The sequence below is a fragment of the Scyliorhinus torazame genome, chromosome 4 (assembly GCF_047496885.1).
Source record: "Scyliorhinus torazame isolate Kashiwa2021f chromosome 4, sScyTor2.1, whole genome shotgun sequence".
Lineage (NCBI taxonomy): Eukaryota > Metazoa > Chordata > Chondrichthyes > Carcharhiniformes > Scyliorhinidae > Scyliorhinus > Scyliorhinus torazame.
Genome location: NC_092710.1, coordinates 290353260 through 290425348, shown reverse-complemented (window position 1 = coordinate 290425348; position 72089 = coordinate 290353260). Strand labels below are relative to the sequence as shown.

The following is a 72089-nucleotide window of genomic DNA, read 5'->3' as shown; positions in this document are numbered from 1 at the left end:
TGCATGTTCTCCCTGTGTCTGCGTGGGTTTCCTCCGGGTACTCCGGTTTCCTCCCACAGTCCAAAGATGTGCAGGTTAGGTGGATTGGCCAAGCTAAATTGCCCTGACTGTCCAAAAGGTGGGTGGGGTTACTGGGTTACGGAAATTGGGAGGCGGTGTCGGCTTGGGTAGGGTGCTCTTTCCAAGGGATGGTGCAGACTCGATGGGCCAAATGGCCTCCTTCTGCCTGTAAATTCTATGATAATCTATGATTAATCTCGGACAAAGGTTCGGCACAACATCGTGGGCCAAAGGGCCTGTTCTGTGCTGCATTTTTCTATGTTCTATGTAGAAGTATTATAGTTGGCTTTCACAAAATGAAAGTAATATTTATTAAGACATGGCTAACTTTTCACAGTGCTTATCCTAAAGCACAAAGAACAGGAGTTTATGAAGAAGTGGATAAAAAGACATGCCTTACAAACATCTCGCACACGTCTTGGCCAAACATCAGAAAAGTGTGTGTGTGGGTGGGTGGAGGGGGTGAGGGGGGTGGAGAAAATATTCATGAAACAAAGAAACATTTCTTCACTGTCTTGTGTTGTGAACTCGGCAAATTTCACATGTGCTACCATGCCGGCCGTAATAAAGACCCTTTTATCCAGCACGGTAGCGCAGTGGTTAGCACTGGTGCTTCACAGCGCCAGGGTCCCAGGTTCGATTCCCGCTTGGGTCACTGTCTGTGCGGAGTCTGCAGGTTCTCCCTGCATCTGCGTGGGTTTCCTCCGGGTGCTCCGGTTTCCTCCCACAAGTCCCAAAAGACGTGCTGTTAGGTAATTTGGACATTCTGAATTCTCCCTCAGTGTACCCGAACAGGCGCCGGAATGTGGCTACTAGGGGATTTTCACAGTAACTTCATTGCAGTGTTAATGTAAGCGTACTTGTGACAATAAAGATTATTTAAAAATCTCCAAATTTGCAGATGACACAACGTTGGGTGGGAGGGTGAGCTGTGAGGAGGATGCAGAGATCCTTCAGTGTGAATTGGACAAGTTGAGTGAGTGGGCAAATGAATGGCAGATGCAGTATAATTTGGATAAATGCGAGATTATCCACTTGGGTAGGAAAAACGGGAAGATAGACTATTATCTGAATGTCCATAAATTAGGAGAGGGGAATGTGCAACTACACCTGGGAGTCCTCGTACATCAGTCGCTGAGAGTAAGCATGCAGCTACAGCAGGCAGTAAAGAAGGCAAATGGAATGCTGGCTTTCACAGCGAGAGGAATTGAATACAGGAGCAGCGATGTCTTGCTGCAATTATACAGGGCAATGGTGAGGCCACACCTGGAATATTGTGTGAAGTTTTGGTCTCCTTATCTGAGGGAGAATATTCTTGCTCTAGAGGGTGTGCGGCAAAGGTTTACCAGACTGATTCCTGGAATGGCAGGACGGACGTCTGAGGAGAGAGTGAGTCGGTTACGATTGTATTCACTGGAGTTCAGAAGAATGAGGGGGAATCTCATAGAAACCTATAAAATTGCAACAGGACTGGACAGGGTAGATGCAAGAACAATGTTCCTGATGGTGGAGGTGTCCAAAACCAGAGGTCACAGTCTGAGGAAGCAGGGTAGACCATTAAAGACAGAGATGAGGAGAAATTTCTTCACCCAGAGAGTGGTGAGTCGGTGGAGTTCGTTTTCAAGAATCAGTTCAATATAATACATTGGGCGAAGGGGATCAAAGGATATGGGGGGAAGGCGGGATTAGATTATTGAGTTGGATGAACAGTTTAACATAGAATTTACAGTGCAGAAGGAGGCCATTCGGCCCATCGAGACTGCACCGGCTCTTGGAAAGAGCACCCTACCCAAGGTCAACACCTCCACCCTATCCCCATAACCCAGTAACCCCAACCAACACTAAGGGCAATTTTGGACACTAAGGGCAATTTATCATGGCCAATCCACCTAACCTGCACATCTTTGGACTGTGGGAGGAAACCGGAGCACCCGGAGGAAACCCACGCACACACGGGGAGGATGTGCAGACTCCGTACAGACAGTGACCCAAGCCGGAATCGAACTTGGGACCCTGGAGCTGTGAAGCAATTGTGCTATCCACAATGCTACCGTGCTGCCATTATGATCATAATGAATGGCAGAGCAGGCTCGAAGTGCCGAATGGCCTCCTCCTGCTCCTATTTTCTATGTTTCTATGACTCTGCCATGGATCAGTTGTATCCAACCGCTAACAGGTCAATAAAAAGGAATGAATCATAGGAAACAGGAGAAGGCTTTTGGCCCTTCAAGTCTGGTCCACCATTTAATACGATTATGACTGATCCTCTAGTCAGCGCCATACTCCCACACTCTCCCCATAGCTCTTGGTGCCTTTTAGAGACGAGAAAACTATTTCCTTCTTAAATATATTCAGTGACTTGGCCTCCACAGCCTTCTGTGGTAGACAATTCCACAGGTTCACCACCCACTGAGTGAAGAAGTTTCTGTGTATCTCGGTCCTAAATGCCCGCCCCACATTCTGGGTCTGTGACCCCTTGTTCTAGACCTCCAGCCTGAGGAAAGAATATTATTTGTTTCAATTAGATCATCTCATTCTTCTAAATTCCATTGAATGCAGCCCTAGTCGACCCTGTTTGGTTGATGACTACACAACGTTCAGCACTGTTCGTGACTCCTCGATTGCGGAGTCCATGTTCAAATGTAGCAAGACCAGGACAATATCCATGCTTGGGCTGGCAAGTGGCAATACCACTTGTGCCGCACAAGTGCCAGGCAATGACCATCTCCAACAAGGAGAATTTAACCATCGCCCCTTGATATTCAAAGATATTATCATTGCTGAATCTCCCAATATTAACGTCCTAGGGGTTAGCATTGCCCAGAATCTGAACTGGGCCTGCCATAACACCATAAGGTTTAGAGTCAGAAGTAGGCGATTTGGCCCATTGAGCCATGACTGATCTATTGTGGAATTGTCACTGGCTGAATCACTGGGTAGGAAATTCCAGTCCTGCCCACGCTGAGACCTTAATTCCCGTCTGAGGTCAACAGACCTTTTAATTGTCTGTCAAATTGTCCATCCTGCCCACAACGATTCCTACAGCGGGCGTGACCGGAAAATCTACCCGACTGTGTGTGGGGTGACAAAGAGGAGTGGGAGGTTGGCGCGAATTAACAAACACATGGTACAATATCAATTTGATTGATACCAAAGCCATGAGGAAGGGTTGGTTTATTGCTGTCACCGGCAGGATTACATTTTAGACATTGCAGGTGCTCAGTGCCTTCTCATGAAGGACAGCTGGATTGTGATTCGATGATCCTAATCCAATACGTGCACAATCCATCACTTCCAGAAACCACAGATGGGGCACGATTCTCCGCCCCCCCGCCCCGCCGTGTCCCAAATTCTTTGCCACCAGAGAATCGGCGGGGGTGGGGGGGGAATCGCCCCACGCCGGTCGGCGGGCTCCTCCCGGCGATTCTCCGGCCCGCGATGGGCCGAAGTGCCGCCGCTGTCAACCCTCGCCAGCCGGCGTGGATTGAACCACCTACCATACTGGCGGGAGCAGACGGCGCGGGCAGGTTCCGGGGTCCTGGGGGGGGTGGCGGGGCGATCTGGCCCCGGGGGGTGCCCCCACGGTGGCCTGGCCCGCGATCGGGGCCCACCGATCGGCGGGCGGGCCTCTGCCGTGGGGGCACTCTTTTTCTTCCGCCTTCGCCATGGTCTCCACTATGGCGGAGGCGGAAGAGACCCCCTCCACTGCACATGCGCAGGGATGCCGTGAGCGGCCGCTGACGCTCCCGCGCATGCGTCGCCCGGCAAAGTCCTTTCGCCGCCGGCTGGAGTGGCGCCAAAGGCCTTTCCTGCCAGCTGGCGGGGCGGAAATCACTCCGGCGCGGGCCTAGCCCCTCAAGGTGAGCCCCGACGCCGGAGTGGTTCCCGCCACTCCATTACGCCGGATTCCCCTGCCCCGCCGGGTAGGGGAGAATCCCGGCCTTGGTTAGCCATTGTCCAAAACAGTGATGGAGGGCCCTTGGGAAATAATGGGCTGGATTGTCTGATTTTGAGGCTATATCCAGAGGAAGTGTCTAGTTTTATGTTTAAAAAGTCGTCGGCGCTCCCCCCACCGATGCTCCGCCCGGTGGGGGGCTTGCAGCCGCGCCACGTACAACTCCCGGCGTTCCCACCATAAATGACCGGAGAAGTGCCGGGTCTGTTTCTGTACAACATGGCCACCTTGCCACACAGGGACCACCCCCCACCAGTCCCTCCAGCCCCCGCCAAAGCCCCACCGGCCAGTGGACCAGCCCCCCCCCCCCCCACCTCCCTTCGACTGTGGCAGCACTGGACACAATCCACGGTTACCTCACGAGGTTGACAAAACCTCAGAGCACATGTGACACTTGGGGACGGAGCATCAGGGAAGGACCTTCAGGTGACGTCCTGAGGTCGTCTCTACGGCGTGCGTCATTCTCCCCGATGACGTCATTTTGGAGGGGACAGGGCTTCCGAAAGTAGGAGGGGACAGGGCTTCCGAAAATAGGAGGGGACAGGGCTTCCGAAAATAGGCGCCGCCCCTGATGGTGGAGGAAATAAAGCAAAAATGGGAAGAGTAGCTGGAGGAGCATTAGAAGTTGGACTATGGAGTGAGGCCTTACAAAGAGTAAACTCGTCCTCCTCATGTACAAAACTAAGATCCATTCAGTTTAAGGTAGCACATAGAACACATATGGCGGCATCAAGAATGAGTCGGTTCTTCTCAGGGCTGGACGGTAGGTGCAGGGGGTGCACAGTTGGTTCAGCAAATCATGTCCACATGTTCTGGCATGCCCGAAGCTGGGGGGAGTTCTGAGAGGCCTTTTGCTGGGACCATGTCGAAGATTCTAGGGGTGAAGGTGGCTCCAAGCGCATGGGTAGCAATATTCGGGGTGTCGGGTGATCCTGGAGTGCAGGTGGGGCGAGAGGCTGACCTGTTAGCCTTTGCCTTCCTGATAACCCGGAGAGACATTGTTACGGTGGTGAGACCCGGCGACGCCTAGAGGGGCGGAGTGGGTGAGTGATCGGGCACAATTTCTGCACCTGGAGAAGATAAAGTTTGCTATCAGGGGTTCAGAGGAGGGGTTCTTCAGAGGAGGCGCACTAATTCATCAGCTGATGGTGGCCGGTATTTGATAATCAGCAGGAGGTTTCCTTGCCCACATATAACCTGAAGCCATGAGACTTCATGGAGTTCAGAGTTGATGTTGAGGCCTCCCAGAGCAACTCCCTCCCGACTGTATATCAATGCGCGGCCACCTCCGCTTGGTCTGTCTTGCCGGTGAGACAGGACATCCCCAGGAATGGTGATAATGGTGTCTGGGACATTGTATGGTATGATTGTGATTATGACTGTGTCAGGCTGTTGCTTGACTAGTCTGTGAGACGGCTCTCCCAACTTTGGCACAAGTCCCCCAGATTTAGTAAGGAGGACTTTGCAGGGTTGACAGGGCCGGGTTTGCCATTGTCATTTCCGGTGACTGGGTCGACCGTTCGATTTATTCCTTTTTCATGTTTGTGTAGGGGTTGCATAAAACTGAGTGGCTTGCTAGGCCTATTTCAGAGGGCATTTAAGAGTCAACCACATTGCTGTGGGTCTGGAGTCACATGAAGGCCAGACCAGGTAAGGACGGCAGATTTCGTTCCCTGAAGGACATTAGTGAACCAGATGGGTTTTTACAACAATCGACAATTGTTTCATGGTCATCATAAGACTTTTAGTTCCAGATATTTTATTGAGTTTAAGTTTAAGGGCGGCACGGTAGCACAGTGATTAGCACTGCTGCCTCACGGCACCGAGGACCCGGGTTCGATCCCGGCCCTGGGTCACTGTCCGTGTGGAGTTTGCACATTCTCCCCGTGTCTGTGTGGGTCTCACCCATCCCCCCCCCCCACCCCCCCACCCCCCCACCCCCCCCTCACCCCCCCCACCCCCCCACACCCCCCCCCCTACCCCCCCCACCCCACCAACAACTTCTGTCTGTTGAATGGCAGGGGTTAAGATTTCAGCCATCCCCACCCCAATACTTCCCCTGCAACCACTCCCCCAGCCCAAGTCGAATCACTTAGTTGCTCTCGGACTTTATTTCTTCCGCCAATTAGGTTACCTTTTGCTTGGACTTTCTTCGCCTTCAGCCTTGCCAAAGACTGTTGATGGATTGAAACGTCTTCTCCAAAGAATCTTTTATAAAGATGACAAAAGGTTTTGTACTTCCCTTTACTTGGCCACATCCTTTGGCTTTCATCTGCACACAAAGTCAAAGCTGTGAATAATTTTAGAAATCAGCTGACCGATGAAGATCGTGTTGAAATCACCTCTGGCGAGATTCACAGTAACGCTGAATCATTCTGGATCAAACTTCAGCATTACCAGAAAATCTCCCCAAGACAGCAATACTTAGGCTATGCGGTATGCTTTGACCGTGTAAATGTCGGTTGCTCAAGTATGGTGTCTCTCTACCATGATCAGAACTAAACAAACACCAATTTAGCTGAATTGGTAAAATTGATGGTAAAATGGTAAATCGATGGTACAATAGATAAGGTACCACACCAAAGGTTACTACAGAAGATAAGGTAACATATTAGCATGGATAAAACACACGGCGCCAAGGACCCGGGTTCGATCCCGGCCCTGGGTCATTGTCTGTGTGGAGTTTACACATTATCCCGTTTCCACATGTGCCTCATCCCCACAACCCAAAAAGATGTGCAGGGTAGGTGGATTGGCCATGCTAAATTGCCCTTTACTTGGAAAAAAAGAATTGGATACTCTAAATTTATTTTAACATTTCTTTTTTAAAAAGCATGGATAAAGGGTCGGTTAGCTAACAGGAAGCAAAGAGTGGGGTTAAGCAGATCTTTTTCAGATTGGCAAACTGTAACTAGTGGAGTGCCACAGGATCAGTGCTGGGTCCTCAACTATTTACAATCCACAATAATGATTTGAATGGAGGGACCGAATGTACGATAGCTCAATTTACCGATGACACCAAGATAGGTAGGAAAGTGAGTTGTCAAGAGGGGAGTCTGCAAAGAGATATGGAATGGGGGGGGGGGGGGGGGGGGGGGGGCAGAAATTTGGTAGGTGGAGCACAATGTGGGTAAATGTGAACTTTTTTACTTTGACAGGAGGAACAGAAAAGCCAGTGTACTATTTCAATGAAGAAAACGTGTAAAACTTGGTACAGAAGGATCCAGGTGTCCTGTTGCATGAATCACAAGTGATTAGGAAGGCAAATGAAATGTTGGTGCTTATTGCAAGAGGATTGGAATATAGAAGTAGAAACGCTTTACTGCATCTGTACAGGGCCTTGGTTGAGACCACTTTTGGAGTACTGTGTGCAGTTTACTGGTCTACCTACTTAAAACAAAGATGTAATCGCCTTAGAAGCAAAGATTCACTGGACTCATTCCAGGGATGAAGGCATTGACCTGTGAAGTCAGGTTAAAGAAGTTAGATCAGGGCAGCACGGTGGCGCAGTGGGTTAGCCCTGCTGCCTCAAGGCGCCGAGGTCCCAGGTTCAATCCCGGCTCTGGGTCACTGTCCGTGTGGAGTTTGCACATTCTCCGCGTGTTTGCATGGGTTTCACCCCCACAACCAAACGATGTGCAGGTAGGTTCATTGGCCACATTAAATTGCCCCTTAATTGGAAAAAAAGAATTGGGTAGGTACTGTAATTTCATTTTTTTAAAAAAGAAGAGGTTAGATCTCAACCCATTGGAGTTTAGAACAGGTTTTTTCAAACGCAGGATTGCAACCAAAGGGTGGTTCGCGGGCAGGTTTTGGGAGGGTCGCAGAGCGATCGGTTGAGTTATTCCTGATCGCAGGAGAAGTGGCCAACGGTCGTGGATGGCTTTTTAAAGGCTTTTAGGATGAGATTGCCTGCCGCGACTGACAACAGCCACAGCATTTTGCCTTGCTCCATCGAATTGGCATCCAGATTATTCAATGGGTGATTAGCTTTCCTAAAGTCACACCCGGCACCCCATTGTTCCCCTGACCAATAGGAGAAGGTAGGGGCGGTACTTCCGGCAGTGGGACTGGGATTGTGATACACCATCAATAATAGACGGCGAGTGATAAACGTAACTGAGGCTTTAATACACTAAACAGCAAGCCTCCTGCCTCTGGATCCGAACTGGGTCAGAGGCGGAGACTTGCCCCTTTTATACAGAAGCCCTGAGGGGAGGAGCCACAGGCGGAGCCAGCCTGGACAAGCCCAGGCATGTACAACAAGCATGTACAGTGAATATAATACAATTAACACAATAACGTGGTTTACCATAGATTGTTGGAGCTCGGGGCCTGTGAAGGACACGAAGAGCGGCCGAGTGAAGTTTGTGTGAGGGGGGTGAGAATGGCGGGTCATGATTTTTGTTTTTAAATTTAGAGTACCCAATTCATTTTTTCAATTAGGGGCAATTTAGCATGGCTGCTCTCCGAGCCTGCACAACTTTGGGTTGTGGGGGCGAAACCCACGCAAACACGGGGAGAATGTGCAAACTCCACACGGGCAGTGACCCAGAATCGAACCTGGGATCACGACGCCGTGAGGCAGCAGGGTGAACCACTACACCACCGTGCTGCCCTAGAATGGCGGGTCATGAGGCTGGCAGTCAGCACCAGTTCACTGGCTTCCACAAGCACTTCAATGTCCCCACCATCGCAGGCAGGAGGAAGTATGCGATAGTTACATATACAGAGATTGCAGCAATTTGTTTGTTCCAAACTGAGATCCAAGAAAAAGGCACCCGCAGTAATCACAGAAAATAAATTATGTGTTTCTCCTCTGGGACAGGGCAAGTGAAATTTAAGGACCAGCATGTGAAATCTGTGTGAATGTTTGAAACCTCTGCAATCGTGTCACTATAATGGCGTATTATAAGGTATCAGTCTTCACAAATAAAATGAATGGGACTCCATGTGCTGCTTCAAAAAGAAAGAGAATGCCATCCGCATGTATGGTCCCTCAGGCGGATCTGGCAGTACGCAGGCCTGGTGCCCAGCAGGACAGACTGCCACCACCTGACATTAACGTGCTGTCCCTCCTGCTTTCGGCGCACTGCCCCAGGACCGTCTCCTCCTGCTGTCAGCGCGATGCTCCGGTACTGTCTCCTCCTGCTGTCAGCGCACTGCCCCAGTACTGTCTCCTCCTGCTGTCAGCGCGATGCCCCAGTACTGTCTCCTCCTGCTGTCAGCGCACTGCCCCAGTACTGACTTCTCCTGCTGTCAGCGCACTGCCCCAGTACCGTCTCCTCCTGCTGTCAGCGCACTGCCCCAGTACTGTCTCCTCCTGCTGTCAGCGCGATGCCCCAGTACTGTCTCCTCCTGCTGTCAGCGCGATGCCCCAGTACTGTCTCCTCCTGCTGTCAGCGCACTACCCCAGTACTGTCTCCTCCTGCTGTCAGCGCGATGCCCCAGTACTGTCTCCTCCTGCTGTCAGCGCGATGCCCCAGTACTGTCTCCTCCTGCTGTCAGCGCACTGCCCCAGTACTGTCTCCTCCTGCTGTCAGCACGATGCCCCAGTACTGTCTCCTGCTGTCAGCGCGATGCCCCAGTACCGTCTCCTCCTGCTGTCAGCACGATGCTCCAGTACTGTCTCCTCCTGCTGTCAGCGCACTGCCCCAGTACTGACTTCTCCTGCTGTCAGCGCGATGCCCCAGTACTGTCTCCTCCTGCTGTCAGCGCGATGCCCCAGTACTGTCTCCTGCTGTCAGCGCGATGCCCCAGTACTGTCTCCTCCTGCTGTCAGCGCACTGCCCCAGTACTGTCTCCTCCTGCTGTCAGCGCACTGCCCCAGTACTGACTTCTCCTGCTGTCAGCGCACTGCCCCAGTACCGTCTCCTCCTGCTGTCAGCGCACTGCCCCAGTACTGTCTCCTCCTGCTGTCAGCGCGATGCCCCAGTACTGTCTCCTCCTGCTGTCAGCGCGATGCCACAGTACTGTCTCCTCCTGCTGTCAGCGCACTGCCCCAGTACTGTCTCCTCCTGCTGTCAGCGCGATGCCCCAGTACTGTCTCCTCCTGCTGTCAGCGCGATGCCCCAGTACTGTCTCCTCCTGCTGTCAGCACGATGCCCCAGTACTGACTCCTGCTGTCAGCGCACTGCCCCAGTACCGTCTCCTCCTGCTGTCAGCACGATGCTCCAGTACTGTCTCCTCCTGCTGTCAGCGCACTGCCCCAGTACTGTCTCCTCCTGCTGTCAGCGCGATGCCCCAGTACTGTCTCCTCCTGCTGTCAGCGCACTGCCCCAGTACTGACTTCTCCTGCTGTCAGCGCACTGAACATAGAACATAGAACATAGAAAATACAGCACAGAACAGGCCCTTCGGCCCACGATGTTGTGCCGAACCTTTGTCCTAGATTAATCATAGATTATCATTGAATTTACAGTGCAGAAGAAGGCCATTCGGCCCCCCGAGTCTGCACCAGCTCTTGGAAAGAGCACCCTACCCAAACTCAACACCTCCACCCAACACCAAGGGCAATTTGGACATTAAGGGCAATTTATCATTGGCCAATTCACCTAACCCGCACATCTTTGGACTGTGGGAGGAAACCGGAGCACCCGGAGGAAACCCACGCCGACACGGGGAGGACGTGCAGACTCCGCACAGACAATGACCCAAGCCGGAATCGAACCTGGGACCATGGATCTGTGAAGCAATTGTGCTATCCACAATGCTACCGTGCTGCCCTTAAGAACAAATAAATCTACACTATATCATTTTCCCGTAATCCATGTACCTATCCAACAGCTGCTTGAAGGTCCCTAATGTTTCCGACTCAACTACTTCCACAGGCAGTGCATTCCATGCCCCCACTACTCTCTGGGTAAAGAACCTACCTCTGATATCCCTCCTATATCTTCCACCTTTCACCTTAAATTTATGTCCCCTTGTAATGGTGTGTTCCACCTGGGGAAAAAGTCTCTGACTGTCTACTCTATCTATTCCCCTGATCATCTTATAAACCTCTATCAAGTCGCCCCTCATCCTTCTCCGCTCTAATGAGAAAAGGCCTAGCACCCTCAACCTTTCCTCGTAAGACCTACTCTCCATTCCAGGCAACATCCTGGTAAATCTTCTTTGCACCTTTTCCAGAGCTTCCACATCCTTCCTAAAATGAGGCGACCAGAACTGTACACAGTACTCCAAATGTGGCCTTACCAAAGTTTTGTACAGCTGCATCATCACCTCACGGCTCTTAAATTCAATCCCTCTGTTAATGAACGCGAGCACACCATAGGCCTTCTTCACAGCTCTATCCACTTGAGTGGCAACTTTCAAAGATGTATGAACATAGACCCCAAGGTCTCTCTGCTCCTCCACAATGCCAAGAACTCTACCGTTAACCCTGTATTCCGCATTCATATTTGTCCTTCCAAAATGGACAACCTCACACTTTTCAGGGTTAAACTCCATCTGCCACTTCTCAGCCCAGCTCTGCATCCTATCTATGTCTCTTTGCAGCCGACAACAGCCCTCCTTACTATCCACAACTCCACCAATCTTCGTATCGTCTGCAAATTTACTGACCCACCCTTCAACTCCCTCATCCAAGTCATTAATGAAAATCACAAACAGCAGAGGACCCAGAACTGATCCCTGCGGTACACCACTGGTAACTGGGATCCAGGCTGAATATTTGCCATCCACCACCACTCTCTGACTTCTATCGGTTAGCCAGTTCGTTATCCAACTGGCCAAATTTCCCACTATCCCATGCCTCCTTACTTTGTGCAGAAGCCTACCATGGGGAACTTTATCAAATGCCTTACTAAAATCCATGTACACTACATCCACTGCTTTACCTTCATCCACATGCTTGGTCACCTCCTCAAAGAATTCAATAAGATTTGTAAGGCAAGACCTACCCCTCACAAATCCGTGCTGACTATCCCTAATCAAGCAGTGTCTTTCCAGATGCTCAGAAATCCTATCCTTCAGTACCCTTTCCATTACTTTGCCTACCACCGAAGTAAGACTAACTGGCCTGTAATTCCCAGGGTTATCCCTAGTTCCTTTTTTGAACAGGGGCACGACATTCGCCACTCTCCAATCCCCTGGTACCACCCCTGTTGACAGTGAGGACGAAAAGATAATTGCCAACGGCTCTGCAATTTCATCTCTTGCTTCCCATAGAATCCTTGGATATATCCCGTCAGGCCCGGGGGACTTGTCTATCCTCAAGTTTTTCAAAATGCCCAACACATCTTCCTTCCTAACAAGTATTTCCTCGAGCTTACCAATCTGTTTCACACTGTCCTCTCCAACAATATCGCCCCTCTCATTTGTAAATACAGAAGAAAAGTACTCATTCAAGACTTCACCTATCTCTTCAGACTCAATACACAATCTCCCGCTACTGTCCTTGATCGGACCTACCCTCGCTCTAGTCATTCTCATATTTCTCACATATGTGTAAAAGGCCTTGGGGTTTTCCTTGATCCTACCCGCCAAAGATTGTTCATGCCCTCTCTTAGCTCTCCTAATCCCTTTCTTCAGTTCCCTCCTGGCTATCTTGTATCCCTCCAATGCCCTGTCTGAACCTTGTTTCCTCAGCCTTACATAAGTCACCTTTTTCCTCTTAACAAGACATTCAACCTCTCTTGTCAACCATGGTTCCCTCACTCGACCATCTCTTCCCTGCCTGACAGGGACATACATATCAAGGACACGTAGCACCTGTTCCTTGAACAAGTTCCACATTTCACTTGTGTCCTTCCCTGCCAGCCTATGTTCCCAACTTATGCACTTCAATTCTTGTCTGACAACATCGTATTTACCCTTCCCCCAATTGTAAACCTTGCCCTGTTGCACGCACCTATCCCTCTCCATTACTAAAGTGAAAGTCACAGAATTGTGGTCACTATCTCCAAAATGCTCCCCCACTAACAAATCTATCACTTGCCCTGGTTCATTACCCAGTACTAAATCTAATATTGCCCCTCCTCTGGTTGGACAATCTACATACTGTGTTAGAAAAGCTTCCTGGACACACTGCACAAACACCACCCCATCCAAACTATTTGATCTAAAGAGTTTCCATTCAATATTTGGGAAGTTAAAGTTGCCCATGACTACTACCCGATGACTTCTGCACCTTTCCAAAATCTGTTTCCCAATCTGTTCCTCCACATCTCTGCTACTATTGGGGGGCCCATAGAAAACTCCTAACAAGGTGACTGCTCCTTACCTATTTCTGACTTCAACCCATACTACCTCAATAGGGTGATACTCCTCGAACTGCCTTTCTGCAGCTGTTATACTATCTCTAATTAATAATGCCACCCCCCCACCTCTTTTACTGGGACACCACTGTCCCAGTACTGACTTCTCCTGCTGTCAGCGCGATGCCCCAGTACCGTCACCTCCTGCTGTCAGCACGATGCTCCAGTACTGTCTCCTCCTGCTGTCAGCGCGATGCCCCAGTACTGTCTCCTCCTGCTGTCAGCGCACTGCCCCAGTACTGACTTCTCCTGCTGTCAGCGCACTGCCCCAGTACCGTCTCCTCCTGCTGTCAGCGCACTGCCCCAGTACTGTCTCCTCCTGCTGTCAACGCACTGCCCCAGTACCGTCTCCTCCTGCTGTCAGCGCACTGCCCCAGTACTGTCTCCTCCTGCTGTCAACGCACTGCCCCAGTACTGTCTCCTCCTGCTGTCAACGCGATGCCCCAGTCCTGTCTCCTCCTGCTGTCAGCGCACTGCCCCAGTACTGTCTCCTCCTGCTGTCAGCGCCCTGCCCCAGTACCGTCTCCTCCTGCTGTCAGCGCACTGCCCCAGTACTGTCTCCTCCTGCTGTCAGCGCACTGCCCCAGTACTGTCTCCTCCTGCTGTCAGCGCACTGCCCCAGTACTGTCTCCTCCTTCTGTCAGCGCACTGCCCCAGTACTGTCTCCTCCTGCTGTCAACGCGATGCCCCAGTACTGTCTCCTCCTGCTGTCAGCACGATGCCCCAGTACTGTCTCCTGCTGCTGTCAACGCGATGCCCCAGTACTGTCTCCTCCTGCTATCAGCGCACTGCCCCAGAACCGTCTCCTCCTGCTGTCAGCGTGATGCCCCAGTACTGTCTCCTCCTGCTGTCAGCGCACTGCCCCAGTACCGTCTCCTCCTGCTGTCAGCGCACTGCCCCAGTACTGTCTCCTCCTGCTGTCAACGCACTGCCCCAGTACCGTCTCCTCCTGCTGTCAGCGCACTGCCCCAGTACTGTCTCCTCCTGCTGTCAACGCACTGCCCCAGTACTGTCTCCTCCTGCTGTCAACGCGATGCCCCAGTACTGTCTCCTCCTGCTGTCAGCGCACTGCCCCAGTACTGTCTCCTCCTGCTATCAGCGCACTGCCCCAGTACCGTCTGCTCCTGCTGTCAGCGCACTGCCCCAGTACTGTCTCCTCCTGCTGTCAACGCACTGCCCCAGTACCGTCTCCTCCTGCTGTCAGCGCACTGCCCCAGTACTGTCTCCTCCTGCTGTCAACGCACTGCCCCAGTACTGTCTCCTCCTGCTGTCAACGCGATGCCCCAGTACTGTCTCCTCCTGCTGTCAGCGCACTGCCCCAGTACTGTCTCCTCCTGCTGTCAGCGCCCTGCCCCAGTACCGTCTCCTCCTGCTGTCAGCGCACTGCCCCAGTACTGTCTCCTCCTGCTGTCAGTGCACTGCCCCAGTACTGTCTCCTCCTGCTGTCAGCGCACTGCCCCAGTACTGTCTCCTCCTGCTGTCAGCGCACTGCCCCAGTGCTGTCTCCTCCTGCTGTCAACGCGATGCCCCAGTACTGTCTCCTCCTGCTGTCAGCGCGATGCCCCAGTACTGTCTCCTCCTGCTGTCAGCGCGATGCCCCAGTACTGTCTCCTCCTGCTGTCAGCGCACTGCCCCAGTACAGTCTCCTGCTGTCAGCGCGATGCCCCAGTACTGTCTCCTGCTGTCAGCGCGATGCCCCAGTACTGTCTCCTCCTGCTGTCAGCGCACTGCCCCAGTACTGTCTCCTGCTGTCAGCGCGATGCCCCAGTACTGTCTCCTGCTGTCAGCGCGATGCCCCAGTACTGTCTCCTCCTGCTGTCAGCACGATGCCCCAGTACTGTCTCCTCCTGCTATCAGCGGGATGCCCCAGTACCGTCTCCTCCTGCTGTCAGCACGATGCCCCAGTACTGTCTCCTCCTGCTATCAGCGCACTGCCCAGTACCGTCTCCTCCTGCTGTCAGCGCGATGCCCCAGAACCGTCTCCTCCTGCTGTCAGCGTGATGCCCCAGTACTGTCTCCTCCTGCTGTCAGCGCACTGCCCCAGTACTGTCTCCTCCTGCTGTCAGCGCACTGCCCCAGTACTGTCTCCTCCTGCTGTCATCACGATGCCCCAGTACTGTCTCCTCCTGCTGTCAGCGCACTGCCCCAGTACTGTCTCCTGCTGTCAGCGCGATGCCCCAGTACTGTCTCCTCCTGCTGTCAGCGCGATGCCCCAGTACTGTCTCCTCCTGCTGTCATCACGATGCCCCAGTACTGTCTCCTCCTGCTGTCAGCGCGATGACCCAGAACCGTCTCCTCCTGCTGTCAGCGTGATGCCCCAGTACTGTCTCCTCCTGCTGTCAGCGCACTGCCCCAGTACTGTCTCCTCCTGCTGTCAGCGCACTGCCCCAGTACTGTCTCCTCCTGCTGTCAACGCACTGCCCCAGTACTGTCTCCTCCTGCTGTCAGCGCGATGCCCCAGTACTAACTCCTCCTGCTATCAGCGTGATGCCCCAGTACTGTCTCCTCCTGCTGTCAGCGCGATGCCCCAGTACTGTCTCCTCCTGCTGTCAGCGCGATGCCCCAGTACTAACTCCTCCTGCTATCAGCGTGATGCCCCAGTACTGACTCCTCCTGCTGTCAGCGCGATGCCCCAGTACTAACTCCTCCTGCTATCAGCGTGATGCCCCAGTACTGTCTCCTGCTGTCAGCGCGATGCCCCAGTACTGTCTCCTCCTGCTATCAGCGCACTGCCCCAGTACCGTCTCCTCCTGCTGTCAGTGCACTGCCCCAGTCTGTCTCCTCCTGCTATCAGCGCACTGCCCCAGTACTGTCTCCTCCTGCTGTCAGTGCACTGCCCCAGTCTGTCTCCTCCTGCTATCAGCGCACTGCCCCAGTACCGTCTCCGCCTGCTGTCAGCGCAATGCCCCAGTACTGACTCCTCCTGCTGTCAGCGCACTGCCCCAGTACTGTATCCCCCTGCTGTCAACGCACTGCCCCAGTACTGACTCCTCCTGCTGTCAGCGCACTGCCCCAGTACTGTATCCCCCTGCTATCAGCGCACTGCCCCAGTACCGTCTCCTCCTGCTGTCAGTGCACTGCCCCAGTCTGTCTCCTCCTGCTATCAGCGCACTGCCCCAGTACTGTCTCCTCCTGCTGTCAGTGCACTGCCCCAGTCTGTCTCCTCCTGCTATCAGCGCACTGCCCCAGTACCGTCTCCGCCTGCTGTCAGCGCAATGCCCCAGTACTGACTCCTCCTGCTGTCAGCGCACTGCCCCAGTACTGTATCCCCCTGCTGTCAACGCACTGCCCCAGTACTGACTCCTCCTGCTGTCAGCGCACTGCCCCAGTACTGTATCCCCCTGCTATCAGCGCGATGCCCCAGTACCGTCTCCTCCCATTGTCAGCGTGATGCCCCAGTACTGTCTCCTCCTGCTGTCAGCGCGATGCTCCAGTACTGTCTCCTGCTGTCAGCGCGATGCTCCAGTACTGTCTCCTCCTGCTGTCAGCGCAATGCCCCAATACTGTCTCCTGCTATCAGCGCACTGCCCCAGTACCGTCTCCTCCTGCTATCAGCGCGATGCCCCAGTACTGTCTCCTCCTGCTATCAGCGCACTGCCCCAGTACTGTCTCCTCCTGCTGTCAGCGCGATGCCCCAGTACCGTCTCCTCCTGCTGTCAGCGTGATGCTCCAGTACTGTCTCCTCCTGCTGTCAGCGCACTGCCCCAGTACCGTCTCCTCCTGATTTCAGCACGATGCCCCAGTACTGTCTCCTCCTGCTGTCAGCGCGATGCCCCAGTACTGTCTCCTCCTGCTGTCAGCGCACTGCCCCAGTACCGTCTCCTCCTGCTGTCAGCGCGATGACCCAGTACTGTCTCCTCCTGCTGTCAGCGCACTGCCCCAGTACTGTCTCCTCCTGCTGTCAGCGCGATGCCCCAGTACCGTCTCCGCCTGCTGTCAGCGTGATGCCCCAGTACTGTCTCCTCCTGCTGTCAGCGTGATGCTCCAGTACTGTCTCCTCCTGCTGTCAGCGCGATGCCCCAGTACTGTCTCCTCCTGCTGTCAGCGCGATGCCCCAGTACTGTCTCCTCCTGCTGTCAGCGTGATGCCCCAGTACCGTCTCCTCCCATTGTCAGCGCGATGCCCCAGTACTGTCTCCTCCTGCTGTCAGCGCGATGCCCCAGTACTGTCTCCTCCTGCTGTCAGCACGATGCTCCAGTACTGTCTCCTCCTGCTGTCAACGCGATGCCCCAGTACTGTCTCCTCCTGCTGTCAGCACGATGCTCCAGTACTGTCTCCTCCTGCTGTCAGCGCGATGCTCCAGTACCGTCTCCTCCTGCTGTCAGCACGATGCTCCAGTACTGTCTCCTCCTGCTGTCAACGCGATGCCCCAGTACTGTCTCCTCCTGCTGTCAGCGCGATGCCCCAGTACCGTCTCCTCCTGCTGTCAGCACGATGCCCCAGTACTGTCTCCTCCTGCTGTCAGCGCACTGCCCCAGTACTGTCTCCTCCTGCTGTCAGCGCACTGCCCCAGTACTGTCTCCTCCTGCTGTCAGCGCACTGCCCCAGTACTGTCTCCTCCTGCTGTCAGCGTGATGCCCCAGTCCTGTCTCCTCCTGCTGTCAGCGCACTGCCCCAGTACCGTCTCCTCCTGATTTCAGCACGATGCCCCAGTACTGTCTCCTCCTGCTGTCAGCGCGATGCCCCAGTACTGTCTCCTCCTGCTGTCAGCGCACTGCCCCAGTACCGTCTCCTCCTGCTGTCAGCGCGATGACCCAGTACTGTCTCCTCCTGCTGTCAGCGCGATGCCCCAGTACTGTCTCCTCCTGCTGTCAGCGCACTGCCCCAGTACTGTCTCCTCCTGCTGTCAGCGCACTGCCCCAGCACTGTCTCCTCCTGCTGTCAGCGTGATGCCCCAGTACTGTCTCCTCCTGCTGTCATCACGATGCCCCAGTACTGTCTCCTCCTGCTGTCAGCGCGATGCCCCAGTACCGTCTCCTCCCATTGTCAGCACGATGGCCCAGTACCGTCTCCTCCTGCTGTCAGCGCGATGCTCCAGTACCGTCTCCTCCTGCTGTCAGCACGATGCTCCAGTACTGTCTCCTCCTGCTGTCAACGCGATGCCCCAGTACTGTCTCCTCCTGCTGTCAGCGCGATGCCCCAGTACCGTCTCCTCCTGCTGTCAGCACGATGCCCCAGTACCGTCTCCTCCTGCTGTCAGCGCGATGCCCCAGTACCGTCTCCTGCTGTCAGCACGATGCCCCAGTACTGTCTCCTCCTGCTGTCAGCACGATGCCCCAGTACCGTCTCCTCCTGCTGTCAGCGCGATGCCCCAGTACCGTCTCCTGCTGTCAGCGCGATGCCCCAGTACCGTCTCCTCCTGCTGTCAGCACGATGGCCCAGTACCGTCTCCTCCTGCTGTCAGCGCACTGCCCCAGTACTGTCTCCTCCTGCTGTCAGCGCGATGCCCCAGTACCGTCTCCTGCTGTCAGCGCGATGCCCCAGTACCGTCTCCTCCTGCTGTCAGCACGATGGCCCAGTACCGTCTCCTCCTGCTGTCAGCGCGATGCCCCAGTACCGTCTCCTCCTGCTGTCAGCGCGATGCCCCAGTCCTGTCTCCTCCTGCTGTCAGCGCGATGCCCCAGTACTGTCTCCTCCTGCTGTCAGCACGATGCCCCAGTACCGTCTCCTCCTTCTGTCAGCACGATGCCCCAGTACCGTCTCCTCCTGCTGTCAGCACGATGCCCCAGTACCGTCTCCTGCTGTCAGCACGATGCCCCAGTACTGTCTCCTCCTGCTGTCAGCACGATGCCCCAGTACCGTCTCCTCCTGCTGTCAGCGCGATGCCCCAGTACCGTCTCCTGCTGTCAGCGCGATGCCCCAGTACCGTCTCCTCCTGCTGTCAGCACGATGGCCCAGTACCGTCTCCTCCTGCTGTCAGCGCACTGCCCCAGTACTGTCTCCTCCTGCTGTCAGCGCGATGCCCCAGTACCGTCTCCTGCTGTCAGCGCGATGCCCCAGTACCGTCTCCTCCTGCTGTCAGCACGATGGCCCAGTACCGTCTCCTCCTGCTGTCAGCGCGATGCCCCAGTACCGTCTCCTCCTGCTGTCAGCGCGATGCCCCAGTACTGTCTCCTCCTGCTGTCAGCGCGATGCCCCAGTACTGTCTCCTCCTGCTGTCAGCGCGATGCCCCAGTACTGTCTCCTCCTGCTGTCAGCGCGATGCCCCAGTACTGTCTCCTCCTGCTGTCAGCGCGATGACCCAGTACTGTCTTCTCCTGCTGTCAGCGCGATGCCCCAGTACTGTCTCCTCCTGCTGTCAGCGCGATGCCCCAGTACTGACTCCTCCTGCTGTCAGCGCAATGCCCCAGTACTGTCTCCTGCTGTCAGCGCGATGCCCCAGTACTGTCTCCTCCTGCTGTCAGCGCAATGCCCCAGTACTGTCTCCTGCTGTCAGCGCGATGCCCCAGTACCGTCTCCTCCCATTGTCAGCGCGATGCCCCAGTACTGTCTCCTCCTGCTGTCAGCGCACTGCCCCAGTACCGTCTCCTCCTGCTGTCAGCGCACTGCCCCAGCACTGTCTCCTCCTGCTGTCAGCGCGATGCCCCAGTACTGTCTCCTCCTGCTGTCAGCACGATGCCCCAGTACTGTCTCCTCCCATTGTCAGCGCGATGCCCCAGTACTGTCTCCTCCTGCTGTCAGCGCGATGCCCCAGTACTGTCTCCTGCTGTCAGCGCACTGCCCCAGTACCGTCTCCTCCCATTGTCAGCGCGATGCCCCAGTACTGTCTCCTCCTGCTGTCAGCGCACTGCCCCAGTACTGTCTCCTCCTGCTGTCAGCGCGATGCCCCAGTACTGTCTCCTCCTGCTGTCAGCGTGATGCCCCAGTACTGTCTCCTCCTGCTGTCAGCGCGATGCCACAGTACTGTCTCCTCCTGTCAGCGCGATGCCCCAGTACTGTCTCCTCCTGCTGTCAGCGCGATGCCCCAGTACTGTCTCCTCCTGCTGTCAGCGTGATGCCCCAGTACTGTCTCCTCCTGCTGTCAGCGCGATGCCCCAGTACTGTCTCCTCCTGCTGTCAGCGCGATGCCGCAGTACTGTCTCCTCCTGCTGTCAGCGCGATGACCCAGTACTGTCTTCTCCTGCTGTCAGCGCGATGCTCCAGTACTGTCTCCTGCTGTCAGCGCGATGCTCCAGTACTGTCTCCTCCTGCTGTCAGCGCGATGCTCCAGTACTGTCTCCTCCTGCTGTCAGCGCGATGCCCCAGTACTGTCTCCTGCTGTCAGCACGATGCCCCAGTACCGTCTCCTCCCATTGTCAGCGCGATGCCCCAGTACTGTCTCCTCCTGCTGTCAGCGCGATGCTCCAGTACTGTCTCCTCCTGCTGTCAGCGCTATGCTCCAGTACTGTCACCTCCTGCTGTCAGCGCGATGCCCCAGTACTGTCTCCTCCTGCTGTCAGCGCACTGCCCCAGTACTGACTTCTCCTGCTGTCAGCACGATGCTCCAGTACTGTCTCCTCCTGCTGTCAGCGCGATGCCCCAGTACCGTCTCCTCCTGCTGTCAGCGCGATGCCCCAGTACTGTCTCCTCCTGCTGTCAGCGCGATGCTCCAGTACTGTCTCCTCCTGCTGTCAGCGCGATGCCCCAGTACTGTCTCCTCCTGCTGTCAGCGCGATGCCCCAGTACTGTCTCCTGCTGTCAGCACGATGCTCCAGTACTGTCGCCTCCTGCTGTCAGCGCACTGCCCCAGTACTGTCTCCTCCTGCTGTCAGCGCGATGCTCCAATACTGTCTCCTCCCATTGTCAGCGCACTGCCCCAGTACTGTCTCCTCCTGCTGTCAGCGCGATGCTCCAGTACTGTCTCCTCCTGCTGTCAGCACGATGCCGCAGTACTTTCTCCTCCCATTGTCAGCGCGATGCTCCAGTACTGCCTCCTCCTGCTGTCAGCGCGATGCCCGAGAATCAAATTTCTTTTTTAAAACGGCACAGTCGTCCCACCAGAAGCGGCGGCAGTGAGCAGGCCACGTGCCAGCACGTACACTGATGTCACACGATCCATGCTTTGGCTGGATTCCTCCATTTTGTAGCTGCCAGCAAGCATACAACTGGAGTGTATGAAGGACTGCAGATGGATAAGTTTGTAATAAGGAAGAGAGGGTCAGAGACACAAAGAGGCCACGATCTCACAACTGAATCTGCTGGAGAGAGCTTCACAGGAGAGTCCATGGCTCCAAAGTAGTGCTGGTGTCAGCTCCAGGGCCTCTGATGAACAACCCATTAAGAAGAAGCTGAAATCGGGAACAAAGTAGTATAAAGATGATTTCTTGAGGTATGGCTTTATTGATTGTGCAAATGCAAATCAGGATGCAAAACCCAAGTGTGTGATATGCAGAGAAGTTACTGGCAAGTAAAAGATTAAAACCGTCAGAACTTCAAAGGCATTTGAAGATTGTTGAGTTTGAGGGCAAACCGCTTGATTTTTTTCAACGGATGCAGCGAGAACTTAAATCATCAGCTGAAGACTTTAGCAATAATGTATCATTGAATGACAAAGCAAGTGAGATCATGAGTACCAAGCAGGCTCACCTGTTACATCAAAGGTAAGCAAAAATGGTGCGTTGCGAAGTTTGGGCAGTGTGGGTCACGAGGTTCACGCAGCGTGGGTCACTAAGGTCGGCCGCCATTGGCCCTGAAGGGCAGCCGGCTGGCATGGGTCCTGAAGGGCAGCCGGCTGGCATGGGTCCTGAAGGATGGGCGGTTGGTTAAAAATGAGTCTCGACAAAAAAGTTTGATCTTATTGAAATGTACAAGATCCTAAGGGGACTGGATAGGGTGGATACCAGGAGCATGTGAAGGAGATTAAAATTAGAGGAAGTGGTTTAAAAATAAGAGATCTCCCATTTAAGACAGAATGAAGAGAAACTTTTTTCCCCAAAGGGTCATTAGCGTGTGGAACTCTCTTCTGCAGAAAGTAGTGGGCCCGGTCTCTGAATTCATTCAAGACAGAGTTCGATGGATTTTTATTAGGCAAGGGGCTCAAGTGTTATGAGAGCAGACAGGAAAGTGAAGCTGGGACCATAATAATATCAGCAATGATTTTATTGAATGGTGGAGCAGGCTTGAAGGGCCAAATTGTCTACTTTTCCTCCTATGTTCCTATGAATTGAATGGCCAAAGAGTTGGTAGGTTGTGAAACCAAACTACACTTTAAATATTGCATCCCGCTCCGGTCACCTAGACACAAGGAAAACTGGGAAAATGAGGAAGTGCTGCAGGCAGTTGAAAGATTCCATTTTTCAGCGATTAGAATGATGAAGAACGGCTCATGGCTCAAGAAACTTAGGTTTGTCATCCACAAGGGAAATCTTACAGAGATTTATGACTCAGTAAAAGTTCATATAAGTCTATGCCTCTTCATTTTTGAAAATACAGCGTTTCAACTTTCAACTAAATCTTTGCAATTTGAACCGAGTCAGAGCAAGCTGTTGTCAAATGCAAGTCCTCATTCCAAATGGAAGGTTGGAGGCCAACAAATCATCCTCAAGGGATTGTGAAGATAGAGACATTCTCTATAATCGAGACATCCATCAAACTCATAACTCCCTCAAGAGAAACATTAAGAATGAAAAGTACTGGATATTGAAAAAGTGGCTGCCATAGACAGGCACACCAAAGACCTCTTGAAAATACACAATGGGTGAAGTATTTCACGGCCAGGCTGCCCGCCATTAGAGAGAGATTGCAAGTAACAAAGATGGTGACAAGAAAGTCTTCAGCAGAGGAAACAAGCTGAGAGCTGTGCTCTGTCTCTCTCTCTCTCTCTTTCTCACTCTTTTCGAATAAGCCTGGTTCAAGAAGCCAACTCTACCAGAAACCTAACAGTGAACTGAGATTTTATAATAATTGTAACGTCTCCTGAATCTGATTGCACCCAAGAAACCAGCCACAACTAAATTAATCATAATATTTAAAATCTCAAGAACTATCAAAGGACACTTAACTGTATGTGTGTGCGCATGTATATATGTGTGTCTGTGTGTGCACGCATGTATGTGAGTGTGTGTAAGTGCACGTGTGGCTGTGTGTGCATGAGTGAGTGTGAGTGAGTGAGTGAGTAAGTGAGTAAGTGAGTGAGTGAGTGAGTGAGTAAGTGAGTGAGTGAGTGAGTAAGTGAGTGAGTGAGTGAGTGAGTGAGTAAGTGAGAGCCCAAGTGGCTGCATGAGAGTTGAATTCTTGATGTTGCGTTATTACCTTCCTCAGGTTTAATGGTAATAAATGTATTCTTTCTTTGACTCATGAATACCTGGTTTGATTGACTTCTTTTTGCTCACAGCTTAAATCGTCAAATACATTCTATTTAATAATAATTTTTATTGTCACAAGTAGGCTTACATTAACACTGGAATGAAGTTACCGTGAAAAGCCCCTAGTCGCCACATTCTGGCACCTGTTTGCGTACACGGGGGAGCATTCAGAATGTCCAAATTATTAGGGTGGCACAGTGGTTAGCATTGCTGCCTCACGGCGCCGAGGTCCCAGGTTTGATCCCAGCTCTGGGTCACTGTCCATATGGAGTTTGCACATTCTCCCTGTGTTTGCGTGGGTTTCGCCCCCACAACCCAAAGATGTATAGGGTAGGTGGATTGGCCACGCTAAATTGCCCCTTAATTGGAAAAAATGAATTGACTGCACTAAATTAAAAAAAACAAAAGAATGGCCAAATGACTAACAGCACGTCTTTGGACTGTGGGAGGAAACCCACGCAGACACGGGAAGAACGTGCAGACTCCGCACAGACTAACCTAAGCCGGGAATCAAACCTGGGACCCTGGAGCTGTGAAGCCATAGTGCTAACCACTGTGCTACCGTGCTGCCCCTGATTTGGAAAGGGTGTATCCTCTCGAAAGAGAAACTTAAACCTTTGTTGTGATCAACCAAGAAGGTTGAATAGAGGGGAGCCACTTCACGCCTTTCTCACCTGGTCGTAGCAAGATGTAGAAAAGTAAATTCGGGACACCACTTTAAATTAACTCGTGACAATAGGATAAAAGAACACAAAAGTGGAACAAGAAAAAGATGGATTTAGGTCTGAAGACGCAAAGTTCTTCAAAGAATGATAAGTAAGTCGAATGGACTTCTCGGCGCAATAACATGGATACAGTTCTCAGCAGATTCATCTTTGGTGCGAAGTTAATTGAGGGCAGTGGGGTTCTCAGTGGGAGGTAATAACGCTGGGATCATTTACATTGTTATATACTTGTGACGGGTGAGTTAACCATGGGGCTTTTGGAATGGATGAGCCCAAAAAAGTGTGAGTGCCCTATCTCCTCCTTATTTATCTTGCAGATTCAACAACTGTGGAAAAATACTTTGCTTGCTTATTATAGCCAAACATGCCCATTAATAATTGGCTAGGACGGAATGTGAATCAACATACATCTATTCCATTCCAGCTTAATTAAGTGCAAACGGTACACTCTGGAGCAGTGGCAATTGATATCTGTACGTGTCACCATGCCCCGCGGGTTTGAAACATTGCATAACACCGTCCAGGCAGTGGAGATTTTGCAACGCATCCTTCGTGGGATGACAGAAAACTGAAGGTAATCCCAACCCTCCAGCATTTTAAATGTTTGTGTGTGCATTTGTATTTAGAACAACAGGGGCGATGGGGTTTGTGTGAGGGGTGGGTGGAGATGGCAGTGATTAGTTGAAAGCGAATCCAATCCATTGTGAGAAAGTTTACCACAGGGTTTGGGGGATTTTGTCTACTTGACAAAAACAAAAGGAGCATGTTTTCATTCAGAAAAAAAAATCAATAAAGTCGAGTGTATGTTGAAAGAGAGGGAACCTGCAACGAAAATAAATAAGGTATTCAAGGCCTTCTATGAAGAGCTGTACAGATCCCAGCCCCCAGGGGGGGGAAGGGGGGATGAGGCGATTCCTGGACCAGCTGGGGTTCCCGAGGGTGGAGGAGCAGGAGGCGGTTGATTTGGGGGCACCAATTGGGTTGGAGGAGTTGAGTAAGGGTTTGGGGAGCATGCAGGCGGGGAAGGCCCCGGGGCCGGACGGGTTCCCGGTGGAGTTCTATAGAAAATATGTGGACCTGCTGGCCCCGCTACTAGTGAGGACGTTTAACGAGGCAAGAGAGGAGGGAACCCTGCCCCAGACAATGTCGGAGGCGACAATCTCCTTGATTCTAAAGCGAGACAAGGATCCACTGCAATGTGGATCGTACAGGCCGATTTCGCTCCCCAATGTGGATGCTAAGCTATTGGCGAAGGTACTGGCCACTAGGATTGAGGACTGTGTCCCGGGGGTGATTCACGAGGACCAAACGGGATTCGTAAAGGGCAGGCAGTTAAATACCAATGTGCGGCGGCTCTTAAACGTGATAATGATGACATCGGAGGAGGGAGAGGCGGAGATAGTGGCAGCTATGGACGCGGAAAAAGCCTTTGACCGAGTAGAGTGGGAGTACCTCTGGGAGGTATTGCGCAGGTTTGGGTTCGGGGGAGGGTTTATTAGATGGGTTAAGCTCCTTTACAGTGCCCCGGTGGCGAGTGTAGTGACGAACCGGCGGAGGTCGGAGTACTTTCGGCTGTACCGAGGGACGAGACAGGGGTGCCCCCTGTTGTTTCTATTGGCGATCGAACCCTTGGCCATATCACTTGGGAGTCTCAGAAATGGAGGGGGATAGTCCGCGGGGGAGAGGAGCATTGGGTATCGCTATATGCGGATGACCTGCTGTTGTACGTGGCTGACCCAATGGAGGGGATGGTGGAGGTCATGCAGACTCTGAAGGAGTTCGGAGAGTTCTCGGGCTACAAGCTTAATGTAGAGAAGAGTGAGCTTTTTGTATTACAGGCAGGGGACCAAGAAAGAGGGATAGAGGGCCTACCGCTGTGGAGGGCGGAGAGGAGCTTTCGGTATCTGGGGATCCAGATAGCCAGAAGTAGGGGGGCCCTACATAAACTGAATTTGACGAGGGTGGTGGAGCAAATGGAGAAGGATTTTAAAAGATGGGACATGCTCCCGCTCTCGTTGGCGGGTAGGGTGCAGTCGGTCAAAATGGTGGTCCTTCTGAGGTTTTTCTTTGTGTTTCAGTGCCTCCCCATCGTGATCACCAAGGGCTTTTTCAAGAGAGTAGGTAGGAGTATTATGGGGTGTGTGTGGGCAAATAAGACCCCGAGGGTTAGGAGAGGGTTCTTGGAACGCAACAGGGACCGAGGAGGGTTGGCTTTGCCAAACCTAGGGAGTTACTACTGGGCAGCAAACGTGCCGATGGTCCGCAAGTGGGTCATGGAGGGAGAGGGGGCGGCATGGAAGAGGATGGAGATGGCGTCCTGTAACCGCTGCCACTCTCGCCGACAAAATACACCACAAGCCCGGTGGTGGCGGCAACACTAAGGATCTGGGGCCAGTGGAGAAGGCACAGGGGTGCAATGGGAGCATCGGTGTGGTCCCCGATCAGGGGTAACCACCGGTTTGTCCCGGGGAAGATGGTCGGGGGTTCCAAGGCTGGCATCGGGCGGGGATAAGAAGAATGGGGGACCTGTTCATTGACGGGACATTTGCGAGCCTAGGGGCACTGGAGGAGAAATTTGAGTTACCCCCCGGAAATGCATTTAGATATATGCAGGTGAGGGCTTTTGTGAGGCGACAGGTGAGGGAATTTCCGTTGCTCCCGGCACAAGAAGTTCAAGATAGGGTGATCTTGGGGGTATGGGTCGGGGAGGGCAAGGTGTCGAAATATACCAAGAGATGAAAGAAGAGGGGGAAGCGCTAGTAGAAGAATTGAAAGGTAAATGGGAGGAGGAGCTGGGGGAGGAGATTGAGGAAGGGCTATGGGCTGATGCCCTGGGTAGGGTTAATACCTCCTCCTCATGTGATACAATTTAAGGTGGTTCACAGAGCGCATTTGATGAGGACGAGGCTGAGTCGGTTCTTTGGGGTAGAGGATAGATGTGAAAGATGTTCAGGGAGCCCGGCGAACCATGTCCATATGTTTTGGTCATGCCCGGCATTGGAGGGGTTCTGGAGAGGTGTGGCGGGAGTAATATCCCAGGTGGTGAAAGTCCGGGTCAAGCCAAGCTGGGGACTAGCAATATTTGGAGTAGTGGATGAGCCGGGAGTGCAGGAGGCGAAAGAGGCCGGAATTCTGGCCTTTGCGTCCCTAGTAGCCCGGCGAAGGGTCTTGCTATTGTGGAAGGAGGCAAAGCCCCCTAGCCTGGAGGCCTGGATTAACGACATGGCGGGGTTCATAAAATTGGAGAGAATTAAGTTTGCTTTGAGAGGGTCTGCACAGGGGTTTTACAGGCGGTGGCAACCTTTCCTAGAATATCTCGCGGAGCGTTAGAAGAAGGTCAGTCAGCAGCAGCAGCAACCCTGAGGGGGGGGGGAAACAAGAGATTGTTTGAGAGGATGGACGAGCGGGAGATGGCGTGGAGGGTGGGGGAAACGGTATGTGCGGCCAAGAGCCAGTGTATAAAGCTATGTAAATATACCATCTTGCCATGTATATATCTTGCTCAGGGAGATTTTGCGTTATTTTGTTACGGGGGGGGGGGGGGGGTTACTGTTTGTAAGGGGAAAATTGTGTTGTTAAAAAACCTTAATAAAAAATATTTTTTTTAAAAAAGAAAGAGAGGGAACCCTGGTCTGCCATCATATTTTGTTTTGCATAACATCACACTATTTTCTCCCCTTGGGGATTAGTGTGAAGTGTCGGAAGGATTTTGATTAACTGTCAAAATGAGTCCTGTGAATGCTCCTTCACCAGCTGATGTCCTGGAATGGGACTTAAACTCAGGGCCTTCAGGTTCAGAGGCAGGAGTGTCACCAACTGACCCAGTCAGGCTCCCACAGGCTGTCAAGTATCAGAAGTGTAGGTGCCTAGCAGGCAACTGTGATCATACAGAGAAAATCTGCCCAAGTTTCCCATCTGCACTCCCAGTGAATGGAGTCTCACAGCAATGGCAATACTAAGTTGGAATATTGTCTGTTCCATGTCCACCCATTGACCACTGCATTTCATAGAAGGCTATGTGCATGTACGACTGAATACAGTCCACCTTCAGTGACACTATTCGATTTAATAACACTAAAACCCAAGCTAAATACGACTGGGAAACTAAAATAAGAACAAAAATCGCTGGAACATATTCAGTATGTTTGGCGGTATCTGCCAAGAGAGAAAAACAGAGTTAGTGCTTCAGGCTGATGACCTTTCAGATGAACAGTTCTGAAAAGTCATCGAGCTGAACTGTTAACTCTGTTTCTTTCTTCACAGATGCTACCTGACTTGAGCTTTTTTCTGAATTTTCTGTGTTTTCGTTAAAGTTTCATCTGACCAACAATTTAATTTCTTGTTCTGAGCTCACTCCAATGCTGAACCTTATTAAAGAGAATAAAAATTCAGTATTAATGCATTTTCAGATACCTCAAGAATGCGACAAAAGGCTTTATGCACACAATTTTTATTTCTCTCTTTCAGATGTGATCAGACTTGCTTTGAACAGGGACTGGCCCTTTCCTTACAAATAAAATCCCATCTGTTTCTTTGTCTTGCACTGGGCAAACTGGGCGGCTCTGGTCAGGCCACTGAATAGTGATGAGCCTCAGAGAGGATGGCCACCTTGCTCACCCTGAGTACAGCCATACCAAGGTCAGTTGTCATGCTGGAGCTGCTGGACACACTGAGGTCCACTAACTCAGCATATAAGGTGGGTTAGCTGAGGACCTTAGCCCTTAGCTGTTTGGGTTTGGTTTACTTACTTTTCTGAAAGGTGATTCTATCAGATGGGGAGATTAAGGCATGTTTTTCACTTACAGTTACAGCTCTGCTGCTTTGAATAGTGCTGTATGTCAGCATCAAAACAGTAAAATATATGTAAATAGGTTAAAAAAAAACTACCAAGTGCACCAAAACGTTATGTTTTCTGTTTTAACTCTTCCATTACCATACTTTGAGGTGTGTTTATCACAGTGAGATCTCTGATAACTGGAAAATTGCTGGAAGTAATTAAAGCTGTTTTGATCATTTTGAAAGTCAGTTTTGTTTTAACCATTCTCTCTCATTTCTACCCTCCACATCCTGCACATTTTCTCTTCTGAAAGTATTGGTTCCACATCGCTAGTCCTTTTGGTTCACATTGGCCCTCCTGCACTTCACTGAGTGGAATTTTGTGTGTGAGGTCAGACAGGCTGTTCAAACATGAGAGAAATGAAAGACAAGCTGCATCTTGGCTCACCCAATGCCCACATACATGCTGATTTACCCCCTTCATAGCACTGAGATTAAAGTTCAGGCCCTGAATGTGAACCTGGTTGAGGTTGGTTAGCACTTGGTTAGAAACTAGTTTTATTACAAAGTAATGGTTCTCTACAATAATCTTCAGATCACAGCCGTGTCTGAGGTGTCAGTTCCAAACCTGGCCAATCTTTATATTACAGATTGTTAGAGTCCTCATTTGGGGAGCTCATAGTCAACCAAGTTCATGTGGGGGCTAATTGCATCTATCACATGGATATCGTACAGGTTATAAAACAGGGATTTGGCGGTGGCCTAGGTAGGGTGCTCTTTCATGAGAGTCAGTGCAGACACGAGGGGCAAAGGCCTCCTTCTTTACTCTAGGAATTCTATGTTCTATGACAAAGTTTGAAACTTCAAACTTCAAACAACCGCGCAACCTCAAACAAACCATTGTTTGCAGCAAACTACCCAGCCCTCAGAACAGCGACCATGACACCACACAACCCTGCTATGGCAGGGTAGAAAGTGGCAATCTCTGCAAGACGTGCCAGATCATCGACATGATCTGCATCATTACACGTGAGAATACCACCCACCAGGTACGCGGTACATACTCGTGCGACTCGGCCAACGTTGTCAACCTCATACGCTGCAGGAAAGGATGCCCCGAAGTGTGGTACATTGGCGAGACCATGCAGATGCTGCGACAACAGATGAACTGACATCGCGCGACAATCGCCAGGTAGGAATGTTCCCTTCCAGTCGGGGAACACTTCAGCAGTCGGGCAGCATGGTAGCACAAGTGGATAGCACTGTGGCTTCACAGCGCCAGGGTCCCAGGTTCGATTCCCTGCTAGGTCACTGTCTGTGCGGAGTCTGCACGTTCTCCCCGTGTCTGCGTGGGTTTCCTCCGGGTGCTCCGGTTTCCTCCCACAGTCCAAAGACTTGCAGGTTATGTGGATTGGCCGTGATAAATTGCCCTTAGTGACCAAAAAAAAGGTTAGGAGGGGTTATTGGGTTACGGTAATAGGGTGAAAGTGAGGGCTTGAATGGGTCGGTGCAGACACGATGGGCCAAATGGCATCCTTCTGCACTATTTGTATGTTCTATGTTCAGTCAAGGGCATTCAGCCTCTGATCTCCGGGTAAGCGTACTCCAAGGCGGCCTTCAGGACCCGCGACAATGCAAAATCGCCGAGCAGAAAATTATAGCCAAGTTCCGCACACATGAGTGCGGCCTCAACTGGGACCTGGGATTCATGTCACATTACATTCATCCCCCACCATCTGGCCTGGGCTTGCGAAATCCTACCAACTGTCCTGGCTTGAGACAATTCGCACCTCTTTAACCTGGGGTTACCCCTATCTCGGGATCTGTAAAGACTTAATTGCCTGCAAATGCTCGCATTCAAAGCCGTCTTGCATCTTTGAATTTGTCTATATACATGTTTCTGGAACATACCTCGTCATTCACCTGAGGAAGGAGCAGTGCTCCAAAAGCTAGTGATTTGAAACAAACCTGTTGGACTTTAACCTGGTGTTGTAAGACCTCTTACTGTGCTCACCCCAGTCCAACGCCGGCATCTCCACATCAAAGTTTGAAAGGACCCCCTATTACACAGCCTATTTAGCCCCTAAATGTAGGTGGATCCGGTAGGGTCTGGATTTTCTCACTTTGTTCCCACCACGTTGGTGGAGCATGGTCCTGAGTACCGGTGGGCAAAAGTTCCTCATCCAAGCAGCCAATCATCATCATATGTGAGTTCAGAAACACAGTTTAGGTAAAGGTCGAGTGTGTGGATCTTGATTGACTTTTCTTTTCCTAGCTGAACCATGCTGAGGTCAGTTGGAGTTTGTCAGCCTTTATTACAAAGCATTTGGAGTTTAAGAGCGAAGAACCTTTACTCCAGTTGTACAAGGTCTTGGTTAGACTAGTTTTAGTCCCCCTACCCAAGGAAGGACACTAATCTTGGAGGACGGTTACCCTAAGGTCCACTAGACTGAGTCCTGAGATGAGAAGATTATCCTGTGAAGATATCTTGAATAGATTGGATTTATAGTCTATGGAATTTAGAAGAGTGTGAGGTCATTTCATTCAAGCATTGTAGGGCGGCACGGTTGCACAGTGGTTAGCACTGCCTTCTCATAGCCCCAGGGACCAGGGTTTGATTCCGGCCTTGGGGGACTGTCTGTGTGGAGTCTGCACGTTCTCCCCGTATCTGTATGGGTTTCCTCCGGGTGCTCCAGTTTCCTCCTGCAGTCCAGAAATGTCCACATTAGGTGGATTTGCCCATGCCAAATTACCCCTTAGTGTCCAAAGGTTAGGTGAGGTTGTGGGGATAGGGTGTGGGAGTGGGTCTAGGTAGGGTGCTCTTTCAGAGAGTCGGTGCAGACCCGATGGGCCAAATGGCTTCCTTATGCACGGTATGATACTCTGCAGTTGATCCCCTGGCTGGGAAGTCTAGATCTAAGGATTACAGCAACAGAAGAATGGGTCAGCCATTTGCAAGATTCGGGAGAAAGGGTGGGAAAGTGGGATGAGCTGAGTTGCCTTTGCAGAGAGCAGGCAAAGACATGATGGGCCAAATGGCCTCTATAATTCTGATAAACATTTTCCCCTCATCGTGCTGAACTGCTTCAAGATGATTAGATCATTAGCCTCCTATAGTTGCCATTGTGCTTTGTCACACCCTTGGCCTTTGTCTGGAAAATACTTTTCATCCACGATCCTCCTTTCAAGACACCTCACTAACCCCCTCACATGACACTTTATTGCTGGGTTCATGTCACCACCCTCCTTATGCTCAGTACATGAGTGACCATGAACCTATTTGATTTTCATAAAAACATAATTGGTTCACATATAATGCATCACCCGTCTGGAAACTGCAGCCTGGCGCCGCTCATTAACAATGAATACATCCACATTTGGAGGGCTAGTTTCAGCTAAGAAGCAATACCCAACATACTACTTGTAGGAGAGGAAGAGTAGGGGGAGGACACTGGAAAAAGATAATGATGTATAATTCTTAGCATCTGCTTAATTTTATTAGACATGATAACTGACTCATTCTTTTAAGATTTCTTTCTTGGCTGATAGCTCTGCAGTACTTTTTCCCCAGGCCCTGGGAGTCATTGATGCCTTCCCCAAGTGACCATTATTCTGGACCGTGAGTTTCTGCAGGGTTATCTACCTTGTGAAGGACCTCATTGCTGAGCCTGTTTATACTCTCACCCAGCTCCCAGTTAAATGCTACCTCCAATTATTGTCCCATGGCTTGTGTGGTTCACAGTGCTCTGGTTTAGCACAGACCAGGGGTCAACCTTGGATTCTTCCTGGTCTACATGTCTCAGCGAGAGAGATTCTCTAAACCAGCAAAATGGCCACCCTTGTAACAGTCAAAGCAAAATGAAAAATAGGGCTATTTGTGACATAAGTTCTTTATCTGTGTCAATAAGTTAAGTGACCTATTAGGTTTTGTACTGGAGGTGTCCAATTTAATGTGTACAAACTTAAGATGGAAAATATGTGTTGCGTTATGAATTGAACAGGCATCAAAACCTCCACAAAAATAGGGCAAATTAATTTTCTTTGACAACGTTAAGCAAAATTGAGTGTTTTGCAGTAGATTTCTATATAAATAAATATATGTGAATGTGGAGTTTCTTTTGTCAAGACTCCTATGGAGAAACATTAAGATTAATTATTTGATGCTGTTTTATGATGAAGAATCTCAAAGGATAGGAGATAGGACCATGTTATTGTACCTTATATCCTGGCCTACACACCCTGCAGCCAACTACCCACTGAAGGTACAGAATTAATCCAAGTGAGCAGTAATTCATATGTCAACGTCAAGCTTAGCAGGATCTGCAGGCATAGTTAGGAACCAATTTATGTTTCAATGCCCCAGGATCTTTTCTTTTGCCCTATTAGCAGTTTGAGGGAAAAGAGTGGCTTGGTCGGTCACTTCAGAGGGTAGTTTAGTCATGAAAATGCATCAATGCATTTAGACTATCACTGAAAACAGGCAGGTCGGTACATTTAGTGACTCACTGTTACATTGCCCTTCTCTGCATGTGAATAATGAGGTTTCATTTTCTGAGAGATTATGCTTGGAGAATGGAGAAAAAGTGAAATGTAGCTGATCGGAAGAATTGGCAGTGGTTCATTGTGCTGTTTCCCTGCCCCTTAGCATCACATACCATTTTGCAGCCGGCTTTCACATTGGAAAAGGAAGCTGCCTGGCAGGTTTCCTTCATAAGATTACGAGATTAGAATGATGTAATTGGGCTCTTCATGCAAAATTGCCAGTGCTCCCTTCTGGACAATGCTGATTCCTCTACCTGACCATTTAAAATTCATCATAAGATCATAAGATCAAAGTAAATCAGTGCTAGAGTAGGTAATTTGGCTCATCGAGACTGCTCCACCATTCTCTCAGAGGGTAATGTGGCAACCCTAATGGTGGTCCCGTGATCAGAACAATATGATTTCCCATGAACTTGCCCTTTAAAGGGAGCAGGACTTCCCCTTTAAGGAGACGGGCTTCCCCTCTTCAAAGAGAGCCCCCGCGATGTAAAAATCCCGGCCTAGGTGCAGATTGAGGAAGGACTGCCTTAGGGGAGAGCATTGTTATTGTATTGGAATAAACATTGTTCTTTCATTTCTATGCATTCTGCTTGTCGTGGAATCAACAGCAGTGAATCTGTAGAACTCTTTACCACAGAGAGCTGTCGAGGCTGAGTCATTAAATATGTTCAAGGCTAAGAAGACTTCCAGGGGCGGACATGGAGTGAGTGGTCACACACAGGGAGGCTCCTGCTTGAAAACGTTGCTTTTGGCCTCTTTTACCCAAACTTTGGGGAATTTCGGTGGAGGTGATGTGGCAGCTGTTCAGGGTTAGTTTGGTCATGGATGGGGCAGGGGGCAATCTTGGGTGGGCCTGATTCAGAGTGGGGATGGGGGCGGAGCCTAAGGGTGATAATGGCGGACCTCTTGGAGGGCGGGGGGCAGATGGGAGCCTCTGGTGAGAGTCATGACATTGAATGCCTGTGGGCTAAACGGGCCGGTTAAGCCGGTCCCTGGTGTTTGCGCACATTAAAATTTTGAGAGCAGAGGTGATTTTCCGACAGGAGTCACACCTCCAGGTGAAAGATCGGGTGAGGTTAAGGAAGGGGTGGGTGGTGTTCCACTTGGGGTTTTACTCAAAGTGAAGGCGGGGGGCGGGGTGTTGGGGGGTGGTCGCCAGTATGAACAAGAAAACTGGATAGGGAGGTGCGGGTCCCGGGGAGGGGTGGGGGGAGGTTTGTGATAGTGAGTGGTGTGCTAGTGGGGACTCCGGTGGTGTTGGTGAATGTGTATGTGTCTAACTGGGACGATGCTGGATTCATAAAGAGACTATTAGGCGTGATCCTGGATTTGGATTCTCACCAGCTGATTTTGGGGGAGGGGGATTTTAATTGTGTATTGTTGCCGAAAGTGGATAGGTTGAACCCTAAGTCGATGGGGAGGTCGAGAATGGCGCAAGAGCTGGGAGGGTTTATGCAGAAGATGGGGATGGTGGATCCGTGGGGGTTTGGGCACCCAGGTAAGAGGGAATAATCCTTCTTTCATGTGTACAGAGCATATTCCCAGATTGACTTTTTTCTGGTGTGCCAGGCGGTGCTAATGGGGGTAGAAGGTACGGAATATGCGGGAAGAGTGATTTTGGGACATGCCCCGCACTATCTCGATGTTAAGCCTTCATTTGGGTCAGAGACAGATGCTGGGGACAAGGTTGGATTCGGTGTTTTTGGCTGACAAGGAGTTCTGTGGGAAGGTAGCAGTGCCAATTAAGAAAAATGTTGAGCTTAATCAGAATGGGGAGATATTGGCCTCCTTGAAGGCGTTGGTCCGGGGGGAAATTACTTTGTTCAAGGCCCATGAGGATAAGATGGAGAGAGAGGACCATCAACGACGGTTAGGCGAGATACTGAAGGTGGTTAGGAGGCACTGTGTGGTCCCCAAGAAGGAGTTGCTGGCGGAAAGAAAGAAGTTGCAGGGGTGTTTGATCAGCTGACGGCGTTCGGGTGGTGGGTCAGCTGCAGAAGGCACAGGGGCGGGGGTGCAGTATGAGTAGGGGTAGAAGGCAAGTCGCATCTTGGCCCACCAGCAGCAACGACAGGCAGTGGCGAGGGAAATTCTTCAGGTGCAAAGGGGGGGGGTGGGGGGGGAAATGGTGTCAGATGCAGAGAGGATAAATAAAGTATTTGAGGCCTTTTATGAGGGACGATATAGGGCCGAGTTGTGGCGGAGGGGTGGCTGTTATGGGTTGGTTTTTAGATGGGCCGTACTTCCCAGAGTTGGTGGAGGGGAAGAGGCAGGCGCTGGAGGAACTGTTAGGGCTAAAGGAGCTGATCGAGTGCATTGACATGATGCTGTCAGGTAAGGCTCCGGGCCCGGATGGCTTCCCGGTGCAATTTTATAAGCGGTTCGAGATGGAGTTGGCCCCCCACATTTAAGGCACATTTAATAAAGCGGTGGAAAAGGGGGAGTTGCTGACTATGTTGGCACAGGCATCGATTTCGTTGATCCCGAAAAAACGGAAGGATCCAGTGGAGTGGGGGTCCTATAGGCCCATGTCACTGCTGAATATGGATGTGAAAGTCCTGGCAAAGATATTGGTGAGAAGGTTGGAGGGGTGTGGTTCCGGTGGTCATCTCTGAGGATCAAGCGGGGTTTGTGAAGGGGAGGCAGCTCTCTAGTAATATTTGGAGGTTGTTAAACGTAATTATGACCACGTCGGGGCGGGGAGTGTGTCGTGGAGGTGGTTGTGTCAGCGGATGCAGTGAAGCTCTTTGATCGGGTAGAATGGAGGTATGTGTTTGGAATGCTGGGGCGGTTTGGGTTCAGGCTGAGGTTTGTTGCGTGGGTTCAGTTGTTGTACGCGTCCCCCATGGCAAGTGTGCAAATGAATGAGGTGACCTCGGGGTATTTTGGGCTGCACAGGAGTACGAGGCAGGGGTCCACTGTCCACTGTCTCCGCTGTTGTTCGTATTGGCAATTGAGCCCTTGGCGGTGGCACTTTGGGCCTCAGCTGAGTGGTGGAGCATCAGTTTTGTGTGCAGTTTTGGTCTCCTTCTCTGAGGAAGGATGTTCTTGCTCTCGAGGTAGTGCAGCCAAGGTATACCAGTCTGATTCCAGGGATGGTGGGACTGTCATGAGGAGAGATTGACTAGGTTGGGATCGTTCTCGCTGGAGTTCAGAATAATGAGGGGGGAATCTCAGAGAGACTTATAAAATTCTAACAGGACCAGACAGGGTAGATGCAGGGAAGATGTTATCAATGATGGGTGTGTCCAGGACCAGGGGTCACAGCCTGAGGATTCAGGGTAAACCATTTGGGACAGAGATAAGGAGATATTTCTTCACACAAAGAGTGGTGAGCCTGTGGAATTCATTACCACAGGAAGTAGTTGATGCTAAAACTTTGAATATATTCAAGAGGCGGCTGGATATAGCACTTGGGGAGAATGGGATCAAAGGCTATGGGGAGAAAGCAGGATTAGGCTATTGAGTTGGATGATCAGCCATGATCGTGATGAATGGTGGAGCAGCTCGAAGGGCCAAAAGGCCTCCTCCTGCTCCTATCTTCTATGTATCTATATAACTATGTATCAGGTGTCATTGTATGCCGTTGTTCGTGACGGACCAGTTAGAGAGCATGGGCAGAATCATGGGCTTACTGTAGAGGTTAGGAGCTTTTACGGGCTATAAAAGATGGGATGCACTGCAGCTAACATTGGCGGGGAGAGTGCAGGTGGGGAACATAAGAACATAAGAACATAAGAACTAGGAGCAGGAGTAGGTCATCTGGCCCCTCGAGCCTGCTCCGCCATTCAATGAGATCATGGCTGATTTTTTGTGGACTCAGCTCCACTTTCCGGCCCGAACACCATAACCCTTAATCCCTTTATTCTTCAAAAAACTATCTATCTTTATCTTAAAAACATTTAATGAAGGAGCCTCTACTGCTTCACTGGGCAAGGAATTCCATAGATTCACAACCCTTTGGGTGAAGAAGTTCCTCCTAAACTCAGTCCTAAATCTACTTCCCCTTATTTTGAGGCTATGCCCCCTAGTTCTGCTTTCACCCGCCAGTGGAAACAACCTGCCCGCATCTATCCTCTCGATTCCCTTCATAATCTTATATGTTTCTATAAGATCCCCCTCATCCTTCTAAATTCCAACGAGTACAGTCCCAGTCTACTCAACCTCTCCTCGTAATCCAACCCCTTCAGCTCTGGGATTAACCTAGTGAATCTCCTCTGCACACCCTCCAGTGCCAGTACGTCCTTTCTCAAGTAAGGAGACCAAAACTGAACACAATACTCCAGGTGTGGCCTCACTAACACCTTATACAATTGCAGCATAACCTCCCTAGTCTTGAACTCCATCCCTCTAGCAATGAAGGACAAAATTCCATTTGCCTTCTTAATCACCTGTTGCACCTGAAAACCAACTTTCTGCGACTCATGCACGAGCACACCCAGGTCTCTCTGCACAGCAGCATGTTTTAATATTTTATCATTTAAATAATAATCCCTTTTGCCATTATTCTTACCAAAATGGATAACCTCACATTTGTCAACATTGTATTCCATCTGCCAGACCCTAGCCCATTCACTTAGCCTGTCCAAATCCCTCTGCAGACTTCCAGTATCCTCTGCACTTTTTGCTTTACCACTTATCTTAGTGTCGTCTGCAAACTTGGACACATTGCTCTTGGTCCCCAACTCCAAATCATCTATGTAAGATGAATACAGTGCCAAGTTTCCTGTTGTTTTTCAGTCCTCCAGATTTTCCTCACCAAGATCTTTTTTCGGAAGGCAGATGCATTAATCTTGGGGGCAGGGCAGCTGCCGGTGGTGAAGAGGGATCTGTTGCAAAGGCAGAGGCGGGAAGAGGGCTGGCGTTCCCGAATTTGTTGCATTACTATTGGGAAATGGATGTGGAGAAGGTGAGATGATGGTGGGACGGGGAGGGGTGGATTGGGTCAGGTTAGAGCAGGAGTCTTGCAATGGTACGACCTGAGGCCTCTGGTGATGGCCCCGCTGCGGTTTGCTCCGAGGAAGTATACGAGGAGTCCGGTGGTGGAGTTGTCTATAAAAATTTGGAATCTGCTGAGGAGGCACTTTAATTTTTTTATTAGTAATTTAGAGTACCCAATACTTTTTCTTCCCAATTAAGGGGCAATTTAGCGTGGCTAATCCAGTTACCCTGCACATCTTTGTGTTGGAGGGGGAGAGACCCTCGCAGATACAGGGAGAATGTGCAAACCCCACACAGACAGTGATCTGGGGCCATGATCAAACCCGGGTCCTCAGCCATGTGAGGCAGCAGTGCTACCCACTGCACCTCTGTGAGACACTTTAAACTGGGGCACATTTTGGTGATGACTCCACTGTGTGGGTATCATAGGTTTACGTTGGGGGGATGGATGGGATGTGTGGAGATGGAGGGAGCAGGGGTTAGTGCGAGTCAGAGACATGTTTGCAGAGGGACGTTTGGGGCTCAATCGCCAACACAATCAATAGCGGGGACAGTGGACACCCCTGTCTATTACCCGTGTGCAGTCCAAAATACCAAGAGTTCATCTTATGCGTTCACACACTTGCCATAGGGGATGCATAAAACAACCAAACCCATGCCACAAACCTTGGCCCAAACCCAAACCTCTCCAAACCTCTTGCTGGACTAGAGGAGCTGCAGGTGAATTCGAGCTACCAAGGAGGAAGTGAGTTTAGATTTTGGCAGGTGCGGGACTTTGCGCACCAGCAGCTGCCTTCGTTCCCTCAGGTGGCGGACTATACGCTTTTGGGGAAAATGTTGCTCCTGGATGAGAGCGGGGTAGGTAGGATTGTGCATGTATATTTTTTTACATAAATTTAGAGCACCCAATTCTTTTTTTCCAGTTAAGGACCAAATCACCTACCCTGCAGGGCATCTTTTTGGGTTGGAGGGGTGAGACCCACACAGATACGGGGAGAATGTGTGAACATGGACAGTGACCCAGGGCCGAACCCTGGTCCTCGGTGCCGTGAGGCAGCAGTGCTAACCACTGTGCCACAGTGCTGCCCAGGATTAGGGATATATATGGGTGGTTAGGGGAGCAGGGCGCAGCCTTAGTGAAAAGGCTCAAGCTGAAGTGTAAGGAGAATGGGGGCTTTGGTGCGCAGTAATGCTCGGAGTGAACTCAACCTCCCGCGCAATGATGAGTCCTGTACAATTTAAGGTGGTGCACTGGGTTCACATGACTCGGGCCCGGATGAGTGGGATTCTTGTAGGGGTGGCGGATGGGTGCGAGAGGTGTGGGAGGGGGCAGACGAGCCATGCCCACAGGTTCTGGGGGGTGTGAAGAGTTGGAGAACTTTTGGGAGGGGGTGTTCGGGAACTTATCAAGGATTGTAGGGGTTGAGATGAAGCCGGGCCCTATGGTGATGATCTTTGGATGTTGGAGGCGCCGGAGCTGCTGGAGGGATGTTATGGTCTAAATCGGGAGTAAATCAGGAAAAAATATACAAACTGTATACTCTGTTGGATGTTAAGGTTGTGTTATTATGTTGAATATGTTTAGAATAAATATATGTTCAATGCTGAGATTTGTAACTTGTAAGGAATCAAGGGTTATGGGGATTAGGTACGAAAGTGAAGTTGAGGATTATATCAAATCAGCCACGATATCATTGAAGGTCGGACAGATTTGATGGACCGAATGTCCTGCTTCTGCTCCTATATCGTATGGTCTTATTGCTGATCTGATTCTGCCCTCAAATCCACTTTCCTTCCTATCCCCCATTAATTCCCTTGTCGATCAAAAATCTATCTTACTCAGCCTTGAATATATTCAAAGATCCAACCTCCACTCCTCTCTGGGGAAAGGAATCCCAAAGACTAATGACCTTATGAGACAAGAAGGGTGGGATTCTCCGTCAGTTGACGGCAGAATCAGGAAACGCTATTAGGCGGAGAATCAGTTTTCATGCTGAAATCGTGGCAGACGCCGGTTTCACACCAAATGCCTCGACAGCGGCGTCATTGCCTTCCAGAACGCACGGACAGTAAACGCCATTTGCACATCATTAGCGGGCCTGACCTGTGTTCTCCGGGGCCCCTGTGATTCTCCACCTCCAATGCGGCAAATTACCGATGGCGAGGTTTTAAAAATCGTGTAACAAGTGCCTTGGCTGCTGTGGGAGAGAGAGGGCGTATTGAAAGTGTCCAGCATTGCCATAGTTTGCTGGCAGTTGTGTTACTGGCCAGGGGGTTTCTGCCAGGACCGGGGGGGGTTAGCGGGGGTGGCCAGGAGTTAGGCTGTGGGGTCGGGGTGGACGGACACGGAACACCATTGCCGCTGCCTGCAAGGCATCAATGCAGCTACGCATGTTGCTGACTGCCCACTGTGAGCTTGGGGTCATATGGGTGTCCTCCCAAGCCTCCCCCCCCCCCCCCCCCCCAAGGTTGCCGCTGACCCCTGCCGGCCCATCAGCAGGATGGGTGCGCTCTAGCGCAAACTCTGCCATCTTGTTGGCTGGGATGGTGTGTGCGGGGAGTGAAGTGTGTATACGCAGTTGCAGCTTGTCAGCCTCCTGAGCGCCAATTGCAAATCCGCCAAATCCTACACCATTTCTCATTGGAATTGATTGTCTTCCATATGGTGTCCGTGCTAGCCCCTCAACGGTTGCTGAATCGCTCCAGATGCGGCACCAGTTTTGCTGTCGTGGAAGTCCACGAATCCTGCCCCGGCATCAACACTTAATCTCAGGAACGGAGAATCCCACCCAAAGTTCCTCCCCATTTCTGTCTTAAATGGCAAATCCCTTCAGCCGGATTCACGGAATTCCACGATAGCAAAACTGGTTCTGCACCTGGGCTGATTCAAAGACTGTTAAAGCGCGGCGCCACATGGAAAACAATCGATTCTAATGAGAAACGGTGCGGGATTCGCTGATTCGCGACTGACACTCAGGAGGCTGACAAGCTGCAGCCGCATGTACACACTTCACTCTCCACATACACCATCCCAGCCAACAAGATGGCAGCAAGACACGTGGCCCTGAGGTTCACCGACGCTGAACTGGAGACCCTGCTGGAAGCTATGGAGGAGGGGCAGGTGACCCTGTACCCCGGGGTGGGGAGGAGGCTGCCGGCCACCATCTCCGCCGTTCACCGGGCCTGAATACCGGGCTGAGGTGGTCTGAGCCATGGGCAACACCGTCCGGACCGGACCGGCTAGCAGTGACGGATAAAACTACACAACCACCTCAGGGCGGCCAGGGTGAGTAGGCAACACTGTGACCTCCATCCGGCGTCCCCCTGTACAGGCTACTGTGGACTTTGTCCTTGGGCAGATCGCGTGATGCCCTGCCAGCTGGTATCAGCTGGTTTGGCGGAGGGGGTATTATGGCAGAGGGTGGGCTGCGGGAGTGGGGGCTGAGGTGCAGGCGTGGTGGGGTGCAGTGGTGATGGGGGAGAGCACCCATCTGGCCGGTGGCACTCTGCAGGACCATGGGCCACAGTGGGTGGTCATTGGGGTGCATTGGCCAGTGTCAGGACTGGCAGCCCATGGTCGTGCCTCCCCATGTCCTGCCTCCTCTCTCTCCCTCATCAGCCACGGCGCCTGTTTCCCGATTTTTGAAAGCACAAGTGAACCATTTGCCGTCGGGAATTCCCCCCAGTGAAGGCGGAGAATCGTGGAGGTCCCGGAGAATACCTGGTCAGACCTGCTAATGATATGCAAACGGCGTTTATTGTACGTGCAGCGTGGAACGCATTGACGCCGCTACCGAGAATTGCGATTTGACGTGAACCTGGTGCAGGCCACAATTTTGCCGTCAAATCCGATTCTCCGCCCAATCGCCTTTCCTGATTTTGGCGTCAGCCAATGGAGAATTCTGCCCCTTATTTTTCAACTGTGCCCCTTACATTCCCCCATGAGAGGAACATCCTGCAGCCATCTACCCTCAGGATCGAAATGTTTCAATAAGATCACCTCTCATACTTTTAAACTCCCAATTAATGTAGGCGCAACCTGCTCAACCTTTCCTCGTAACAATTCCCTCAATTTGGGAATCAGTCCAGTAAACCTTCTCTGAATTGCTTCAAATGCAAATATATCCTTCATTAAATACGGAGACCAAAACTGCATACAGTATTCCAGGTGTGATCTCAGCAATGCTCTGTACACATACATACCCCTTGTAATAAAGGCCAACATTCCATTTGCCTTCCTAATTACTTGCTTTCATGCTAACATTTTTAAATTCATGTACAAGGCCACCCAGGTCCCTCTGTACTGCAGCATTCGTCAGTCTCTCTCCACTTCAAAAAATATTCTGCTTTTCTATTTTTCCTGCCAAAATGGGCAACTTCACATTTCCTACATTATACTCCATCTGTCAAATCATTTGCCCACTCACTTAACCTATCTTTAACCCTTTGCAGATCCTTTGCAGCCTCCTCACAATTTGCTTACCTACCTAGCCTCATATCGTCAGTAAATTTGCTACAATACTCTCTGATCCCTCCTCCGAATCATTAATATAAATTGGTGACTTTTTGTTAGGGACTGAGCTATTTAGTGAAGAGAATTTAAATAGCTGCATTTTAGAGTTTTTGGTAACATTTTGAAACCATCCCTGAATTATTTTCCTTTTTCTTACCCATGTTCATTTAGTTTATCAGCCATTTGTTTCTTTGACAGCATTGACTATAACAGATCAATGAGGCCCTCATAGGAGTTCTTGAACCCGGCGGGGTGGTGGTTCGCATGGTGGTAGGGGTTTACAAGGCTGGTCCTGGGAGGAAAATTTCGGGCATGTCATTACAGTTTTCGCCCTACACTGGGCTATGTACAAGGCTTGTGAAACTATTTCCAATATTAGTAAGAGAAAAAGATTTTTGTTACAGTCCAACAACTTTCTTGTGTCACGCCGATGCCACGAGTCGAGCGGGCGGTCTGGTCTTCCTCGTCGATCGCCTCAGCCCCGGTGGTGGTGCAGGTGCTTGTTCCGGCTTTGTCGTCTCCGGGAGCGTTTCGGTGTTTGTTCCTGTTTCACTCCTGGGCGGACACGGGAGGAGGACCAATTCTCCCGGGAAGGGGGTGGTCGCGGGTTGCGCCGGTGGCAGGGAGGGGATGATCGGTGTCGGGGGGGGGGGGGTGTGTTGCCGGCGGGCGCCAGGTCTCGCAGGGAGACCGTGTCCTGTCGGTCATCGGGGTACGCCACGTAGGCGTACTGCGGGTTCGCGTGGAAGAGGTGAACCCTCTCGACCAACGGGTCCGACTTGTGCGCCCGCACATGTTTCCGGAGCAAGATGGGTCCTGGGGCCGCCAGCCAGGTCGGCAGCGACGTTCCAGAGGAGGACTTCCTGGGGAAGACAAGGAGGCGCTCATGAGGCGTTTGGTTAGTGGTGGTACACAGCAGCGACCGGATGGAGTGGAGAGCGTCCGGGAGGACCTCCTGCCACCGGGAAACTGGAAGATCCCTGGACCGTAGGGCCAGTAGGACGGTCTTCCAGACCGTGCCGTTCTCCCTCTCTACTTGCCCGTTCCCCCGGGGGTTGTAGCTGGTCGTCCTGCTCGAGGCTATGCCCTTGCTGAGCAGGAACTGGCGCAGCTCGTCACTCATGAAGGAGGACCCCCTGTCGCTATGGATATATGCGGGGCAACCGAACAGTGTGAATATGGTGCCAAGGGCTTTAATGACTGTGGCCGCTGTCATGTCGGGGCAGGGGATGGCGAAGGGGAAACGGGAGTACTCGTCCACCACGTTCAGGAAGTATGTGTTGCGGTCGGTGGAGGGGAGGGGCCCTTTGAAATCCAGACTGAGGAGTTCAAAGGGGCGGGAAGCCTTGATAAGGTGTGCTCTATCCGGCCTGAAAAAGTGCGGTTTGCACTCCGCGCAGATGTGGCAGTTCCTGGTGACTGTACGGACCTCCTCCACAGAGTATGGGAGGTTGCGGGACTTTATAAAATGGTAGAACCGAGTGACCCCCGGGTGGCAGAGGTCCTCGTGGAGGGTTTGGAGACGGTCTATTTGTGCGTTGGCACATGTGCCGCGGGATAGGGCATCGGACGGCTCGTTCAGCTTTCCGGGACGGTACAAGATCTCGTAGTTGAAGGTGGAGAGCTCGATCCTCCACCTTAAGATCTTGTCATTTTTAATTTTGCCCCGCTGTGCATTATCGATCATGAAGGCTACCGACCGTTGGTCGGTGAGGAGAGTGAATCTCCTGCCAGCCAGGTAATGCCTCCAATGTCGCACAGCTTCCACTATGGCTTGGGCTTCCTTTTCCACTGAGGAGTGGCGGATTTCTGAGGCGTGGAGGGTTCGGGAGAAAAAGGCCACGGGCCTGCCCGCTTGGTTAAGGGTGGCCGCCAGAGCTACGTCGGATGCGTCGCTCTCGACCTGGAAGGGGAGGGACTCGTCGATGGCGCGCATCGTGGCCTTTGCGATATCCGCTTTGATGCGGCTGAAGGCCTGGCGAGCCTCTGTCGACAGGGGGAAGGTAGTGGTCTGTATTAGCGGGCGGGCCTTGTCTGCATACTGGGGGACCCACTGGGCGTAATATGAAAAGAACCCCAGGCAACGTTTCAGGGCTTTGGAGCAGTGGGGGAGGGGAAATTCCATGAGGGGGCGCATGCGTTCGGGGTCGGGGCCTATTATCCCATTGCGCACTACGTATCCCAGGATGGCCAACCGGTTTGTGCTAAAGACGCACTTTTCCTCGTTGTATGTGAGGTTCAAGGCGTTAGCGGTCTGGAGGAATTTTTGGAGGTTGGCGTCGTGGTCCTGCTGATCGTGGCCGCAGATGGTTACGTTATCGAGATACGGGAACGTGGCCTGCAACCCGTGCTGGTCAACCATTCGGTCCATCTCCCGTTGGAAGACCGAGACCCCGTTCCTGACACCAAATGGGACCCTTAGGAAGTGGTATAAACGCCCGTCTGCCTCGAAGGCTGTGTACTTGCGGTCACCTGGGCGGATGGGGAGCTGGTGGTAGGCGGACTTGAGGTCCACGGTGAAGAAAACCTTATACTGGGCAATCCGATTTACCATGTCGGATATGCGGGGGAGAGGGTACGCATCTAGCTGTGTGTACCTGTTGATGGTCTGGCTATAGTCTATGACCATCCTTTGCTTCTCCCCGGTCTTTACTACTACCACCTGGGCTCTCCAGGGACTATTGCTGGCCTGGATTATGCCTTCCTTCAGCAACCGCTGGACTTCAGACCGAATAAATATCCGGTCCTGGGCGCTGTACCGTCTGCTCCTAGTGGCGACGGGTTTGCAATCCGGGGTGAGGTTTGCAAACAAGGACGGTGGTTCAACCTTGAGGGTTGCGAGGCCGCAGATAGTGAGTGGGGGTATTGGGCCGCCGAATTGAAATGTTAGGCTCTGCAGGTTACACTGGAAATCTAATCCCAGTAATGTGGGCGTGCAGAGTTGGGGAAGAACGTAGAGCCTGTAGTTTTTAAACTCCTTTCCTTGCACCGTTAGGTTCGCGATGGAGAACCCTTTGATCTCTACGGAGTGGGATCCTGCAGCTAGGGAAATCTTTTGCGTACTTGGATGGATGGTCAGAAAACAGCGTCTTACCGTGTCGGGGAAATGAAACTTTTGGTGCTCCCGGAGTCGATCAGGCATGATGTCTCGTGTCCGTTGATCAGCACCGTTGTTGTCGTCGTCTGGAGCGTCCGGGGCCGTGATTGATCCAGCGTCACTGAAGCTAGTCGTGGTTGTAGTGTCTCGGCGTCTTCTTCGGACCCCGTGGAGCCGTCGATGCTGGGGTCCTTTGTTGTCATCCAAGATGGCGGCGTCCATGAATCGCACGCGGCCGGGGGTGGACAAAATGGCCGCCCCCATGGATCGCACGTGGTCGGGGGTGGACAAAATGGCCGCCCCCATGAATCGCACGTGGCTGGGGAGTCACAAGATGGCGGCGCCTATCCCCCCTCGTGGTGGCCGGGACCCAAAATGGCGGCGCGCGCGGGTCGCACATGGGGCGCTGGGGGGGTTGGGGAGCGTTTGGGATGCGCTGGGCTCGTTCTTCTCCGGGGATTGCGGCGACCCCCCCGGGACCGGCACACAGCCGCGTAATGGCCCTTCTTGCCGCAGCTTTTGCAAATAGCTGCGCGGGCCGGGCAGCGCTGCCGGGGGTGTTTCGCTTGCCCGCAGAAATAGCAGCGGGCCCCCCCGGGATGATCTGGTGCTTTAACCGCGCAAGCCTGTGAGGGGGGGGGGTTTGTCGCGACGGGGGTCCACGGAGCCCAAGGGGCTGCCGCGCGGTCGGGGCCGTAGGCGCGGGCGTTTTGCGAGGCCATATCTAGGGAAGCTGCAATGGCCCGAGCCTCTGAGAGTCCTAGCGACTCTTTTTCTAAAAGTCTTTGGCGGATTTGGGGAGAGTTCATACCTGCCACAAACGCAACGCGAATTAGCATGTCCGTGTGTTCAATCGCGTTCACCGGTGGGCAGCTGCAGCCCCATCCCAAAATTAGCAGCGCGGCGTAGAATTCCTCTAACGATTCTCCGGGACTTTGCCGTCTCGTTGCGAGTTGGTAGCGTGCGTAGACCTGGTTAACGGGGCGAACGTAAATGCTCTTCAGTGCTGCGAGCGCCGTCGGGAAATCCTCTGCGTCTTCTATGAGAGGGTAAATTTCCGGGCTTACCCGCGAATGCAGGACCTGCATTTTCTGGTCTTCTGTGATCCGGCCGGGGGCCGTTCGGAGGTAGCCTTTGAAACAAGCTTGCCAGTGTTTAAAAACTGCTGCCGAGTTCGCTGCTTGGGGGCTGATCCGCATGCATTCCGGGGTGATCCGGAGCTCCATAGTCCTTTAAGCTCGCTCAATAAATTGTAGCGCACAATGACTTACGAGAGAGACGAGTAGAGATGAAGTCGATGAGGCTTTATTGAGCGAGACTTGTCCCCAGCAGTTCAGCAACAGAATGGAGCGGCGGGGAGAAGCTCGGGTTCTTATACTCCGCCTTCAGGGCGGAGCCAGGAGTCAACAGCCAACCAGGACCCGGGATCTGTCCGCCAATAGCATCACGGCTTCACAGTCCCACATGACCCCTAATACATACGACCACACTTACCCATGTTCATTTAGTTTATCAGCCATTTTTTTCTTTGACAGCATTGACTATAACAGATCAATGAGGCCCTCATAGGAGTTCTCGTACCATTGTGCTTCTGGAGGATAGGTCCAATGTAGTGATGCCAGGCAGTTTAGACTGCATAATGGCATCTCAGTATCTTCCCACTCACATCTATAGGCAGAGGTACACGCACCTCAATTTATCCAAGTCTGCATAAACTTAGATTTATAAGGGATGATATGACAAATGTGTACTTCATTCTTGAATGCCTGTAGCCAAACCTCTCCACAGGCAGGGCAACAAGACTAGCTTCAAGGCCCAGGCACTGTTCACTGTTATGCCTCAGGACCATTTTTATGCTACCAGTGGTGAGATTTCCAACCCTCCAGAATTTCCCTGGATTGTCCAGGAGTAAAAGATGAATCTCCAGAACTCTGCTAAGGATAACACAAGAGAAATATTATGAGACTTAAAGAATTAGAGTCATAGAGTCACAGATGTTTACAGCATGGAAACAGGCCCTTCGGCCCAACTTGTCCATGCCGCCCAGTTTTTACCACTAAGCTAGTCCCAATTGCCTACATTTGGCCCATATCCCTCTATACCCACCTTACCCATATAACTGTCTAAATGCTTTTTAAAGACAAAATTGTACCCGCCTTTACTACTGCCTCTGGCAGCACATTCCAGACTCTCACCACCCTATGCATGTCATGTGCCTTCTTCTTCTTTTTGACCAGGGCCTCAATATCCTGAGTCATCCAGGGTTCCCTACTTCTACCAGCCTGTCCCTTCACTCCAAAAGGAATGTGCTTACCCTGAATAAAAGCAAATTACTGCGGATGCTGGAATCTGAAACTGTTATAACCTGCCTACTGACGATTGGCTGGGGACTAATGATTATCCCACAATCCTATGGGAGTATGAACTTCCCCAATGAGGGGGGCGGAGAAACTCCTAGTATAAATAAGCTGGCCAGTCCAGGAACCAGGAGGAAGGAGAAGGTAGCAAGGGAAGTTACTGCTACGACTATGTATATATTGTTATAGTAAATAAACTTTTATTATTTTGTATCCTTAAAACTCGTGCTGGATTCTTCGGGGCCTTTACAAAACTGGCGACGAAGGTAAAAGTGAATAGCTGTCTACACTGCTGAAGCCACCTCCCTGGATTTTTTTTGGATACAGGTTGGAAGTTGTTTTCTATTATACCATGCCTCTGTACGGACGTTTGGATGTTTTTGATGCTGCGCTGGAAAGCTGGAACCAGTACACGCAACGGATGCGTTACTATTTCTGGGCAAACAACATCACTGAAAACGAGCGCCAGGTGGTCATATTGCTCACCGCCTGCGGGCCGCATACGTTTGGGGTGATTAGGAGCCTTACGTACCCAGCTGCGCCGGACACCAAAACGTTTGACGAACTTGTGAATATAGTGGGGCAACACTTTAACCCAACCCCGTCCACGATAGTCCAGCGTTACCGGTTTAATACCGCTGAGAGGACCCTTGGAGAATCCCTTGCCGATTTTTTTTATCCAGGCTACGCGGGATTGCGGAATACTGTGACTATGGTGAGACCTTGTCAGAAATGTTACGCGACCGTTTGGTTTGCGGTATTAACAATGCGGCCACCCAGAGAAAGTTGTTAGCGGAGCCAACATTGACTTTTCAACAGGCAATACAAATAGTCTTGTCCCGAGAGAGCGCAGAGCGAGGAGTACAGGAGCTACAGGGAATGGAAGTGCATGCCTTGGGGCGAAACCCTTTCCGCCCAAAAACGTCCCCCCGCACTCCTGCGGTACCTTGGGCGAGGCAACGACCAGACCGACGCCAGTGGCCATCGGACATTCCTCCCCGAAGGGAGCCTTCTCCAGAGCCAATGGATGAGGAGCCATGTCCATGTCAGACTTGTAGGCGCCGACCCCGTCGCGGACGGCGGTCCTGGGGACGCCAGAGGCGCCGTCGTTCCGACCGAAACTGGGACCAGCCCAGGGGCCGTAACTGGGACCAGCCCAGAGGCCGTACCTTCCATGTGGATGAACCTGCGGCGACCACCCCTGAGGACGTGGAGACGGAGGACAACTGCCTGCAGCTGCATTGTGTGGCAGCTCCCCGTGTGGCCCCCATTAAGGTGACAGTACGGGTCAATGGCCACCCGCGGGAGATGGAGTTGGATACTGGCGCAGCGGTCTCCGTGATCGCCCAGAGGACATTCGACCGCATCAAGCAGGGTATACAGACCCTTACACTAACTGACTCACAGGCCAGGTTGGCCACCTACACGGGGGAACCACTGGACATTGCAGGAACTACAATGACCCCTGTTGTCTATGGACGCCAGGAGGGGCGTTTCCCACTTATCGTAGTGCGTGGCCATGGGCCCAGCCTGTTGGGTCGGGACTGGTTGCGCCATTTGCGGTTGCAATGGCAGCACATCCTCCAAACAGTTTCTGGAGGGTTGACTGAGGTGCTAGGACGATACCCAGAGGTATTCCAGCCTGGTCTGGGGAAAATAAAAGGGGCCGTAGCCCGTATTCAAGTTGAACCAGGAGCCACACCGCGCTATTTCCGGGCGCGCCCAGTGCCTTACGCTTTGCTCGAGAAGGTAGAAGGGGAGCTCACTCGTTTGGAGAGTTTGGGTATTATCAGGCCTGTCCGTTTTGCTGACTGGGCAGCACCAATTGTGCCAGTAATTAAGCCAGATGCCACAGTTCGCTTGTGTGGCGACGATAAACTTACAGTGAATACAGTTTCCCGACTCGACCGATACCCAATGCCTCGCATAGAGGATCTCTACGCGAAACTTGCAGGCGGACTCTCATTCACAAAATTAGATATGAGTCACGCCTACCTGCAGTTGGAGCTGGACCCTGCCTCCCGACCATATGTAACAATTAACACACACCGGGGCCTGTATGAATATACACGGTTGCCCTTTGGAGTATCCTCTGCCTGCGCAATTTTTCAACGTGTTATGGAGGGCATTTTGAGAGGTTTACCACGTGTGGCTGTCTACCTAGATGACGTGTTGATTACAGGGACGTCGGAGCAAGAGCATTTGGAAAATCTGGAGGCTGTCCTTAAACGCCTTTCGGAGGCTGGAGTCCGTTTACGTCACACAAAGTGCGTATTTCAGGCAAAAGAAGTAGTCTACCTAGGTTATCGGGTGGACCGCGAGGGTCTGCACCCCGTCGCAGAGAAGGTGCGTGCAATTCAACATGCCCCCACCCCGACTGACACTTCGCATCTTCGTTCTTTTCTCGGTCTCGTAAACTATTACGGGGAGTTCCTCCCCAATCTGGCAACTACGCTGGCCCCCTTACACCTGCTGCTAAAGAAAAATCACACCTGGGTTTGGGGTCAGCCGCAAGAAACCGCTTTCCGGCGGGTAAAGCAACAATTGTCGTCGTCTGGGTTACTAACCCCCTATGATCCGGGAAAGCCTTTGCTCGTCACATGTGATGCATCCCCGTATGGTATTGGGGCCGTCCTGTCCCACAAGATGGAGAACGGGGCCGAGCGACCGATAGCTTTCGCCTCCCGCACATTGACTGCAGCGGAGAAGAAGTACGCGCAGATCGAGAAGGAGGGCCTGGCAGTGGTTTTCGCGGTGAAACGCTTCCACCAGTATGTGTACGGCCGCCATTTCACTATCGTGACTGATCATAAGCCCCTGCTGGGACTCTTCAGAGAGGATAAGCCAATACCGCCCATTGCTTCTGCACGGATCCAGCGCTGGGCTTTGTTGCTTGCTGCATATGAGTATTCTCTGGAGCACAAACCAGGTACGCAGATAGCAAATGCCGACGCACTGAGCCGATTGCCTTTATCGACCGGCCCCATGTCGACCCCCACGACCGGTGAGGTGGTCGCAACCCTAAATTTTATGGACACCTTGCCTGTCACGGCATCACAGATCCGTGAGTGGACCCAGACGGAGCCAGTCCTGTCAAAGGTTCGGCACATAGTCCTGTATGGTGGGCAGCATAGACAGCTCCCAGGCGAGTTACGGGCATTTTCCTCCAAGCTGTCAGAGTTCAGCGTGGAAGACGGCATCCTCTTGTGGGGGACGCGTGTGGTTGTCCCGGAAAAAGGCCAGGAGCTGATATTATCAGACTTGCACAATGGGCATCCGGGCGTGACCAAGATGAAAATGTTGGCCCGGAGTTATGTCTGGTGGCCAGGCCTCGACACCGACATTGAGAAGGTGGCCCAAAACTGCTCCATTTGCCAGGAGCATCAGAAGCTTCCGCCGGCCGCGCGCCTACATCACTGGGAATGGCCAGGGCGGCCTTGGGCACGCTTACATGCAGATTTTGCAGGCCCTTTTCAGGGATCCATGTTCCTCCTACTAATTGACGCCCAGTCCAAATGGCTGGAGGTGCATAAGATGCAGGGGACAACGTCCTGCGCAACAATTGAAAAAATGCGTTTATCATTTAGCACGCATGGCCTCCCCGAGGTGCTGGTCACGGATAATGGCACTCCATTCACGAGTGAGGAGTTTGCTAGGTTTACAAAGATGAACGGCATCCGCCATATCCGCACTGCCCCTTACCACCCGGCTTCAAATGGGTTGGCAGAGCGTGCAGTGCAAACATTCAAAAGAGGCCTAAAGAAGCAGTCTTCCGGATCAATGGACACGAGACTGGCTCGGTTTTTGTTTACGTACAGGACCACCCCCCATACAGTGCCTGGGGTAGCTCCCGCAGTACTCCTAATGGGCCGGAGACTTCGCACCCGCCTTAGTATGGTCTTCCCGGACATTGGCGCAAAAGTACGCCGCACACAAGACCGGCAGGGACCGGGATTGTCTCAGCATCGTCCGATTCGGCAGTTTGCGCCCGGTGACCCAGTATTCGTGCGGAATTTTGCTGGTGGTGCCCAATGGGTTCCTGGGGTAATCTTTCGCCAAACGGGCCCTATATCGTACCAAGTGCAAGCCCAGGGTCGTCTCCAGCGAAAACATGTAGACCACGTCCGGTCCAGAAGATCATCCCCGCAAAAGATTCCCCGCCCCCGGAGCTCAGTTCAACAGCGGCAAAGACCAGAAACAAGGGAAGGTAGTCCTCCAAATCTTCCACTGGTGCCTCACTCAAAGCCTGCGCAGGTCATGACGGGACCGAATGGGGACAGAGACGCTGACATGACTGAGGCAGCAGACTCTGACTCCGAGATGGAGACACAGGATGAATCAGAGGGGGAATCCTCGGGTCCACAGGCCGTGGATGTACAACCGCGCCGTTCATCACGGAAGCGCCGGTCTCCGTCTCGTTATACGCCGCCTGATCCAGCGCCGCGTGCAAATGGCATCCGGCCTGCGGCCAAACGAGTTCGACGCCTTCCTTCGCCAGGGCCTACGGTGGATTCCTTGGACTTTGGGGGGGAGGGATGTTATAACCTGCCTACTGACGATTGGCTGGGGACTAATGATTATCCCACAATCCTATGTGAGTATGAACTTCCCCAATGAGGGGGGCGGAGAAATTCCTACTATAAATAAGCTGGCCAGTCCAGGAACCAGGAGGAAGGAGAAGGTAGCAAGGGAAGTTACTGCTACGACTATGTATATATTGTTATAGTAAATAAACTTTATTATTTTGTATCCTTAAAACTCGTGCTGGATTCTTCGGGGCCTTTACAAAAGAAACCAAAGAGAAAATGCTGGAAAATCTCAACAGGCCTGGCAAAGGTTTGACAAAGTGTCATCTGGACTCGAAATGTTAGCTCTTTTTTCTCCCTACAGGTGCTGCCAGTCCTGCTGAGATTTTCCAGCATTTTCTCTTTGGGTGCTTACCCTGAAGCCTCCCGCTTACCAGCCGTCCCTTTGCCTGCCCACAGAATCCCCCAATCAACTTTTCAAAGTTCCTGTCTAATACCATCCAAATTGGTCTTGCCCCAATTTCGAATTTTAACTTTTGGGCCAGACTTATCATTCTCCATAGTTATCTTACAACTAATGGAATTATGGTCGCTGGTCTCAAAGTGATCCCTCACTAACACTTCCGGCACCTACCCTTCCTTATTTCCTAAGAGGAGGTCAAGTTTTGCCCCCTCTCTAATCGGGCCATCCACATACTGAATGACAAATTCCTCCTGAGTACACTCAACAAATTTCTCTCCATCCAACCCCCTAATGCTATGGCTGCCCCAGTCAATGTTGGGAAAGTTAAAGTCCTCAACTATTACCACCCTAAATTCTGTGATTTCTTACAATAGTTAAGTTTCTTAGCTATAGAAATACAGGTGGGTCAGGGCAGTGGTGTTTGCAGGGGATTGGTGTTTGGGCGGAAGGAGGATATTATGGGTAGGGCAGTTGAGGTTGGAAGGCCATGTGCTGAAAGCTCCAGGAATATGTACATCCAAAGTTGGCAACCTTAGCCAGTGGGGACATTAGGAATTTAAGCCATCAGCTTTACTTAGTGTCATGGCAACAACTAATACCTTGTTAATTCAAACAAGCAACTTGATCTCTTTCTCTGCAGCAGTGGCATGAGAGGACAATTTTACACAGTGATAGGTTCCTAAATCTCTGAGGGTATTGGATTGCACCCATTGGTCCTGCATTATACAATGCTATGTTGTATGTACATCAGAAGGACTCCCATCTGTGAATACTCAACCTGATGATAACCAACATCAGGGAAATATAAAAACCAGTGCTCATTCCTATTTCCAATGCCTTTATTTGAAGATAGTTCCAAAGTATAGCTCCCTAGATCTTCTAAAAGTAGAACCACTTGAGAATTTTCTGCAAACTCACTTTGTGCAGCAAGTAACTGATCAGCATGACATCGCCAAAATCTTTCATCATCCATCTGTACGGTGTATGATATTGGACCTGTCTTTGCTGGGATCATAGCTGCTGCTCATTTCCCATTGGTGGCGTAATTCTTGCTAACACTCTCTCAGGTTAAATAATCATCTTTTATTGATTTTCTTCTTTCTAGGAATTTGTGCTTGTTGTTGACGTTTGTCAATCTCTGAAGTATCAGAGATTGGAGTTAACAAATCACGTAGAGTTAACAAATCAAATTGTGTTAATAGTTTCCTCTTCAACCAGAGCATTGCTGGTGAACTTTACATGGGAGCATGTACAGTATTCCAGTAAGATATTAGAATTTTTTAAACTCTTCTTGATAATGTCTCCTGGTCCTTTGATGCTTTGATAGAATGTTTCAATGATTGCACAAAACGTTCAGCCAATCCATTTGTTGCTGGATGATATGGAGCTGACTTGATACCGTTCCCTTTCAAGTACTCCTCAAACCCCTTTGAAGTAAACTGTGTACCATTATCACTGACCATCAGCTCCGGTGTTCCAAATTTTGCAGATACTTTGTCATGTTTCTCAATGCTCTGAGTCACCATTGGCTTCTTTATCATGACTTCTGGCCATTTCGAGTGTGCATCTTCAATCACTAAGAACATGTGTCCCTCCAATGGACCTGAATAATCAATGTGCATTCTCTGTCACGGCTGAGTTGGCCATTCCCATGGCTTTATTGGTGGAGTTTTGCACAAGATTGGCGTTGTCAACTTTCTCTTCAATTTAAGCGTCTAATCCTGGGCACCAAACATAACTGCATGGCAATTCCTTCATCCTCACCACACCAAGATGTCCCTCATGCACTTGGCCAAGGACTCTACTACCTATGCAGGGAGGAATAATCACATGGGTCCCACACACTAGAACGCCATTCCATACTGTCAACTCAAGTCTTCATGTGATGTAGGGCTTGAGGTCTGGATTTTTCCTATGAACGCCTGACAGCGTTCCTTTTTGAACCAAGTCCATCACCTTTCCCATCACTGGATTGATTCTTGCATATCTTTGAACTTGAGAAAAAGTTACAGGTACACCATCCACAAGCCAGAAACACAAAATATTGACAACATTTTCTTCTGGGTCATGCTTCCCCTCTCTCTCACACAAATACTCACCTCCCTCATTCACACACAAACCCACCTCTCCCTCTTACACACAATCACACACATTCTCACCTATCTCTCCCACACACACTCCCATTTCTCCCTCTTACACACAAACACACACACACTCTCACCTCTCTCACACACACTCAACTCTCTCACGCACAAACCCACCTCTCCCTCTTACACACAATCACACACATTCTCACCTATCTCTCCCACACACACTCCCACTTCTCCCTCTTATAAACAAACACACACACACTCTCACCTCTCTCACACACACTCAACTCTCTCACGCACAAACCCACCTTTCCCTCTTACACACAATCACACACATTCTCACCTATCTCTCCCACACACACTCCAACTTCTCCCTCTTATACACAAACACACACACACTCTCACCTCTCTCACACACTCTCACCTCTCTCACACACACTCAACTCTCTCACGCACAAACCCACCTCTCCCTCTTACACACAATCACACACATTCTCACCTATCTCTCCCACACACACTCCAACTTCTCCCTCTTATACACAAACACACACACACACTCTCACCTCTCTCACACACACTCAACTCTCTCACGCACAAACCCACCTCTCCCTCTTACACACAATCGCACACATTCTCACCTATCTCTCCCACACACACTCCAACTTCTCCCTCTTATACACAAACACACACACACTCTCACCTCTCTCACACACACTCAACTCTCTCACGCACAAACCCACCTCTCCCTCTTACACACAATCACACACATTCTCACCTATCTCTCCCACACACACTCCCACTTCTCCCTCTTATACACAAACACACACACACTCTCACCTCTCTCACACACACTCAACTCTCTCACGCACAAACCCACCTCTCCCTCTTACACACAATCACACACATTCTCACCTATCTCTCCCACACACACTCCAACTTCTCCCTCTTATACACAAACACACACACACTCTCACCTCTCTCACACACACTCAACTCTCTCACGCACAAACCCACCTCTCCCTCTTACACACAATCGCACACATTCTCACCTATCTCTCCCACACACACTCCCACTTCTCCCTCTTACACACAAACACACACACACTCTCACACACTCAACTCTCTCACGCACAAACACACCTCTCTCTCTTACATACACACACACTCTCACCTCTCTCTCACACACACATTCACCTCTCTCTTACACACTTACTCACCTCTGTCTCACAGATACACTCCCACCTCTCTCTCACAAACACACACAACCCCACCTCTCTCTCTTACCCACAAACACACACATAGTCCCTTGCCCTCTCTCACACACACACCTCTATCTCTCAAACACAGACTCACTTCTCTCTCTCACACACATATGAATATCCCACCTCTCCCTATTACACACTAACACATAAACACTCTTACCTCTCTCTTTCTCACACTCACCTATCTGTCCCACACACATACTTACCTCTGGCACACACAAACCCACCTTTCTCTCTTACAGACAAACACAAACACACACACTTCACCTCCCTCACACACATCACCTCTCTCTTACACAAACACTCACCTCTCTCACTCACACACACTCTTTCTTCACACACACCCACCCCACTCACACATTTTCACCTCTCCGTCTCTCACACACTCACCTCTCTCACTCGCACACATACTTGCCTTTTTCTCACATATACACTCTCACCTCTCGCTCACACACACTCACCTCTCTGTCTCACAAACACACTCTGCTCTCTGTCTCACACACACGCACGTCTCACTCACACACACACTTCTCTCTCACAGACATTCACCTCTCTGTCTCACTCACATGCACACTTACCTCTTTCACACAATAACCCACCTCTCTCTCTTACACACACACACTCACCTCTCTCTCACACAACCACCCTCTCTCACTCACACACACAAACACACACACTCTCACCTCTCTCTCACACACAAATTCACCTCTCTTTCACACACACACCCACCTCTCTCACTCACACAGTGAGAGATAGAGGTGAGTGTGTGTGGTCATCACTGGGCTGCTAATCCAGAGACCAGGTAATGCTCTGGAGACCCGGGTTTGAATCCCACAATGGCAGATGGTCAAATTTGAATTCATAAAATAAACGTGGAATTGTAAGTCTAATGAGGACCATGGCGGGATTCTCCGCAAACGGAGCGATGTCCGCTACCCGACGCCAAAAGCGGCGCGGATCAGTCCGGCGTCGGGCCGCCCCAAAGGTGCAGAATTCACCTTGAGGGGCTAGGCCCGTGCCGAAAGGACTTCGCCGGGCGATGCATGTGCAGGATCGTCAGCGGCCGCTCACGGCATCCCCGCGCATGCGCAGGGGAGGGGGTCTCTTCCGCCTCCGCCATAGTGAAGACCATGGCGAAGGCGGAAGAAAAAGAGTGCCCCCACGGCACAGGCCCGCCCGCGGATCGGTGGGCCCCGATCGCAGGCCAGGCCACCGTGGGGGCCCCCCCGGGGCTAGATCGCCCCGCGCGCCCCCCCAGGACCCCGGAGCCTGCCCGCGCTGCCTTGTCCCGCCGTTCAAAAGGAGATCTAATCCACGCCGGCTGGCGAGGGTTGACAGCGGCGGGACTTCGGCCCATCTCGGGCCGGAGAATCGCCGGGGGTGGGCCCGCCGACCGGCGCAATTCCCACCGACCGGCGCGGCGCGATTCCCGCCCCCGCCAAATCTCTGGTGGCGGAAAATTCGGGACACGGCGGGGGCGGGATTCACGCCCCATGAAACCATTGTCGATGGTTGTAAAAACCCACCTGGTTCACTGATGTCCTTTAGGAAAGAAAATCTGCCGTCCTTACATGGTCTGGTCTACATGTGATCCATAGCAATGTGGTTGACTCTTAAATTCCCTCTGAAATAACTCAGCAAGCCACTCAGTTCAAGGGCATTTAGGGATGGGCTATAAATGCTGGCCCAGACAGCAATGCCCACATCGAATGAATACATTTTTAAAAATGTTTCCAAAATAACCTGTGTTTTCTAGGTTTTTAGGTGTACTTCATTGTGGCTAAAAGCCAGAACTGACAAAAATTAAGGATCTTCTCGATCTACAGGGCTGGTATAGCTCAGTGGGCTAGATAGCTGGTTTGTGCTGCAGAACAAAGCCAGCACGCGGGTTCAATTCCCATACCAGCTTACCTGAACAAGCGCCGGAATGTGGCGACTAGGGGCATTTCACAGTAACTTCATACTTGTGACAATAACAGGTTATTATTAAAATTACAATTGTGATCAAAATCAGATCACCAAAAGTGACATGAATAGGGTAAGGTTTATGGCTTATAAATACACGATGTACAAAACTGCAGCCAATATTGTTTTCATCTTATTTCACTGACTTGCGTTGTAACAATAGAACTTGGTCTCTGCTGTTTTTTATTTACCCTGCTGTTTGTCTTTGACTTCCTTTGGCAATCGGCAGGCAGCTTCAAGGAATGTAATTGTTGATAATTAATGCCCCGTTTTGTGTCGGACTCAAAGAAGACGTTAAACCTGGAGTGTACGGAAGAGTGACTTTAAAAACAAAAACAGAAATGCGAGTCATTGACCTTTGGTAACTTCACAAAGTATGAGGCGTTAACTACAGAATGAAAAGACTGACGGTATAGAGGTGTTTGTTTTCAGTTAGGTTGGGGTGTCTGTTGAGGAAGACAAATAGTGTTCCCAGTAGCTCAAATGGTTGAGTGCTTGACTCCCAACTAAAAGGTCATGGGTCCCAGGGTTATCTGCCATTCAAAGTAATTTAGGATTTTAATTTCATCTGGTTAAAAGTTCCTCTGTGCAACACTTAAGTACAGTCCACAAAAATAGCATACAAAAGATTTTACGCTAATACATTGGCCAGCAGGCTAACAGAGGAAATTAGAGCTCTTAGCTGGATAAATGTTGTTATTTTCAGCTGGAATGATAGATGGAAAGCTGTGCAATGCACTTGTGTTCTTTTCTGAGGTGTGAAGAAATAGGAAAAAGAAAGACGTACACCTTTAGAGTGCCATTTGCGATCACAGGACATCCCCAAAGCACTTTACAGTCTGCAAAATACTTTTGAAATGTAATTACTGTTGTAATATAGAAAACGCAGAAGCCAATTCGTGTAGAGCAAGCTTGAACAAGCACCAATGGGATAATGGTCCGATAATCCATTTTGTGATGTTGATTGAGGGATAAGTATCGGCCAGGACACTGGGGATCACCCCCCACCCCACCACAAATAGTGTCACGGGATCATTTTTGTCCATCCAAGCTGGCAGATGGGGCCCTGGGCGGCACGGTAGCACAGTGGTTAGCACTGTTGCTTCACGCCAGGGTCCCAGGTTCAATTCTCAGTTTGGGTCACTGTCTGTGCGGATTCTGCACCTTCTCCCCATGCGTGGGTTTCCTCTGGGTGCTCCAGTTTCCTCCCACATATCCTGAAAGACGTGCTTGTTAGGTGAATTGGATATTCTGAATTCTCCCTCAGTGTACCCGATCAGGTGTGGCGACTAGGGGATTTTCACAGTAACGTCATTGCAGTGTTAATGTCAGCCTACTTGTGACACTAATAAAGATTATTAATCCAAAACCCAGCAGCTCAGATAGTGCAGTACTGAGTCTTCTCTACTGAATAGTACTACACTCGTATGCTTCACCCGATGCCTGCCTGTGTCTATGTATTTACATAGTGTATCTATCATATGTCCTACGGTTTTTTTTCATGTATGGAACAATCTTTCTGGACTGTACGGAGAACAATACCTTTCACTGTACCTAAGCACACGTGACAAATCCAAATCCAAGACTTGAGCGGGGGCGGAATTGTGGAATTGTATTGACACCAGACATGGATATGTATAAAGCACTCTGAAATAAACCAAAGCTGCTGACAGTCTGTATTTGGAAAGAGAAAAGGCAGGTTATGACATTTCAGAGTGTGCCTTATTCAGCACTCAGAGTGCACATCCAAAATATCACTGTTTCAGTTTATTGCATTAAAGCCGTTATACAAGCGCAAGGCGTTGTTGGATTGTCAGCATTTCATGTTTTTATTTCAGGTTGGCAACATTTGCAGCTTTTTCTTCTTTGTTTGAAATTACTGAACATTCAGATGGACAGAAAACAGACTGAAATGAAGACCGTGAGTCTGTGAGAAAAAAAAACCTTCTTTCACTTTTTCATTGTCTCTTTCCATTGCGTCCAAACATGCAGTAAAAAAAACCCTGGCCATACCTCAATGTCAGCTGATATTACACAAATAAAAATCAACCTTACACACTTGCATATTTGTCGGAAATTGAGTAAACTCTTTCTAATAGATTTGTTGACATTCTAAAATTTTGCCAAAGTGGGGGGAACTTCATGACAATTTTGAAAACATTGACAGTAAAAATGACTAATACTACACATTACATCACATAAGAAATGAAGACAGTTGGTGGGTATGTTTCCTGTTTTGTAGCTCTGCCTCAGAAAGTGCGGTTTCACTTTTTGTTCCAGAATTCATCGCAGTACAATTTTCTTCAAAGGTTATTTTCATGAAGTGATACAGCACAGGAGGAAGCCATTCAGTCCATCATGCCTGTGTCAACTCTCCGAAAGAGCCACCCAATTGATCCCTCGCTTGCTCTTTCCCTCTCGCCGTGCAAATTTTTCATACCCTATATTACTTGCAAGGGGAAGCTGGATAATTACTTGAGATGGAAGGCTATGTGGACAGTGTGAGATGAAGAAGGGCGGAAGAAAAATCTTGTGGCACAGTAACACCTTTAAGGGGTATAGGCAGGGTGGATGTGGGGAGGATGTTTCCTCTTGTGGGAGAATCTAGAAATAGTGTTCACTGTTTAAAAATAAGCGGTCACGCTCGTTTAGGACCGAGATGAGGAGAATTTAATTTTCTCAGAGAGTCGTGAACCTCTGAAACTCTCTTCCTCAAAAGGCAGTGGAGGCAGAATCTTTGAATATTTTTAAGGCAGAACTAGCTAGATGATTGATTAACAAGGGAGTGAAAGGTTATCGGGGATAGATGGGAATGTGTTTTTTTTAAATTTAGAGTACCCAATTCATTTTTCCAATTTAGGGGCAATTTAACATGGCCAATCCACCTACCCTGCACATCTTTGGGTTGTGGGGTTGAAACCCACGCAAACACAGGGAGAATGTGCAAACTCCACATGGACAGTGACCAGAGCCAGGGTCAAACCTGAGACCTCGGTGCCGTGCGGCTGCAGTGCTACCCACTGCGCCACCATGCTGTCCCGGGGAATGTGGAGTTGAGGTTACAATCACATCAGCCATGATCTTACTGAATGACAGAACAGGCTCGAGGGTTGAGTGGTCCCTAATTCATAGGTTCATACGCACCAGCATGGACCGACTGGGCCATATTGCCTGTTCCTCTGCTTTCCATTTTATGTAATTCTAAGAATAAAAACTTAATTCTAAAAACTTTTTTGTTCTCTATGATCCCTATCTCATCTTAGCTTGTTTCCTCTCAATCACACAGTCTCCACTTACCAATCTGCTCCCAGGGTTCTTCTTCTGCTGTTTAAGATCCAATTGCTGGAATGCACACAGGTTAACTCAAGCTGTGAAAATTCTCCTTCGTGACTAAAAATCTATGGTTTTCTGCTGGTTGCACAATTGAACGTGCTACTAATTGCAAGTGAAGGCCTGCATTTACCAACCCCATATTGGGATACTTTACAGGGTTGTTCTGATATTCCAGCAGAAACAATCTGCAAACTCAGCAGGGAAACAAAAATCTTGCCCAACAATTTCTCTCCGTCGGTTCCTTATATTTTTTTATTTTGCCCTCCCAATGCAGAGAATTGTGCACCAAGAATTTTAACTGATAGAGGAGTTATAGAGACCCAAGGTGCAGGCAGACAGACGGGTGACTGCTAGATAGGGCAGGCAGTCAGGCCTGAATCCCCCAGGCTGTCCCCCTCTCCAACAAGTATACCATTTTGGATACCGTTGGGGGGATCGTCTATCGGGGGAAAACAACAACAGCGACCGGAGCAGTGGCACCATGGCTGGCTCTGTTCTTCAGCAGGGAGGTTCAAAGCGCATAAGAATGATAGTCATAGGGGACTCCATAGTCAGGGGCACATGGAGAAAGGCACTTCTGTAGTTGTGAAAACAACTCCAGGATGGTATGTTGTCTCCCTGGTGCCAGGGTCCGGAATGTCATTGAATGACATTCAATGGGCATCCTGAAGGGATAGAGTGATAAGGCAGAGGTGATGGTACATGTTGGTATCAATGACAGAGGTAAAAAGAGGGATGAGGTCTTGCATCAGGAAGTCAGGGAGCTAGGCGGTAGACTAAAAAGCAGGACCTCTCGGGTTGTTATCTCTGGATTACTCCCAGTGCTACGTAGCGAGTATAGAAATAGGAGAATAGTACAGATGAACACGTGGCTTAAGAGTTGGTGCAGGAGGGAGGGTTTTAGATTCCTGAATCACTGGGACAGTTTTTGGGGAAGGTAGGACCTGTACAAGCAGGACGGTCTACATCCGAACCAGAACAGGACTAATATCCTTGCTCGTGGGTTTGCTAGGGCTGTTGGGAGGAGTTTAAACTAATTTGGCAGGGGGAGGGGACGCGGACTGTTAGCAGAATAGGGACACAATGTATCACAGAAAAGCAAGCAGATAGGTGCTGCACAGGGCACACATGACCGGGACAAGGATGAGCAGGTTCTTTGGGGGTGAGGACAGGTGTGTTAGGTGCTCAGGGAGCCCAGCAAATCACACCCATAAGTTCTGGGCATGCCCAGCGCTGGAGGAATTTTGGAAGGGCATAGCGAGGACGGTGTCGAGGGTGGTATGATCCAGGGTCAAACCGGGCTGGGGGCTCGCAATATTTGGGGTGGCAGAGGAGCCGGGAGTGCAGGAGGCGAAAGAGGCCGGAATTCTGGCCTTTGCGTCCCTGGTAGCCCGGCGAAGGATTCTCCTTCAGTGGAAAGATGCGAGGCCTCCAAGCGTGGAATCTTGGATCAGCGATATGGTAGGGTTCATTAAATTGGAGAGGGTGAAATTCGCCTTGAGAGGGTCGATACAAGGGTTCTTTAGGCGGTGGCAACCGTTCTTAGACTTTCTGGCAGAACAATAGACATTGGTCAATGGCAGCAGCAGCTCAGGGGGTGGGGGGGGAGGGGGTTTACTTTATTTTTAATTATTTTTGTTTATGTTATTTACACTGGAAGGGTCTGAGGGGGTGTATACACCTGTTGTCTTAAGTCGGGGTGTTAATGTTAATTTATTATTTAGGTACAGGGGGGGAGGGGTTTGGGGGGTTGCTTTTTTAGATTGTGTTTTGTACTTAACCCTGTTGGGTTCTTTTTTCTTTCTCATTTTGTTATTGATATTTTATGAAAACCTTTAATAAAAATTATTTTTTTTAAAAAAGAAAAGCGAGCAGATCAGAGAGAATACATCGGTAGTAAGTTTCAGGAGCATAAAGAACAAACAAAGAAATGCACAGCCCAGGAACAGGCCCTTCGGCCCTCCAAGCCCGTGCCGACCATGCTGCCCGTATAAACTACAATCTTTTACACTTCCTGGGTCCGTATCCCTCTATTCCCATCCTATTCATGTATTTGTCAAGATGCCCCTTAACTGTCACTATCGTCCCTGCTTCCACCACCACCTCCGGTAGCGAGTTCCAGGTACCCACTACCGTCTGTGTAAAAAAACTTGCCTCGTACATCAACTCTAAACCTTGCTCCTCTCACCTTAAACCTATGCCCCCTAGTAATTGACCCCTCTACCCTGGGGAAAAGCCTCTGACTATCCACTCTATACCCCTCATAATCTTGTAGACCTCTATCAGGTCGCCCCCCAACCTCCGTCGTTCCAATGAGAACAAACCAAGTTTATTCAACCGCTCCTCATAGCTAATGCCCTCCATACCAGGCAACATTCTGGTAAATCTCTTCTGCACCCTCACTAAAGCCTCCACATCCTTCTGGTAGTGTGGCAACCAGAATTGAACACTCTACTCCAAGTGTGGCCTAACTAAGTTCTATACAGCTGCAACATGACTTGCCAATTTTTATACTCAATGCCCCAGCCAATGAAGGCAAGAATGCCGTATGCCTTCTTGACTACCTTCTCCACCTGTGTTGCCCCTTTCAGTAACCTGTGGACCTCTACACCTAGATCTATCTGCCTGTTAATACTCTTGAGGGTTCTACCATTGACTGTATATTCCCTACCTGCATTAGACCTTCCAAAATGCATTACCTCACATTTGTCCGGATTAAACTCCATCTGCCATCTCTCCGCCGAAGTCTCCAAATGATCTAAATCCTGCTGTATCCTCTGATAGTCCTCATTGCTATCCGCAATTCCATCAACCTTTGTGTCGTCTGCAAACTTACTAATCAGACCAGTTACATTTTCCTCCAAATCATTTATATATACTACGAACAGCAAAGGTCCCAGCACTGATCCCTGCGGAACACCACTAGCCACAGCCCTCCAATCAGAAAAGCACCCTTCCGTTGCTACTTCTCTTGTAAATCTCTTCTGCATCCTCTCTAAAGCCACCACATCCTATTGGCAGTGTGGCGACCAGAATTGAACGCTATACCCAAGTGTGGCCTAACTAAGGTTCTATACAGCTGCAACATGACTTGCCAATTCTTATACTCAATGCCCCGGCCAATGAAGGCAAGCATGCCATATGCCTTCTTGACTACCTTCTCCACCTGTGTTGCCCCTTTCAGTGACCTGTGGACCTGTACTCCTAGATCTCTCTGACTTTCAATACTCTTGAGGGTTCTACCATTCACTGTATAAGACAAAGCTGAATGGCCTCTACTTTAATGCCTGGAATATTACAGGTAAAATGGATGAGTTAGGGTGAGGGTTGACATGTGGAATTGTGATATAGTAGCCATCATGGAGATGTGGTTGAGGGAGGGGCAGGATTGGCTGCTTAACATCCCAGGATACAAATCTTCAGGAAGGACAGGGGAGGGGGGGTTGGGGGGGGGGAAGCTTTGCTCTATTAGTTAAGGACTCGATTACTGCGGTAAGGAGAGATGATATCTTGAGGGTTAAATGGAGCTTTGTGGGTAGAGCTTAGGAATAAAAAATGGACAGTCACATTGCTCGGTGTTTATTGTAGCCGCCCAGCGGGAAATTGAGGAGACAATATGTGCACATCTGGCAGAAGTGTGTAAAAACAATAATAGGGTAATTATGATGGGTGATTTCAACTTTCCCAACATTAAGTGGGATAGTCATTGTGTTAAGGGCTGAGATGGAGCAGAGTTCATAAAATGTATATAAAAGAAAGTTTTAAAAAAAAATCTTTAATCTTCATTGTCACAAGTAGGCTTACATTGCAATGAAGTTACTGTGAAAATCCCCTAGTCGCCACATTCTGGCGCCTGTTCGGGTACACAGACGGAGAATTCAGAATGCCCAAATTACCTAACAAGCACGTCTTTCAGGACTTGTGGGAGGAAACCGGAGCACCCGGAGAAAACTCATGCAGACACGGGGAGAATGTGCAGACTCCGCAGAGACAGTGACCCAGTCGGGAATCGAATCTAGGACCCTGGAGCTGTGAAGCCACAGTGCTAACCACTGTGCAACTGTTCTGCCCCTGTTTTAGTGCAGTGCTGGACCTAATTATGGGGAATGAAGCTGGACAGGTGGTTGGTGTGATGATGGAGGAGCATCTTCGTGATTACGACCACAACATGGTACAATTTAAGTTTGTTACGGACAAGGGAATAGACAACTTGCAGAAAAAGGTATTCGATTGGGGAAGAGTAGGCTTTAGTAAAATAAGGCAGGATCTGGCTAATGTATTTAATAAAGACTATAGGGATAAGCCAGGGTACTAAAGGAGGAGGTATTGGGTGTTTTAAAAGATATTAAGGTAGATAAGTCTCCTGGGCCGGATGGGATTTATCCCAGAATACTGAGGGAAGCAAGGGAGGAAACTGCTGGGGCCTTGACTGAAATCTTTGTATCCTCATTGGCTACAGGTAAGATCTCAGAGGACTGGAGAATACTTAATGTGATACAGCTGTTTAAGAAAGGTAGCAGGGATAATCCTGGAAACTATAGGCCGGTGAGCCTCACGCCAGTAGTAGGTAAATTATTGAAGAGAATTCTCAGGGTCAGGAATTATACCCATTTGGAAACAAACGGACTCATAAGCGATAGATAGCGTGGTTTTGTGAAGGAGAGATCGTTGAGTTTTTTGAGGAGGTAACAAAGATGATTGATGAGGGGAGGGTGGTGGATGTTGTTTACATGGGCTTCGTAAAGCCTTTGACAAGGTGCCTCATGGCAGACTGGTACAAAAGGTGAAGTCACACGGGATCTGAGGTAGTAAGATGGATACAGAACTGGCTCAGTCACAGAAGGCAAAGGGTAACAGTAGAAGGGTATTTTTCTGAATGGAAGGTTGTGGCTAGCGGTGTTCCACAGGAATGTGTGCTGGGGCCTCTGTTGTTTGTAGTGTACTTAAACAATTTGGAGGAAAATGTAGCTGGTCTGATTACTAAGTTCACGGATGACACCAAGGTTGGTGGTGTGGCAAATCGTGTTGAGGATTGTCAGAGGATACAGCAGGATATAGATATGTTGGAGACTTGGGCAGAGAAATGGCAAATGGAGTTTAATCCGGACAAATGTGAGGTAATGCATTTTGGTAGGTCTAACATAGAGGGGAAATATAGCATAAATGGTAAAACTCATAGGAATATAGAAAGTCAGAGAGATCTGGGCGTGCAGGTCCACAGATCTTTGAAGGTGGAAACATCAGTGGACAAGGTAGTCAGGAAAGAATACGGAATGCTAGCCTTCATTGGACGGTGCTTCAAGTATATAAACTGGCAAGTCATGCTACAGTCGTATAGAACCTTGGTCAGGCTGCACTTGGAATGTTGCGCACAATTCTGGTTGCCACACTACCAGAAGGATGTGGAGGCTTTGGAGAGGGTGTAGAGGAGGTTTATCAGGATGTTGCCTGGTCTGGGGGGAGTTAGCTATGTGGAGAGTCTATAGACTCGGACTGTTTTCATTAGAAAGACGGAGGTTGTGGAGTGACCTGATAGAGGTCTGCAAGATTATGAGGGTCATGGATGGAGTGGATGGGCAGGCACTCTTTCCCAGGGTGGAGGGGTCAGTCACCAGGGGGCATAGGTTTAAGGTCCAGGGGGCAAAGTTTAGAGGAGATGTGCGAGGCAGGTTTTTTACGCAGAGGGTGGTGAGTGCCTGGTAAGCATTGCCAGGGGAGGTTATGGAAGCAGATACATTAACGGCATTCAGAAGGCATCTTCACAAACACATGGATAGGATGGGTATAGAGAGATACAGCACTAGGAAGTGCTGAGGGTTTTGGCAACGGTTCATATCATGACCGGTACAGGCTTGGAGGGCTGAAGGGCCTGTTCCTGTGTTGTTTTATTCTTTGTTCTTTGTACAGGCCAGTGAGTCTCACATCAGTGGTGGGGAAACTAATAGAGAAAATTCTGAAGGAGAGAATTTATCTCCACTTGGAGAGGCAAGGGTTGATCAGGAATTGCCAGCATTTTTTTGTCAGAGGAAGTCCCACCTAAAGAGCTGCCGGCAAATTGGATCCCTGCGGTGTCAGGTTCAAGCAGGAGATGCTGCCGGGACTGCAGTCAGAACCCAAAGAGGAGGCGGGGATGGATGTCGGACTGCAGGTAAATCTGGGGTATCGGCGGGGCCAGGTTGGCAGGCCCCACTGAGACGGTTGGGGGCTGGATTTGAGAGACGGGGAGGGGAAGGGTTAAACAGGAAGAGGGGTGCCTGCAGTGTGCACAGGAGAACCAGAAAGGAGGTCCCTCCCCATCATTTTTTGTGAGCCTCTCCCTTCTGTGGGTAAGATAGCGGTGGGGGAAAGATGAAGCATTTAAATAGTCATTAATTGGCCACTTAAGGGCCCTGGCTCAAGGGTGGGTGGACTGCCCATCTCTCCACCATCCCCCATAAAATGGGAGACGGGTCAGGTGGAGGGCAGACACGCGCTGCATTTTATGAGCACCCACTGCCTCCAAACCTACCAGCGGGAACCAAGGCATCCCATCCCAGGAGTGTGACTGCCAGTTTATGATGGATTAGAGGTAGTTTCGTGCTCTGGGCATGTGTCGGCTAAAACCCACGAAAACCCTACTAAAATCCAAACAAAAAACAAGCCGATTATGGGGATTCATGGACGAATAAATAAAAATTTGAAGAAAAATAATTTAGTAAGCATTTAGATACTAAAGGAGAGAAGTACACCTAAGTAAATAAGAAAATCGGAGGAGAGCAGTTAATAAAAAAGGAAGGCAAAGATAAATTACAGAATCAAGTTATCAAGGAACATTAAAAAAAATAAAGTATTCAATAAACATCTAAATCATAAAAGGAAAATTAAAATATGGATAGGGCCACTAAGATAAACTCACAGAAAATGACAGAGAAATAAGCATTACATTAATACTTTTCCTCAACTTTCAGTTGGGGTTGATTAGTTCAGTTGGCTAGACAACTGGTTTGTGATACAAAGCAACACCAACAGCATGGGTTCAATTCCCATGCCAGCTGAGATATTCATGAAGGCCCCGCTTTCTCAACCTTCGCCTTGCCTGAGGTGTGGTGATCCTCAGGTTAAATCGCCACCAGTCAGCTCTCTCTCAAATGGGAGAGCAGCCACTGGGACTGTGGCGACATTTACATTTTTATTTACTGAAGAGGATCTTGAAATAGACATTTCACTGGAGGACGATTTTAAAAGGAATACTAAGACAGTTATAATAGAAAGGGAGAAAATAACTGAAAAGCCATCAAAGCTAAAAGGGGTTTATGCCTCAGATCAGGGTGGCATTCATCCACGCATGTCCAAGGAAACAGGGGAGAAGATAGCATTAAACATTTCATCGATGAGGAGACAGGGCCAGAGGACTGATGGGTCGTTAATGTTGCCCTCCAAGTCACTTACCATCCTGACTTGGAAATACACCGCCGTTGCTTCACTGCTGGATCAAAATCCTGGAACTCCCTCCCTAAGAGCATGGTGGATGTACCTACATCACATGGACTACATTGGTTAAAGAAGACAGTTCACTGCCACCTTCTTGAGGGAAATTAGGGGTAGGAAATAAAAAATGCTGGCTTAGCCAATGACACCCAGGTCCTGTGAAAGAACAAAAACAATAAATCATTTCTGTCTAACTGAACTAGGCCTGGGAACAGTCAGCACAATGTCAGTGATCGGAAATATGCTGGAATCTACTCTGAGTGAAGAAATGGAACGGCATCAAGAAATAGAAAATATAGGGCGAAATTCTCTGGTATCGGCGTGATTTCCGCAGACCGGCACCAAAAACGGCACAAATCAGTCGGGCATCTGGCGCGGAAATGACATTGCCGGGCGGCGCATGCGCGGGAGCGTTAGCGGCCGCTCACGGCATCCCTGCGCATGCGCTGTGGAGGGAGTCTCTTTCGCCTGCGCCATGGTGGAGACCGTGGTGAAGGCGGAAAGAAAAGAGTGCCCCCACGGCACAGGCCCACCCGCGGATCGGTGGGCCCCGTCGGGGCCAGGCCACCGTGGGGGCACCCCCGGGGCCAGATCGCCCCGCGCTCCCCCCTAGGACCCCGGAGCCCGCCCACACCGCCTTGTCCCGCCGGTAAGGTAGGTGGTTTAATCCACGCCGGTGGGACAGGCATTCTAGCAGCGGGACTTCGGCGGCCGGAGAATCGCGGGGGGGAGGGGGCCCGCCAACCGGAGAATTCGGCAAGCGGCGGGGGCGGGATTCATGCCAGCCCCCGGCGATTCTCCGACCCGGCGGGGGTTCAGAGAATCTCGCCCCAGGTCTGGGATTTTACAATCCGTGATTTCCCGTGATGCTTCGCCATTGGCCATCGGATCTTCCGGTGTTGCCGAAATTGACGGTATTGTGTATGTCTCGCCCACTGTGGAGGTTTGCCTTCGGCAGGACCAGCACATCTCGCCTGCAGGAAGGCCCGGAAAAATCATAATTTAGAAAGGGTATCAGCATAGATTCCATATCAAACTAACTTTTTTTTGATAAATGTTTTCAATTGGGTTTTTGAACAAAGTATATTTGCCGTTATGTACACAGAATATGATATATATATATATACATATAGAAGAGAAGGGCACACACAAACATATCACAAAAAACAGAAAAAATAGGTAATAATAAAAAAGAAATAAAAAATCAAATAACGTAACTGGTCGGGTATTATGCACCAGCTCAACAGCAGCAACTCTGTACAATTTGCAAAATTATTTACAACACATAAGTTTGTGTTGTAAATAATTTTGGCGGGGGGGGGGGGGGGGGGAGGGTGCGGTTGCGGTAGACATGCATTTGGGTGCCGGAGAAACAATTACAGAATGGGTACTCGAATGAGTCTGGTGTTGGTGTAGTCCATGTCAAACTGACTCGAGAGAATTCTTTGAAAGGGCAAATGATAAATGTGAGTAAACCCACATTTAGTGAGTAGTGGGAATCATGGGCGTCATTCTTCGCCGGCGGGAGTCTCCGTTTTGCCGGCGCCCGGGGGTTTCCCGACGGCGTGGGGCTGCCCCACAATGGGAAACCCCATTGACCGGCCGGTGTTACGGAGACTCCCGCCGGCCGGTCGGGGCAGAAATGTGGCGGGGCGGGTAGGAGAATTTCGCCCCAGATACTTGGATTTTCAAAAGGCCTTTGACAGGTTATCGCTCATGACAAAGTTTAGGGTATCAGAGTCAGGTGACAAGTAGCTAAATAGATAAGAAATTCCCTCAGGATCTTACATGTTTCAATAAGACCACCTCTAATTCTCTAAACTCCAATAAGTATAGGCCCAACCTGCTCCTCTTCATCCAGAAATCAATCTAGCGAATCTTCTCTCACCAATGTCCTGAATAAACAGGAAATAGTTTATTTTAAGTTCATGAAAAGGCCTTATTTCAAAAGACTAGGGGCATCATTCTCCGACCCCCCAGAGGGTCGGAGAATGGCCGTTGGCCGCCGTGAATCCCGCCCCCGCCGGTTGCCGAAGTCTCCGAAGGGAGAAAAGTCGGCGGGGCGTTAATGGCGCCGCTGACGTCGGAGAATGGCACGGGTCTGCGCCAGGCAGCCGATTTTGGGCCTGCCGATATTCTCCCTTCCGGATGGGCCGAAGTCCCGTCGACGTGATGACCGTTCACGTCGACGTAAATTAAACCTCCTTTTCATCGGCGTGAACCTGTGCTCCAGGTTCACGCCGACCAGCGTGGAGGTGAATGACAGCCTGGGGGGTTGGCCGCTGGGCAGGCGATGGCGTGGCCGCAGTCTGAATGTGTGGGGAGAGGTGTGTCTCGGGTTGTGTGTGTGTGTGTGCGGCGGGGGGGGGGTGGTTAGACTGGGCTGGGCTCCGGGGGAGTGCCGGGAGGGGGGTCCGTGCCGGGGCGGAGGATGGGGGTCCGTGCCGGGGAGGAGGATGGGGGGGTCCGTGCCC

The 72089-nt window shown here is 50.6% G+C and overlaps 1 long non-coding RNA gene across 1 annotated transcript; it reads left to right on the top strand.

Annotated features, from left to right (window-relative positions):
- The first annotated feature begins 24728 nt into the window (after positions 1 to 24728).
- On the top strand, positions 24729 to 60876 carry LOC140411743 (uncharacterized). The gene is made up of 3 exons (XR_011940985.1): positions 24729 to 24857; positions 28751 to 28921; positions 60654 to 60876. It is a non-coding gene; the product is annotated as an uncharacterized lncRNA (long non-coding RNA).
- Positions 60877 to 72089: the final 11213 nt, after the last annotated feature.